Source organism: Equus asinus, chromosome 2 (assembly GCF_041296235.1).
Source record: "Equus asinus isolate D_3611 breed Donkey chromosome 2, EquAss-T2T_v2, whole genome shotgun sequence".
Taxonomy (NCBI): domain Eukaryota; kingdom Metazoa; phylum Chordata; class Mammalia; order Perissodactyla; family Equidae; genus Equus; species Equus asinus.
Window position 1 is genome coordinate 97,071,279 of NC_091791.1, and position 53,396 is coordinate 97,124,674.

Consider the following 53,396-nt stretch of genomic DNA (forward strand, 5'->3'; position numbering starts at 1 on the left):
CTCTCGAGACCCAAAGGCAGGCTGGTGGTTGTGCTTCTTTCCCTTCTAGGTCTCCTGGACATCCGGGACAGCGTCCCCTCTGGAGCTTCAGGTGAGCCAGCCCCACTGATTCCAGGCCAGGAAGCCGCCCTCAGTGGGCTGGAACACACGTTCTGTGAGCTCGCCCCGTCCTTACGCCTCCCGCGACCAGTGCCTTTTACTGCGTGCTCAGGAGGGGTGCCATGAGGTGAAACGAGCCCCCCTCAGCTGCTCTTTGTCTGGTCAGTGGTCAAAGGGCTGAAAAGCCCAGGGAACACGCCTGACAGGTTTCCAGAAGCCTGTTCTCCCTCCCAGCCCAGTTATGACAAGATTGCCTTCATCACTTTTGTTTCGTAGCCAGACTCCACGGCTCATTCGACTTGGATCCCACCTGCACTTTCCTACTCCACGGTTTGGATCTTGGGTTCTTCTGAAAGCAATCTAAGGTCTCCTATAAAACAAAGGCACACACCTCGAGAAAGGTAGCGAAGTTTGTAAGCCCCAAGAGTTTCTTCTTAAATCAAGACAAAATGTTTTCTTTTTTTTTTTTAAAGATTTTATTTTTCCTTTTTCTCCCCAAAGCCCCCCGGTACATAGTTGTATATTTTTAGTTGTGGGCCCTTCTAGTTGTGGCATGTGGGATGCTGCCTCAATGTGGCTTGATGAGCAGTGCCATGTCTGCGCCCAGGATCCAAACCAGTGAAACCCTGGGCCACCGAACGGAGCATGCGAACTTAACCACTCAGCCACGGGGCCGGCCCCACAAAACGTTTTCTTATTCACTATTTTCCTGGATGGAAAGATTAAGGAAAAGACTGCAGGAGCCCACACTTTCTGATCCATGCATCCTTTATTCCACGACCCACCACTGTGCCGCAGCTGGGCAACAGCACACAAGCTGACAATCGACCGCAGTTCAGCTGTACAACAATCTGAGGCTTACAGTACATTTAAGGCTTTGAAATTTGAAAAAAAAAAAAAATTCAAAATATAACCAAAGAATCCCCAAACCCAAACCCCCAACCGTACAAGCAGTGTAGCAATTTTAGGCATCTCACATTTTCTGATGCTTATTCGGTGCAACTCCAGTGTCAAAACCCAAATAACTCCTAAACTAAAAAGATTTAGTCAAATTCTAATTACATAAATTCTTCAAAGCATAAACTTGTTAATTTTTTTTGTCTTGGAAATGTTATAAAATTTTTTAATAGCAAAACATAGGAATAAAAACATATTAACAAAATGTATTCAATCATTTACATTACAAGCAAGGAGTCCGCAGCTCATTGTGGTAGCCTGACGAAAGAAAATTACCCATTAAGAATCTATGCACAATGTAATTGCAACTATATACAGTACTTTAAAAAAGCCTATAAGAGGACTTTAAGAAAGAAAGTCTGCTAGGCTCTTTATTAGACCAACCAGACAATCAAAATATTAAAACTCTGTGGACTAGTAATAAATTTACACTTAAAAAAAAGAAAACCCCAGATTCCTTTTGTTTAAGAATATTCCAGTTATATTTATACAGTTCCAGTTGGTGAAGCTGCTCATGAGAGTTCCACTAACCCACCCTTCCACTGATTTGTTTGGGGGGAAAGATCGGCATGTTAACGAAAATCAACAAAAGCATTTTCATCACAATAGTTTTCCAGTTACACTATCACAGCTTCACAAATGGACTGAACCCATGAATCCAGTGGCTGAAAGAGGGCTGCGGATCAAATACTGAGAACATTGGTGGACAGAGGTCTGAGTCCTGCATAAACGAGTCATGAATGATGGGGAAGGTAGAGATGTGAGCATCCTTTATACCGCACGAGGGGACCGTCCCCCCGCCAGTCAGCTCTCACCCCCATTCCTGCAAGGAAAGGAAGCTGGAAATCATGACTGCTCAGTTGAACATGTTGTGTGAATGAGGAGACCCAGCTCTAGACAGAAAAGGCTGAGATTCCCCCAGATCTGTGAGGAGAACATCGTGCAGCCGGCACTTCCTCGTGGTGAGTGCGCCAGTGCAGCGATCCAGTTAAAGCATGTGCCAGACGGAGGACTCTTGTGTTCACAGTAAATGAGGTAAGATGGAGCGGTCTTCTTCAGGAGTTGGGAAGTTCGTGAGATATGAACTGTTTTAGTCTTTCTAGGTATTGTGCGTAAAGCTCTATGTCATTATGCCCGGCGCCTTCGACCCAAAGGGGCTCCACGGCCCGGGGACAGCGCTCATACATTGCCAGGCCGTGGGAGAAATCAATGACCTCGTCCTCTGTCCCGTGAATGACCAGCACAGGAGAGGTGACTTTAGATATCTTGTCGATGCTGCAAAACAGATGGGGGAGGGGGAGAGAGGTCTCCTTCAGTTATGCTCACAGACAACACACATCACACTTAATGGAACCGAATCGGCAGCCAGGGGCGAGGGGGGGCAACACTGTGGGTTTTTTCCTCCCCTCATTTTTATACTAATTCTTTTTTTAAAAAACAAACTTTTCATTATGGAATCATTTTGGATTTGCAGGAAAGGTGCAAAGATAATATAGAGTGCCTAAAAACCCTTAACCCGTTTCCCATACGGTTAACACTGTATACACCATCACCACGGTACATATTCAGAAGCAAGAAACCAGCGTCAGTTCACTGTGACTAACTCAACTCCAGAGTTTATTTGGATTTCGTTAGTTTTTCCACTGATGTCCCTTTCCTGTTCCAGGATCCAACTGAGAATATTGCATTGCATTTCGCCATTGTGTCTTTGTAAAGCAGTTTATTAAAAACAGAACTCTTCAAAACCATCAGACCAACAATCTGGTAACTAAGCTCTCTGATATATTCATGTTTTTGAGAGAGGATTTTTAAAAAAAATAAACAGGCTAGAACTTAACGGATCTACATGAATGTCTCTTGTGAAAGCTGGACACTTAATCCAGGGCTATTCGAGTTCTCAGAAGTCTTCTTTGAGAGCTGTCTTCAGACTCGATCAACAAACTCCTCACAAGCCTCGCTCCATCAGAGCTAATGCCTCATTTTTGATAAAAACTGTAGTACTCAGCTTGAAAACGTAATGTAAGGTCGAGACTGGATTACAAATGATGTGACTGTTTACAAAAATCAAATGTACCCTCAGAGGAGGAGGAATGCGTGAGGATCTCCAGAAGAATGTGCTGCAGGCTCTGGAGGCATTTCCCAACGAGGAATTCAAACAACTCTGAGCTGGGCTGGGCTCTGCTCGGCGTGGAGGCACCTTCTCTGAGGCCAGACAAATCTAGAGAGGGGAGTCTCTGTCCAGCCCATCCCTCCTACAGCTGATTTTCTCTCCGAATCTGATCCTAGTCAAAGTTACAAGAGGATACCAACTGGTACTCCCTGTAGGGATCTCTTCGTTAAAAATAACAACTAATATTTATTGAACATTTCCCACAGCCAGGTACTTTCCATACAAAACCTCATTTAATCTTCAGAGACACAGGGAGAGAAGGAAGACCCTCTCTGTTCAACCAAGGAGGGAACTGAGGCTCAGAGAGAGGATTAAAAAACAGATATGAGGTCGAGGTGATAATAAAGAGCTCTGACACCAGTTACACGTCCCAAAGACCTACCAGCAACCGTTGTATGGCCTTCATTAACAACCCATAAGCTGCCAACCACTTCAAGACATCCCAGGAGGGTGACAAACCCTCACCAGCCAAGGCACCTGCCACGATCAGAGGCACCGTGTGTGGCAGCATTCGGTCTCACAGACTGAGAGTCTTGTTTAGAAACCTGCTTTTCTCCTACGTTTATCTTTAAAGTGGGCACTTCTTCTACGAATGCTAGCAGCGCAATCATACTCAATCAAAAAGATTTTTACGGACAGTGAGAAGGGGCTCCACCCCAGAGGGCGCTCATGAAGTGAAACGCCACGTCTGACTCTAAACGCAAAGGGACTACAAGGACATAAACTAGAAACCAAATAAGGATCAGGACTCCTTTTATTTATCTTTTTTTAACATTAAAAGGAAACGTGGACATACCTTCCTTTATAGAGAAGAACACGGACATGACTCCTCTGTTCGGTGGCGACGGACCCCGTGAGAAAACCGTCAGCCAATTCAACTACTGATGAGTCACTCGACTGGTAACGGTCTGAAATCTGTTGTATTAGCACCGTACGGCACTGAAGAGGAGGAACGGCCTTTTTTGGCTGCCTCCACTCACCACCTCAGTCAGGCAAACTGCTTAACTCTCCACAATCTGTCTCCTGATCCACAGAAGGGGGGCTGTAACCTGACCTGCTTCTTAAGGCTGCTGCGAAGAGCCAGCGAGATGGCAAGTGTGCCACGTTTAGCCCGACACCTCATGCATCAGACCAACCCAGCAAAGATCAGTTCCTAGTTTACTATGAATTAAGAAGCTGCAATTCATCACCACGGCTGTATTTTAAGGTGATGCTGATTTAAGAGTCAGGAAATCTATTCATTCTGTTGCCAGGGTAACACCCGGCACTGCTCCCCACAAACATGCTAAGTCTCTCCCTTTCAGCACACTGGCCCCTCACTGCCAATTCGGCACAAACGAGGCCACGCTGGAGATGCACAGTGGCCCTACTTAGCATTCTCAGCCACTCTGCTAGAGATGCCAGTCTTGCTCAACTTTCCCAGGAAGCTGAATTTCACCGAGCCCCGGTGCAGACTGCACAGGGCTGGGGTCCACCAAGGAGCCAACAGAGGTCTCTTCTTGGGAAACGAGACAGGCTGGGAACACACATTTATGGAACCAAACGATGTTCTTTTTTTCCCCCCAGCAATCGCAGAATGACTGCAATTAATGGGTCAATCAAAACCCTCAAATTGTACATTATTTCTGCTGAGGCTCTTTCTACAAAATGGCACTACCAGCCGGCCAGTCCTGCGGCCACCGGCTCAGACTATGGAAAAGTTGAGAGGGCAAATGGTTTTTATTAAAAACACTTTCCTCAGCTTAGATTAAAAAAAAAAAAAGTAAAATTTTCAAACAGAAGTATTCAAGAAACAATGTGCTTGCCACATTTGCATTTTCAGCACCGTTAATCATTTCTCCTCCTTCCATCAGTGGGAACTAGAAACCAGCAGGGACTCAGTTGGCAGCGGTTCTGCCCGCTCTGGGACAGCCGGTGGGGGAGGACCCCAGCGTGGGCTCTTGTTCTTGCACCTCCCATGGCAGGTGCAGGCCCCTCTGCAGGGAAGGAGGTCCTGGTGACAGGGGAAGGGCAGGAGGAAATGAGCGGCTCTCAGGGGTCCGGGACTACGGGTGGGGTTGGTCACTTACACTGTCCCCGTGGCCCGTTACTGCCTTGCAAGTCGCTCATGGCACCCTTCCCCTCACCTGTCCTGTCTGATGGAAAAGTAAGAGGAAGATCACAGCTGTGGGTACCCACAGTGTTAGGAGCATGCAGACCCGTTAGTTGCCTCACTGCATGTTTTGCATTTAGCTCTTTGTGATTCAACAATCACGTCCATCTGAGTGAATGAATGATGCTCCACTGTGTGCTCCTTCAGAACACATGGGGACTTTCCCCTTTATCGTGCACAGACAGCTGGATCAGTCAGTCCTGGGTATCAGGATGAGCGAGGTCCTTATAGGCCAGCTGGTGGATTTTCACAAATGAGCCAGCCCAGAGGACAAAGTCCCTCATGGGCATTTGTACCATCTTCACGTCCATGTCCCCTGAGGGGCCAGCACAGGGCCCGACGTGCGGACGCATTCAGTGCACGTTTATCGGTGGCCCAGTTAACAGTGGCATCAGATCTGAACTCAGCTCACGGGACCCTTGGCCCTGGTGGGGTCGTGACTTACCTGGGGAACGCGTCGAAGCAGTAGGTTTTCCTGGTGTCGGGAAAAGCCACGCGCAAACCCGACATGAGAGGCGAGTGGAGGATCACGGCGGCGCACTCGTACCGTGAGGCCAGGTCAACTGTGGGCACCGTCCCAATGCTCTGACCGTACAGGATGATGTTCTCAGGGCTCACACCATACCTGGAGAGACCAGAGGTTCGAGCCATTAGCTCATGTATGGAAGGAGAAAAGGAGAGAGACCGCGATGTCTTAGACTAGCAAAACTCACACATCGACCAGTTTAAAAATCACATGATCTGACGTGTACACTTCAGCTTAAAAAGAACACGACATCATAAAAACAAACATCAGGGGCCTCGCTCAGAATTAAGGGGCTGAGATTATGTCTTCCACCACATTTTGCAAAAATAATGCACACGACTTTTTCCTGGAAAATCAACTAAATAAATGCATTATCGATGTCATTTCAGTATCTATAGTCATCTCACTTCCTGTTCTTCCCTCTTTATAGTTTGATAATCATAAATGTATTTCTGAAAGAGAAACCAAAAGCATGTGTGGTAAATTGTAATACTGTTATTAAGAACCCTCCAAGTGAAGTTTTAATAATGAAAGAGAACAGTTTTAATATGAAAGATAATAGCATTTATCAGAAACAGGCACTAGGAGATAATTAATTTGAAGACAAATGTACTTTCTCTAGCCTCTTCTCGGGGCTAAACTATCCCCAGTCTTTCAGTCCATCAGTTGTCTCCTAGTTCGTTCTCTTGCAACGTTTAGTTGGATAAACGGCTCTGCAGAATAAAGACGTTTCCTGGCCTCCTCTGCAGCCTGGTGTACAGAGAACGAAGCTCTGGCCACTGGGACGTGAGCAACCTGGGGTCACAGCTTTAGAGAAAAGGCTGTGCCCCCCTTCCCCCGCCCCCCGCTTGTTGGTGGGAGGCAGGCGTCGAGGTGAGCCAACCTCGGCCCCACACGGAAGAATGTAGCACTGCAGACACAGTGATGGAACAACACAGAAGGGTCCTAGGAAAAGAGGTACTCATTAACCTACAATGGAGATCCAGAATATATAAAGAGCACCCAGAAATGAAAAAGAAAGAGACAGAAGCAATGGAGGCAGATGACAGGAGAGGAAACGTGAATGCCTGACACACATAAAAAGACAATGCCCAAACTCGTCAGCACAGGACACACAAATTAAATCCACGAGTTCTGGTTTCACACCCAAGAGAGGGGCAGGAACTAAAGCGAGACGACGTCGAGGGACAGCGAGGACAATGAGGAGGGGAGCTCTGTCACACTGCTGTGGGAGGATAAATTGGTGCAAACACTCGGGAAAATAACTTGATATTCTCTGTAGAGGTGAAGCCTATGGTCCAACAAGTCCGCTTCTCGATGTAAACACCTACTGTGGCTTATACGACAATGTGACGCCCTTTCTGAGCTCAGCCGCCAATGACAAGAACTGTCGACCTACGGCTGAGGGGGGGTGGTGGTGGAGGATTTCGGCTCAGCTTCCTCCCCCTCAAGCTCCCTGAAAACTCCATAGGAAAATGGGGCCCTTAAGGAGGAATTTGGGGAGGGGATGGTTATTTCTGGGGGGTAAGCCTTGGGACGTGCTTCAGAGAGCCGACACCCGGCCTGTGCCGTGAGGGGCAGATGGGTTAAACACGTGGGGATGCACAGGGTCGAGCGCACACAATGCAGCAATGGGAAGCCCAGGGCGGGCAGGGAGTCCAGCGAGCGGCTCAGGGCGGCTGGGGAGCCGAGACAGAGCTGGGTGGGCCAGCGGGGGATGTGTCTGGGAGGAGCTCGAATGGGCAGCTAAAGGGTTAGAGCTTGTCGCGGAGAAGATGAGGGGCTCCTGGAAGTGTCCAAGGGTGAGAGACAGGAACAAAGTTACGCCTTGAGGAGATTCATCTTTCAGTGGCATGCAGGACGGAGGGCGGAAGCATGAGAAGGGAGCCGGGAGAAAGTTAAGGCACTATCAAGAATCATACAGGGAAGAGGAAAGAGTCTAATAAATTTAAACAAACAAATAGAAAAAAAAGAGATGCTCTGTCTGCCCCAGACACAGGTAGAAAAACACCTGCTCAGAACCAGGATCCTCCTCCTCTTTCTACAGGTAAGTGTCTGTGTGGCCCCAGCCCCTGGAACACGCCACCATCCAACACAGCTGTGCCAGATGGAAAAGCGTCCCAGGATGCAGGTCCCGCCTGCTCGTCTTGCCTGGGGCTTCATTTCAGTCGGAAGAACAAGGTATCGAAAAACGGTCGGCAAAAGGAGTTATGATGCCAAGGTCTGAGGAAGGATCTTACGGCTGTAGCAGCCTGTGCCCAAAATCCCCAAGCCAGAGACTGTGGATTTTAAAACACAGCTCCCTCCACCAGAACTAAATGGGAAGAGACATCAGAAGGGAACACCGTTCTAGCGCATCCGCTGGCTGTCGCACGGGAAAACGCCCTCTACTGAAGGACAGTTATCCCAGGACCTCCCCCAGCGCAGCTGTCCTTCCTTACGGGACAGGGACGTCCACCTCAGCAGGAGCTTTTAAGCAAGTTCAGGGATCCTTGGGGAGAACATAAGTAAGATTAGGGGTCTCCTCCCTCCGCAATTTTCACCAGATCTTCAAAGTTGTCTATGACCCCCAAAAGCGTAAGAGCTGCTGCATACAGCATGGTGGTGGTGGTCAGGAGGAGGGGGTCAGAAGGCAGAGAAGAGCATCCCCAAACCCCACACTCGGAGTGCAGGCTCTCTCCACCGTGGCCACTCTTGTCAGTTCATTTTGTTATCAGTTATAAAAAAAAATAAATCATCAATGAAAGAAAAATCTAAGAGGAGGGGAAAACTGAAAACGGAGGGCAGTACATGAAGAACAGAAGATAAGGGATGATTAATGCTAGAAATCAAAACTAAAGTAAAAGCGTTCCAGCTCACACTGGCAGCAGACTGGCCCCGCCTCTTTGATCGAATCTGAAGGGTGGTGGGGAAGATGTGGGATAACCTACCGCGGTCACGAGTAAGTGTTAATTCCACTTATTGTGATGGTCAAAGCTGCTTTTCTGGTGTCCTGATGCTGTTTCTACGTGACACTCCTTCAACCTCGGGGGCAGCACTGAACAAATAAGGGAGAAATGGACCCCGCCAGCCAGGTGGGCGAGGTGGGTGCGCGGTTACTTGCACAGCCAGCCCTTTCTCGAGTGTCCTGAACTCGTCCTTCCTCAGAGATGCGGTCGCCTTTAAGCGCCTTAGGGAGAAGCTTGAGCTACTCCACAGAAGGACCCTCAGCTCCGAGCCCTCCACCCACAGGCGCCAGGACACACCCAGGACCAGTCTCGGCAGATTCTACCTTTGACGGACAGACCCACGTTCTTAGAGACGTCCAACACTTTGCAACTCAAAGTTTCCCCTGGAAGACTCCACCAGGAAAACCACAAAAAATACTAACCAAAGAGGGAAAAAAAAAAATCAGCAAATTGTATTACACTAAAATCAAGAACTTTGGTCATCAGAAGACACCACTAACAAAGTGAAAAGGCAAACGGCCAAGTGGGAAAAGAGTTGCCACATCATATAACCAACAAGGGACTCTATCTAGAATATGCAAAGAACTACTACTAATCAATAAGAAAAAGACACACAACCAGACAGAAAGATGGCATTTCATACAAACAAGCATTTGATAAAAGAAGAAATCTAAATGGCAGGAAGGGAGAGGAGGAGGAGGGAAACAAGAATTACTCATCTTTATTAGTCTAAAGGGAAATGCAATTTAAAGCCATAATCACACTTAACCAGACTAACAAAAATCTGAAAGTCTGACAAAGCATCAGCAAAGATGGGACAACAGGGGCTCTCACTCACTCCTGATGGGGGTGCAAGCTGATAGACCCACTCGGGGAAAAGTTCGGCAATATCAAGTAAAACCGAGGATACATTAACAGGAACCCAATGACCTGGTAATGCTGCTCCCAGATACATTCGCCACTGAAATGAGCGCTTACGCACGAGAAATACACACACAATATCTGTGGGCAGACGTCTACACGGCTGGAGACAACTCTAACGGTCATCAACAGTGGGATGGATAAGTAAACCATGGGATGGATAGTCGACCCACAGACCACCACACCACACCAACGAATCTTCAAGGCGTGCTATGAATCGAAAGGAGCAGACGCAACAGAATGCACGCTGTGCAATGCTGTTTGCAAGAAATTAAAACCCACCCCAATTAAACTTTATTTTGGGGGGACACTTAATTGGGTAGTACACCTACAAGGAAGCACAAGCAAGGGAGTGAAGCCCTACAACTCAGGAGAGTGGCTCAGGATGGGGAAGGGAAAGAGTTATGACTTGGGAAGAAGTACATTTGACGGGGGGTGGAGAATGCTGGTTAAAGTCTGTCTTGTCACAAAAGTTCCTTTTCCAATTCATTAAGCTGAACAACTACATTTTATGAACATTTCTATCTGGCTGTTACATTTCACAACAAAAAATGTCTTTTAAAAGTTCACCAGTCACTTCAGATATGGAGGCAGCCCCCCGCCCCCAAAAGCTGTTACAACTCATGGTAGATCTTGGGCTAAAACTAAATCTTGTAAGAAAACATGAGGCCACTAAAAATTATGTCTCATAAAGAGTTGATGTGGGGAAAACTCATATTAAAATGTTCATTAAAAAGCAGTCTACAAAAACCAGCACAATTATGTTCCTGAAAACAAAATCTATATATAGAAAAGGGACTTGAAAGCTAGCTATTAAAATGGTAATAATGGTTATCTTCAGGAGGTGACACTGGGTAGTTTTTCTCCTTTCAAATTTTCATTTATAATCTCCTTTAATTATTAGGTAGTGACTTGTTAAAAAAATAATAAGGAAAGCAAGATCGCCAGACCTCTTCACACGGAGTCATAAGCATTCTGCTAACTGCTGGTCTTCTTATTTTTGAAAAGGGTTTTGGAAACTGTAAAGTGCTAGTCAAGTGTTCAGATCTGTTAGCACTATTACGGTGAGGACTTTTCCACTGCTGTTCCTGTCTTTTCTACACCATCTGACAACAAATGAGGAGCTGGGGAGGTGGGGACAGGGTGGGGAGCAGGTAATTCTTTGAAGGGATCAAAGACTTTCGGGGAGAACTCTAAGAGGCCTCTATTCCAGCACCTTCCTCCTGCAAATGGGGACACTGAAGTGCGTCCTCTTCACTGTACCATTAGAGTTTGTTTGTGGTGGAAAAAATGGCAGAAGGTTGATTACCTCTACACCAATGGTTCCAAAATGAGAAGTATCTGCAGTTCTCAGGAATTTTTTAGAAACGTTAATTGCTTTACTTAAAAAATTTCCATACTTAGAGATTTTAACGGGTTTGTGGATTCCTCAAACTATCAATGTTGACTGATACTGAGTAAAAAGGGTGGACCCAGATGTTACAGCCCTTTCAGCTCCCGAATTAAACTAAAAGAGGAAAAAAAGGAATGGTAAATGGAATCTACTTACTAAGTCTGTGGTGAAACATGGGGCATTTTAAGATCACAGCTTTTTAAAAGAGAGAGCAGGAGCAAGTGAAAAGCATTTTTTCAAAAACATCAACAACCCCACAGTCCAAAACCTTTCTTCTAAAATAAAACAGAAGTTAAAACGCTACCAACCTGGGACAAGACGGATTCACAGCAGGCAGAAACAACCCCGGTGAAACAGAAGCATTCCTGCAGGATTTTCTGCACTTTTATTTACAATTTCCTATTTTCAGGTATCACGATAGCAAAGTGTTAGAAGCGATTCCTTCTCGCCAGCACCAGCCTTGTGGGCGGGACGCTGGGAACAGGAGCAACGGCGGCAATGGATGCCCTGGAAACAATGTTTTCTTCAATGCCTCCAGCCCCTGAGACAGTCTTTTACAGGTAAACTTCCCCGTTGCCCAAATAGAAAGACACAAGACGGGGTGGGCAACTTCCAGTCAGGAAGCCACTGAGGCAGTTTCTACACAGCCCTACACCCGGCCCATTTTCCCTCGTTCCCTGGCTTTTGGGGAAGAAGTGTCGCTTTTCCATACCAAGGCTGACCTTCCACTTGCGTGCTGGATTGCGCCCTCCCCTGACTTTGAGCATCTCCTCCCCCACCCACACAGAATTCGTCTTATTCCCAACACCACCTATATCCCCAAGTCCCTGAATCTAACAGACTGTCTTCATCAGTGCTTCATCCTCGACACTACGGCCCCATCTCCTACCTCGATTTCCCCACCATAAGGCCCCTGAAACCCACCTTTCGCTCCTACAACATCCTGCAAGCTGCCACCAGAAGTACCCAACCCAACCACTTTTTCTTACTCCTCATCCAATTTGACTTCTCCTTGGCAGTTTACACTATAAATGATGACTTTCTTCTTAAAATCTATTCCTGGGTCTCTGGGACCTTGCGGAGGGGCATGGTCTCCTTTACCAGCTGCGTCTTCCTACCGCATTCTTACATCTTTTCTCCAGATGATTTCACTGAACCCCATGACTTCAACTATTAACTCTGCCAGCAATTCTCAAATTTTTACTTCCAGCCTGCTCTTTCTCCTAAGATCCAGAGCAGAATGGCACCTGCCCGAAGGAAGCAAAGGTAAATGGAATGAAATGCCCCCGTGCCCACCTACGTCCTAAGTGCTGTCACTGACCTCACATCTCATTTGATCTTCAAGTGATCCTGCGAGGGGGCATCCTTGCCCCCACTTTGTACATGAGGAACTTGAGAGTAAAGTTAAGGAACTTCCTCAAGGTCCTACAGCTAGTAAGTGGTGGGGCTGTGAATTTAATACGGTTACTGGACAGGGGGAAATTTCAAACTCAACGTGTCTAAAACCAAATTCATTATCTTCTCTCCTCAAAACCTTCTCAATGGCTTGATCATCAAGGTGGAATTCTAAAAACCACATCCCCCTCTGCTGCCCATTTAGTGTCCAACGTCAGGATGAAGACAAAGACAAAGTATGAAAAGTAGTGAACTGTTAAATGACAAATTCGGCTGAGGATCTAAACTTGGTTCTGGCAGTGATCTATCAGGTGGGTGATCATGGACACCGTGGGTTAGTTTCCATGCCTCGAAGATGGCACCTGTTTTTTTTTTAATGTGTTCAAAAAATACTTGCTGAGCACATCCTTTGAATGAGGCCGGGACCTCAAGGGGATAGAAAGATGAATATAAAATGGTTGGCGGTCTCAAGGAGCATATAGTCCAGTTGGGGAGTCAAGGCACGTACAGGAAAACACCAAGGGACAGTCAGAAGTAAGGTCTAAACATGAGATGAGGGATAAGGACACAGAATGCCAGAGCAGATGAAGCAAGAGATTCAAGGTCAGGCCAGGTGAAAGCTGTGGGCAAAGGGTCTCCTTGCTTTGGTCAACTATCCATCTCCTTCCATGTCAAACTGACACACGTTTTTATCAGACTCCCCTGGACGTCCTCGTGAAATTGTGGTCCTGACTTAAATAAGGAGCTATTTTCTGCACACTGATCTCTAGAGAAAGCTCATTCTCCCCCAGGGAGATAAAATATATTCATTTTATAGCACAGCCACCATCAAGTCAGAGTGCCACCATCTCTTGCTGGGGTAAGTCTGGGGCTGCCCTGGGGTCCCATGGCGGGTTCTGACCCTCACACACACACACACACAGCTCAGACTTCTATTTAAAGAAGGACTGGAACTGGGCCAGGAGGTCTGATCTTAACGATGACAACTCGAGGGCTTTCAAAGAACCACTAAGAGGACCTAGTTTCACAGCATCTGAAACACGAGCATCACATAAAACTAAGACCTGCATCCCTGAGCATCCCCTCCCGGGGACCATCTGTTTCCCCACTTCTCCACTCACCCTTCTTGGATGGGCTCACAGCCTCTAGTCCCGCAAATTTCTCGCAGGTCAGAATTCTGATTCTGTCCACACCTAAGCACAGTCCATCCTCTGCAACCCCCAGTGGTCCAACCCCAGAATCTTTTGACCTCTGATCTTCCTACTTTTGCCAATCCCCAGTCCTGGGCCTGGGCTTAGGTAAGAGGAAGGGTCAGAGGAGGAGGCAGGGAGGCAGTCTACACACAGTTGAGGTCGCCTTCTCCCACCGCCAAGACCACGGCTCCATCCAAGTGGCCAGAGCAGCAAGCACAGCCCGGAAAATGGAATCCATGACGTTTCTGATCAGAATCTATAGTAAGGGCCCGGAACCCATCCAGTCTTGGTACAAGCACCTCTTCTCTCTAAGGAACTCAAGATATGGCCTTGGAGAAAAGATACCAACATGACCGGGTGAGGCTGCACCGTGCTGCACGTGGGAGGCCAGCAGGGGAAGTCACAGAGAGTAAGTAACGAGGTCAGATAAGCTCCAGCCTGAGCAGCTGGGAAGATGAAAGCTGCTGGCATCAAGGGGTCAGTTAGGCAGCAGAATCAGGAAGTCTGCATTGCGTGGAACAGGTAGGACAAAAAAAACAAAATAAAAGCAACCGTAGGCACAGACCAGGGGGCAAGGATTCGGAAGTCAGACAGGGGGCCAGTACAGCCCAAAGGTCAGAGCCCATGAAGCATCTGCAGATTAGGTACGCGGCCCCAGCGGTTTAAAAACAAAGAGGAAAATGCCCACAGAGGAAAAGACTTGAGTCAGGGAGAAGCAGCCAGGCAGCAGCTCACCTGTCAGTTTACGGGAATATCTGGATGACGCAGGGTGAGGGGGCAAAGAGCAGGGCGGGTTCTGATACAAACACGGTGGGAAACTCAAAGGGCAGAGCAGCAACTGAGGCTGTGGGGAGCTGGGGTCAGCGCGAGAGCTCACAGGTGGGCTGTGGGCCTTAAACACCTGCCATTAGGGGATGGTGCGAGGAATGAAGTGTCTGCATCAGCAAAGGTGCTTGATAAACTTCTGTTCCTATCACGTCCTTCTTGAAATGCCCTTCTCCTTGGCCGTCCCCAGCATCATGCCAGCCAGACTTAGTCTCACCTTGCTGGGCACTCACTTGCTCACTCCTTTGCTCCTCTCCCACACTCCCTCCGAGTCCAACCCTCACCCGCTTCTGGAATCTTTTCTCTTCATATTTGTTTCCTTGTAGAGCTCTTCCAGTGCCAGAGCCTAGCACGGTGCCTGATACATAGCAATTGGGCAACAAATATTCATTACGAAATGAACACATGGGTGCCTAGGGTTTCTAAAATGTTTATTCGCTCCCAGCATCTCAGCTCAGCTCCAGCCCCACCCCCTTCCCTTCTATCGGCATTTCTTCCATTTCTTCCCGAGCCACCCATCACCTCCCAAATCTGACCCTTCATGCACCCTCCCTAAATCTTTCCATTTCTACACATCTCCACACCCTTTACCTCACAGGCTTGAGAGTTAGGAGGAATTTTTCACTCTCTTCTCCCCTCACATACACTTAGTCACTAAGTCTTGCCATTCCTGTCTCTGAGATGTTTCCCAGATGGTCACCTTCCTGACACCACTTCTGTTGCTTGTGGCCGCATCTGGTGGTCAGTCGATGGGGATCTGCCTGTCAGTCCGGCAAACGAACGAGCGCAGTCTCCCCAGTGGTAAACATCACCACAGGTACCCAGAGCCTGTTACCGAGAGGTCTTTCTGGAACCCTCACCATCACTGCCTCCATCCATCCCCATGATGCTCACCCTGGTCCAGTGGGTCCTGACTGCTCAAACCACCCACCCGTTCTGCCCTATCCTTCAGTTTCTGTGTATCGCTCTACGGTTGGAGAGACAGCAGGTGTTCTGGTTCCCGACTGACAACCTGGTTTGCATCCACTGCCTTACTCTGACTCACGCTAACTGCACGCATCCTGGCTTCTCCCTTCTCCCCGGGTCAGAGGCTGGGAGTCTCCTGGCCTAATCAACGCCCACCTCTGACCTCTCCTCTTTGCTCCCAGACCTGCCTTCTCCCCAGCTCTATCTATAGGAGCCGCCACACTCATTTGCTCCCTACTCTAATCCAGCCTGAACTTTCCCATCAGACAGATCTTCCTTAAACAACATCAACCAAAGAAACGTCTGTCACTTTGCTAATCACACCCTTCAGCAGACCACTGTCCTCGGGATAAAAGTCCATGCCACAGACTGACCCCACAGTCTGGCCACACCTTGCGATCCAACCTTCTCTCTGTGGGGACCTTCTGCTGCTGCGGTCGGACTCCTCACGGTGTCAGAAACACTCTGCCTGGAAGGTCCTCACACCTCCCCAGAGAAACTCTGGGTCCTTCAGGTCCACTCCAGTCCGGCCTCCTCACACACTTTCCCTCACCACCCAGGTCTACATGTGGCATGTTCTTTCCTGAGCCTTTCGCTCGAGTACTTACAATGTGATGGACTGCTTTGCGGCATGTCCTACACTGCCCATGAGATTTTAAGCTCCACAAAGGTATGTAAAATTGTACTATATTGGGGGCCAGCCCCGTGGCATACTGCTTAAGTTTGTGCACTCTGCTTTGGCAGCCTGGGGTTCGCTGGTTTGGATCCTGGGCATGGACCTACACACCACTCATCAAGCCATGCTGTGGCGGTATCCTGCATACAAAATAGAGAAGGACTGGCAAGGAGGTTAGCTCAGGGACAATCTTCCTCAAGCAAAAAGAAGAAGATTGGCAACAGATGTTAGCTCAGGGCAAATCTTCCTCAGCAAAAAAAAAAAAAGCACTGTATCCCTTTGGGAAAGTTAACAATACCCACACTCAGGGATTGGTACATTGGATGTATTTCTTGCTTTGAATGAAATGTGATTCTAGCCAAAGGCTGTTTTCAAACAAATTAAAACTAAATTTCATATATTGGTATCATTCCGATGGATATATAATCCACTTGAAGTTTAATACCTTCCCGGGGATCTGAATCTGAGCAGAATTTCTCATCTGCAAACTAGCAAAGCCGGGTCAGTCCATCAAGGATGACCATATTTAGTAAGCATCCATCTTTTTTAGGTTATGTAAGATTTACTTAAAACACAACACAAGGAACCAGTCTCCCAATTTCTGCCAGGGGGAAGCCGTGGCCGTGAATAATTGCCCCTGTGACAGGTGCAGTGTGTGGAGGAACCCTTGGAAACCCATGCTCTTGGTCTCGACCTCTCCAGGAGTCTATCGTCTTCAACAGTCACAGCTGTGCTGAGCTCAGGCTGATCTGCACCAGCTCAGGTTTTGGTTCCCACTCAGCTTATAGGGAATGGCCCACGGGCCCCTGCAGCCAGCGGTGAGAGTCGAGGGCTCTCGTGGAGGCTGAGAGCGCCAGGGGGATGGCGTCCCCAGGGAACGAGCACGTCACTGATAGGGTAAAACCTGCTTGCTTTCATTTTAACGTAATGCTTTTCTTTTCTGTCTACGAACACAGTGAGCTGAGCCCCCGAGACATGCTGCATCCTGTGAGTTCAGGACCCTGATGCGGCCGCGTCAAGAGCATTTCCATCTATTTCAGAAGAAGCATGCCTGGCACAGTTTCATTGACTTTGAAGTCAACATTTTAAATATTTCGGAGCTAGAATTCCCAGTGGAAATGCCTTTAGCTATAGGACAAGATAAATACACAAGGTAAGACAGATGTTAATTGAAGGATGAGATCTGAGGACAGTGAGAAACCCTAACAAACTTTTAGAGCAAAGCCTCAGAGAAATGGGATTGCCTGGGGAGGGGACGCAAACAGGACCCACCCCTCAGGGAGCATCTAAATGGTAAAGCAAACTTTCACTTTCTGTAGCCAAAGCTTAAAAAACGGTGCCTGATGTTTTAATTATGAGAAAATAAAAAAGCCCCAATCGGCTGAAACATGCTTATTGTTCTTATTTAAAAAATACATCTTTGTGGGTTCAGACCTTTTTTTCAGCGTTATTCTGATGTTTCACAAACAGATTTCTATCAGTTGTTAATTCCAACGGTGAAAGCAAAGGAAACCCATTTTAAAGTATCTGCTACGTTAACACCGTGGAAGAAAATTAAAAACTTTAAAGGTCAGTGATATCAGCTGTGTATTTGTTTCTTTTCTTATTGACCAAGGGAATTTGGTTAAAAGGGACACTTAAAAACAAGGTAACAGTAACCTTTAGAAGTTTTAAAAGCATGAGCATGTTCAAGGTATTCTCTTGACACTGGTTATAAAAGAAAATGTGCCAAATGCAACATCAAAAGTAGCCTCATTCACAAGAACCAACATTGACTATAATGGGGATAAACTATGTGCTCCTGGGTTATTAGGAGTCTTTGGGGAAAAAAGGAAGGAAGTGAGATTCAACCAAGAAATAACATGAAAACCAAGCATAAGTTTAAGCAAAATAAATACTACAGTCAGTAAGTTTACCGAAGGACAACGAAGGGAATAATCAAAATGGGGACCAGGAGGTCAGGATGCGCAGAAGAGAGCTTGAAGCCAATCGCAAAGGAGGGGAGATGTGAAAACATCAAGAGAAGACAGACAACAGCTGCGGGGACTGGCGCCTGGCCTGGCCGGATGAGGGTTTACCTCGGAAGGTGTAGCCGGAGAATTGTAGGGTCTGGGGAATACGCACAGGATCCCAGACTGGCGAAAAGTTGCAGCAAAGGGAAGGAAGAAAATGGTTGGATAAGAGGTGTTTGAGTTGCTCAGATAAGACGTGCATGTAGCAAGTAGTGCTGGGGAGGGGAGGAACTCACAGGTCATTCTACAGCCAAGGGCTGAGGCACCTGGACAAAGAGGGGAGCTGGGAAGGAGATAATGGGGCGGGGGGTGGAATTTTGTTTTGTTAGGAGGTATGTTCAGTTTGGGCAAAACTGAGTCTCAGGTACTGCGGACACCCTAGGAAGGCATGTAAAAGTCAGACTCTCAGGGGTCATGGTAAGAAAAGTCCTCCTGAAGTAGTTTTGATGTCTATGCAGGACCGACCAGCCCCCGAGCGCTCCTCATCCTGCCTCCTGCCGGGGCACGGGGCTGGGGGGCAGCTGGCTGGGGCCGGGAGCACCTGCCCAGGTGAGCAGCGACAGCACTAACGCAGAGGCTCTGGGAGGGACCAAATGGTCCAGGTCCCACGGAGATGGACAGATCCAAACAGATCTGTAAACAGAAAGATAACGTGTCCTTTTCTCACACAGACAACTATGACAATAACAGAATGCAGAGTAACGGGCGTTCAAGGAAAACGCAGCCGGCCAGGAGGGTTGGTGCACTAATCAATGTGGGCTTTCCTAAACTTACTTATTTCAAAACACATCAAGACGTACATTATCTAATTTTTGGAAAGCAGCATCTACCCTCGTGTGGGATGTTTCATTCTATCCTAGATGTCTGAAATTTCCTTCCAAACGGGGGTCTAAACCCACCTGCAAAACAACTTAATTCTCTGTGACCTTGAAGGCCGTTCTCTCCTCCTACAATGCTCTCCATGTCAAAGCAAAAATAAACAAGACCTGCTCTGATGACTGAATTTTAACTTAAGAAAAATCATCTCTCAGAGGAAAAGTTACAGTCCTAAAGAATATAAAATCAATTCCTTAGATCCGTTACAATTAAAACAGAATAATTTGGTTGAGCTTGTTTGAGTATAAATGTGGATGAAATTGTTCTAATGATAATTGAGACTCTCTTGACATTCTGTAATTATCCGACATGTTAGTAAAGTCAGAAAATGCTGCCCCCCCACAGCTGCGCACACACCTGTGAAATGTTTAGACTACCGCCTACCCTAGTGTTTTTTTTAAGATCACCGATCTTTTTTCTGGTAAAGATTGGCAGCTGAGCTAACATCTGTTGCCAATCTTCTTTTTTTTTCCTACTTTTTCTCCCCAAATCTCCCCAGTACATAGCTGCATATTGAGCTGTGGATCCTTCTAGTTGTGGCATGTGGGATGCCACCTCAGCATGGCCTAACGGGCCATGTCTGCACCCAGGATCCGAACCGGCGAAACCCTGGGCCGCCGAAGCAGAGCGTGCGAACTTAACCACTCAGCCACGGGGCCAGCCCCTACCCTACAGTTTTCGAGAGGTTTCCATGAGCTGGCTTATGTGAAGCATCTAGCAAAGGCATCTCACAAAAAAGGTCATTTAATAAATGTCACTTCTGTCCACACGAAACACAGATAAAGACAGACACTTGACCAAACTAAAACCTTAAAGGAACCCATACTCCACATCCAAGAGAGACAGCCCAGAGTACAGATCCCATGAAATCTCTGGGATGGGGAAAAACTTTAAAAATCTAATTTAATTATCCACTTGATCACTACGGCTGAAAGTTATTAGAACTAGAAACTCAAGAATCCAATTACTAATTATTTTCTCTCATCGTAACATGAGTTCTTACAACAGCTGTTTAGCAGACAAGACACTAGATGGTGGGTGAGAATACCACGCTTCACAGTGACTTGTAAATGACTGCAGATCTGGGAATGCAAGGCCACAAATCCCCTTAGTTCTTGCACTAAAACTGCTGAGATGTCCCCACATACTGGGGACAGAGAGCATTTTTGACCTGCTGTATCTTTTCAGAGCATCTCTCCATCTCACGCACCCAGGTGTGGCCAATGAGAGCTCTGGATCCCCTTGGCCAGGGTGCCCGCTTCCGCGATGAGCACAGTGGGAACCAAGATTGGTCAACCCCAGTCCTTCCAGGATGTCCGCACCCTCTTCTGCTGAGCCTGGGTGAGGTCACCTTTGTCAGCACACAGAAAGACGCTGCTTAAGAACTACTACAAAGAGGAGAAAGCAGAGCCAAGAGAGGGAGGGAGCGCTGGAGACCCCGCATCCAGCCATGGGTCTCGGTCATGAGTTCTGAGCTGCGCAGAGCTTAGATGAGTCTCTCTAGAAGCTGGGCTAAAACTAGTCTTTTGTGCGCAGCTCAGAACATGTGGTCATGAGTCTGTGAGATCTGAGGGCTGGGATGGAGGGCGGAGGTTTGCAGAGTGGCTAAGAGGGAAAAGCAGGCTTTGAAATCAGACAACTCAAGGTCAGAGTCCCGGCTCGGCCTCACATCAATGATCTGACCTCTCCTCAGCCCTGTTTCCTCGGCCACAAAGAGGTGTAAGTCTTGCCTCCTGGGCCTGTGATGAGAATTAAATAAGGTAATGAGTGAAACCGCACAGGCAGCCCCTCCACTCCCCCTTCTAGCCGGCCTTCCTGTCCCCAGATCCAGACAGGAACATGGCCCCCGGACAGAAGATGACACCTAACCTGAAACCAGAATGCCAGCTCTGCCCAACTTGGCTCGCTCCCCTAATGTCTTCTGCGTCCGCTCAGAACGGAAGTCTGTGAAATACACACTTGCCCTGGGCAGACTCAGGGAAGATGTCCTTGGCCACTCCCTGATGGCATCTTCCGGTCCTTTCTCTTGGGTCTAATCCCCTCTTTGTGCCTGTTTTGCGTCCTTTTTCCTTGTTCCCCAACTCTTCATTCTGCTTCCAGAACCTTCCATTTTCCCTTCGTCCTTCTTAAAAGCATAAAAAGGGGGCCAGCCCGGTGGCACAGCCTGGGGTTTGCGGGTTTGGATCACAGGTGTGGACATGGCACCGCTTGACAAGCCATGCTGTGGTAGGCGTCCCACATATAAAGTAGAGGAAGACGGACACGGATGTTAGCTCAGGGCCACTCTTCCTCAGCGAAACAGAGGATTGGCGGCAGTTGTTAGCTCAGGGCTAATCTTCCTCAAAAACAAAAAAAAACTCAACACTCTGTTTAGTGGGTACGGAGTTTCCATTTGGGATCATGAAAAGTTATGGGGATGGATGGATGGTGGCAAAGGTTGAACAACAACGTGAATGTACCCAATGCCACAGACCTGTACACCTAAAAATGGTTAAAACGGCAAATTTTATGGCTTGAATATTTTATCAAAATAGAAAAAAGTGAACATTCCTCTTAAATCTGACTTACACTAATTATTTCCTTATTAAAGGGGACAGAAAAATTCCAGCTCTCGTGAATTCTAAATGAGATTTTACTATAAAAGTAAACAAGCAGTAAATAAAGCAGTAACAAACAGTAAAATTTGTGTTTTTACTGTAAAATCTCTAAAATCTAAAGGCATTAAAATTTACCAGTAACCCAGAAAAAAAAGACGATGAAGACATGCACGTCGCAAATACCATGTTCTTTCACAAATCTGGCAGAATATTCTACTCAAGACCTGTCTCTGCAGGAATGTACCAGCTTCAGGAAAGCTCAGTGGTGATCCCGAAGCTGGGGTCTGTGACACGACTCGGTCTCATTTGAACGTAGGTTTGCCCTCCCTGTCACAAAGACCTCATGATCCTTTCCATTAATGCTCCACGTTGCCTGCATTTTTAAAAAAATCAAAACAAAGGAAAACCACTCCTTAGGACAGCACAACAATTCCGCCATCCTTTTTCTCTCTGGAGATGAAAGGACGCCTTCAGAACCTCACAAAGGAAGCGGGCGCAGTAAGTGGCAGTGTCGACACACTTCCTCTAGCCGCACTTTTCACTTGAATGAAACCCTGACAGAATCCCAGTGTCTGCATTTGAACACTCAAGGGCATCGTTACAGAGCCCGGCGGCATTCTAAAGCATCACTCCGTGGGTCTGTCCTATGTGCCAGATCCAGCCTCTGTGGCCTCCAAATAGCAGCCGGCGACTGTGACTCAGAGGTCTGACCCACAAGAAGCCTTCATTTCCTTTCTCAAGTCAGTCTAAAATAAGGCCTTGAGGTAATTTCAACATTGTATTTTAATTAAAATACTATGTTGCACATAAACATAATGAAGCAAATGCTATGTCCTTATTTATCGTAAACAGGAAAGCTTTATTTGGCCACTAAGAACTTGGTGTACCGTGATATTAATAATTCAAAAGTACGCAGCTAGCCACATTCCATTCCATACACTTCACTGTATCTGTTACTATATCCTTATAACCCCGTCTTTGAGTCTCATGCAATAACCAGAGATGTGGCAACATAAATAGCAGATTCTGCTTCTTCTGCAGGCAACATAAGCCTGCAATTGCGGAAATTCGCAGGCTTCTTCCCCAAGTCCACATGTCCATCCACTCTTGACCCCCTGCGTCTTACATTTTTCCTGTTGTGGTCTTGGCTTTTCTTTGGTGGGATATAAAATACTATGTGTCTCCTACTTGAGATCATTTCAGAATTGGAGGGACTTCATACAAGCTGCACGCCAGTGATGTTCAAACGGGGACAGACGCAGACCCAGATTTTTCTTCGGAAATGAAACTTTTGTCACTGTAAAAACTTCAGGCTGTAACAACATCTAGACACATTTGTCACACACACCAGGTGGCGAGGATCTCTCCCTCCTCTTCTGTCCAACAGGAAATTCGGGGAGGGCAGAGCAGGCCAGGCCACCAGAAGAAGTGGCTTCCATGTGCTGTGTGGGACGGGGACTTCAGGACCCATCAGCAGACCCAGGGACTGAGATGCTAAAAGGGAGGAAGGGGATGAAAGAAGAGTGGTGGGGTTGGACACAGTTGGGGTTCCCCTGACTTGGGCAACGCTCCCAGAATCTCCTGCTGTATCCATCATCCTTTCCTTTGTTCCGAGCCTAAGAAACGTATTTATTCCCACTCTTCTGAGCAAAGCTTCCTATATCCGTCATACGTCTGCTCCTGGGTGCGCACCTGACTGCTGTCCCAGCTTTGGTCCCTCTGTTCCAAATCTGGTTCCCTGGCTGGGCTCGCTCCTCTTTCTAAGCCCTGTGGACCTCAACAGTCCCCGTCTCTCCAAAAACCATCTAAGACGCCAACGGGGACTAACATATTAAACTTTCAAATCCCTTTCCTCGGCCCTGGAATGTTCCCACATTATTATTTCTAATACATCTGACTCCCTATTGGCAATTTACCGCGGTTTCCGAGTTTCCATCAAGTCACGGCAATTTGGAAAAGGAGAGTTTATGTTTTTTGGTTTGCGTTTGTTTTTGGGTTTTTTTTGAGGAAGATTAGCCCTGAGCTAACATCCTCTGCCAATCCTCCTCTTTTTGCTGAAGAAGACTGGCCCTGAGCTAACGTCCATGCCCATCTTCCTCTATTTTATATGTGGGACGCCTGCCACAGCATGGCATGCCAAGTGGTGCCATGTCCACACCCGGGATCCGAACCGGAGAACCCCGGGTGCCGAAGTGAAACATGTGAACTTAACCCCTGTGCCACCGGGCTGGGCCCTGGAAAAGGAGAGTTTATACTTCAGAATTTCAAAGTTAGTCAAGAATGATTTTTCTTTCACTCAAAACTTGAAAGAAATCAAAATGATATAAAATCTAAAAAAACCCCTCTGTTTTGCATGCACTTTTATCTTGAAAGAGAAGCATATTTTCACCCTCTCTTACAACATATTAGAATCCCTCGGATTTAAGAAAAATGCAAAACAGCATGGCCAAAATGTTGATGAAAACATTAAGATTTTTATCATGACCTCAAACTCGCCACTTCTTCAGCACAAAGCAAAATTTATGAGCGAGGTTATCCCTTTTCATAAGATGAATATTGGATTAGAGTATTACATGATAAATACCTCCGTTAAGCTTTGGTTCCCCACTGGTCACATGCAGACACTCTTCCTGGGTTCCCTGTGGGGCCTCCCAGGAACCCGAGATGGAGGAAGGAGTAATTTATTCCCCAGTTACTGAGCGCCCTCATCTGCCTACGGGGCCGCGAACTGAGGGCACAAGAAGGAACACGGAGGACCTGGGTTTTGCCCTCGTGAGGTTTATAGTCTGATTCTGCAGGCTACTTTTATTCTAAAACAAGAATGCCTGATTTTAAAGATCCGGACAGGGCACATCGGGTCTAATTCATTCTGTTCACTGGACAGATAGAAATCCAGAGACAAGGGAACCACCCCAGTGCTAATGTCCCCACATGATCAACGCCCCCAGGCATTTCTAGGGGGCATTAGAGCCAGGCTCTGTGATTTGTGGGCTGAGGGCCCTTGAGCTCACTTTCCAAGGGGATTAGGCCCAGATCTGCCTCCTCCAGCCCTGCCTCTAGTCACTGTCCCTCCCCTGCCCAGACTCAGCCGGACCAGGTCATAATCATACCTGATCAGGCCAGGCCAGTGTCCCCTCCAGGGAAAGCTGAGCTCTCAACTGCTTGTGAGCAACAGCCAGGAACCACTGGGGGTCCTCCTGGCCAAGCTCGGGAAGAGCTGTGCTCGCTCTTGTGCATCGTTAGAAGGTGCTCGGCACCGAGCAGGCCACACTGTGGCTCACGAGGATGCACCCCACATGCCTCATCTCCAGTCCTAATAACAACCTGAAGGTGCTGTTTATTATCAGTTCCTTTAAACCAACTTCCAGGCAGCCAGGCCATGAAGCTGGCAGGTGGCAGAGTTTGGCTCTGAACCCACATCAGTTGTCCCCCCATCAAAGCTAAGCCCCTCTGCCCTGAGCCCCACGTCTCCACAGAGCCACCCACAGCCAGGGAGGGGCAGTGGCAGCTACGCTGTTGCTTGGTGGCCAGGTCAAGTCAGGAGAGCAGGAGGCCAGATGACCCCACCCCTTCACCAAGGTACTTAAGGAGGTCATCCCGCCCTTCCTCTAACACCACACTCCTATCTTTAAACGACAGAGCACCAGAACCTTACCAGGAAACCCCAGAAATCATGGCGCAGCAGGAATCAGCACACACAGTACCAGACAGGTCACTGGTTCCACGGGCCTCGGGAACACTCAGACCCACTGCGCACAGACCCGAGAATAACGTGCTTCGTACCACAGTTCTCACATGTGCTCTTCCATCTCCTCCCCCTTGCTCTCACCCAACACTTTCCCAATTATCTCAGGAAAGTTGTCTCTATTTTTGGAGACCGATTATATTCTAATTTTTAAAAGAACGCTGATTGTCTCAGGATCGACAGTGGCTCACAAGAATTGGGCCTATTCAAGACCTCCTAGGACAGAAAGGTCAGTGAAGGCACAGGGGACATTCTTCACCAAAGGTGCCATGAAGACAGGAAGTGCCACCTGCCAAACAGCCAGATAGCTGGAATTCTCAGCTGAGCTTTCTCCAGTAACCAGACGCCACAGCACGCCCTCCGCTGGCTGATTGCCCCAAGTCTCTACTTTAGTGCACGGAACTGCTAAGCCAAGGAGGGGCTAACAGAAACAACAGAAACAGAAGCAATTAACCAAGAGAGGAGGGACAACCCTCAAAATTAAAAACCAGGGAAAACTGCCCTATGCAACTCCCAAATTAAAAGAGAAATCAAAACCACAATGATAGACCAGGTAAAAAATGAGATTACTGAAAGAGTATTGAAAAGCAAAATAATAATAAAATCATCCTCATCACCTTGACTGAACTAGCCAAACCTATAACACTAAACCAGAATATGAAATTCGCGGCTTAAAGAACATGCAGATCCCCACCATCACTAACACACAGAGCAGAACCTCAGCCTCTCCATGTCTGCGACAGCCCACCGTACCCACAGAAGGTCTAAGGAAGAAGAGACCACAGATATTCGCTATTCCAAGGGTCTGTTCATTCTTAGAAACTGCAGAGAAAATGTTCTGTATATAGGGGTTAAGTTTTGGTTGGTTAGTTCTGTTTCTTTTTGTGTCCTTTCTTCCACTGAAACCTTGTACCCAGCAGACACAGCCTCTGATTGAAACTCTCCCACAGACCAGCTGGTGCTGGGGAGGCCCATCCCTGGGTGCCTCTGTGCCTTCTCTTTGCAGTTCACTGACTGTTTGATTATTCTCCAAGAAACTAGAGTCTAAAAACACAATAACAGTGGTTACATAACTAAACGAATACTATTAACTCAGGAAATACTACTCAGTACAGGATTTAAAAGATAATGGGACTTGTAATAAAAATTGACAAAGTAAAGGCACGTTTCTCTATTCTCCCCTTGAGACTCGCTCAAAACAAAAAGAAAAAAATTTTAAAGAAGATGAAAAGCAAAAAGGAAGCACTCCAGAGCTTGGGGGAGAGGCATCCACGACCCCACAGACCCAGAGCCAGAGGGCGACCCTCCAGCAGAGACAGCACAGAGCAAGCAGCAGGTGCACTATTAAACCTCATGCTGGCTGCATTTTGTGTTTCCATTCTTGTTTTTATTTTTCCCTTATCATAACTCATCTCCCTTTATATTTTATACATCATAATAGACAAGATACAAACCAACCAAAAATCACTATATAGCACCAGACCCAATTTCCACAATGATGTCGTTAACATGATCTATTTCCTGGTTAGGATGGAAAAGGAGTGCAAAATATATTCTTCCCAGGCCACCGTGAAGTTCTGCAGTCCAGGACCAGACAGTGGATTCCCGTCTCGCCCGTCTCTGAACACAGCCTCAAATGCCTTCTGAGTGAAGGGACCCGCTGCGAGTCCCAGATAATCAGGACTTTAACTCCATTTCAGTACGATCCCCTGGCTCAGTGGAAAGTTACACTTACTCAAACATCTGTCTGGCTTAGAAACTGCATGTGCTAACTGTTGGGCAAGAACTGACGTGGGGACTCGGCCTGGCTGGAGGTGAACAATTACCGGCCTCCCTGCCTTTTAAACCTCCATCTGGATGGAGGTCACGTGGATGCGGGTCATATAGATGTGGGTCATCTGAGTAGAGGTCATGTGGATGGGGGTCCTCTGAGTGGAGGTCATGTGGATGGGGGTCCTCTGAGTGGAGGTCATGTGGATGGGGGTCCTCTGAATGGGGGTCATGTGGATGGGGGTCCTCTGAATGGAGGTCATGTGGATGGGGGTCATCTAAGTGGAGGTCATCTAGATGGAGGTCATGTGGATGGGGGTCATCTGAGTGGAGGTCACCTGGATGGGGGTCACCTGGACGTGTCTCCAGTCAGCTACTGGCTTCTCGTCCTCAGCTCAGGACGAGATTCATCTGTTCCAGAGTCCAGCAGAGGGTGGGCAGCCCCACACGCCCCAGCAGGAGGGACACAGCTCACGTCAGCTCTGAGGGTCCCCACAAGCGCCAGCCCCTGGGTGTATGACATTCTGCCCTAGGTTCACAGTGGAACCTCCTCCAAAATCACCTATTTACAACCTCTGCACTGTAGCTGGCAGAGGTGCACGGAGAACCAGTGGAGGTGCAGACCACCGGGGGCACCTGTGCAGGAGCATTGCAGGGTTGGGTGTGGGGGGTGTGTGTGTGTGTGTGCATGTGTGTGTGTGAGGCCTCCTGTCCTGCCACAGGCGCTCACGGCCCCTACCTCAGAGAGTCGTGGTTTGAGGACGGAGGAGAGAAAATACGGCTCGCGCCCCACCAACGCCAGCCCCTCATGTTCCCCCACCCCCTTTCCCTCTGCAGGGGTGCCACAAGCCAGCAGGGTCAAACTTTCAAGCCGCTGCACTTTTTATTATTTAAACACACCTAGAGCATAATGCATAGAATACTTTCTAACACTGTATTTTAAAAACCATTTAAAACGAACTCTGATCGGTAGCCTGAGCACCACCAAGCGGACAGGCCTTGCTGGCAGGTAGATGCCCAGTTCACCCCACCTGTGGGATTACACAGACTCAGACTTCCAGCTCCTCAGTAGAAGCGATACCTTTGGTGGTGACTTCATGTGTCCCAAGATACCTTTGGTAACGTGGCTTTCTTTGAATTTCGCTTATATAGAGACAACGTGTTCATAACAATGCAAACAGCTGCTTTACCTAAAATTTCTCATCGAAAATTAATACAGTGTCTCTCAACAGCCATTTGGTGTGTACAGGCTGAGTGAGATCAACTCCGGACTGTCATTTTGGAATCCCCAGCGTGACTCATGGTGAATCCTCCTTGGATGTGGCAATTCAACAAGATACAACCAGCAGAGGCCCTGACAGCATGATCCAGCCGGCTCCTTCACCATCAGACACCGAGTCAGCCTGGAAGGGCTGTCGGTGACGACAGAATCACGGGAAGGCTCGCCCGTGGAGCTCCCTCTCCCAGCGCATGGCGCCCCTGGGGCCATGGGACGGGGCAGCTCACAATGAAAAATGCCCGTTTATGACACTGTTAATTAAAAAGACACCTCTGGCTTCTAGTTCAAAATGAGCACCCAAGCCCGTACATTCACTTCCCAACCAACCCAAATCTCATAGAAAAAGTATAAATGTTCAGAAAGGAATAAACCCACAACAGCAGGGAAAGTGGGAAGATGGGGCAAAATCAGAAGACAAAGATTTCCACCCATTTCTAGGTGAGAGAAGCTGAACGGGAAGGTGTTGATGGATGAAATGGAGAGGAGACAGCCGTCCAGAACACACTACGAGAGGACTGTGGGGCAGGCAGGAGCCACTGAGTCACAGGATGGTTTCTGGCTCAAAATTCGCTTGCAACTAAAAATAGGTGAGTTATAGAAAGTCTGAACAGGGAACCCACAAATGGACTCCCCTCCCCAACAGGGAGTTGAAAGCCCTCTGGGGTTTCCAGTTGATGCTATCAAGTGAAACGGTCCTCAGTCAGCCCTCGGAGGCCTCCTTTCTCCCAAAGGCTGCCAGGCAACACACCCAGGCTGCCCTCCCTCTCGGGGGAGACCAAGGCAGGAGCAGACCTGTGTACACCACACGGAGGAAACCCAACCTTCCTTCTCCAGTGTAGACAGACAACCCAAAAGGAGGATGAGGACAGGTGACATTTACAGAGCATCCACTATGTCCCGGGCACAATTCTGCAAACTTTAAAGGTCCTGATTCATTGAACCCTCAACCCCCCTAGCAGGTAGCTACCATTATTACACAATGAAAATAGCAAAAGGGGGTCAGAAGACTGGATAACTAAGAAAAACCCCCATGTTTCTTAGCAGAAAGTCAGTAACACTCTCTAAAGTTGCTCCTGAGAATTGGGTGCTGGGAGTAAGGAGGAAAGAGGGGTGACTGTGGCTTTTCATCATAATCTCTTCCTTTTGATTTATTATTGTATGCAAATATTATTTGAGGAAAAACGTTAAATGCTGTCATTAAATTGTTATTCACTTGTCATGTCATTTTTGTTGTTGTCAGTGCCCTGGAGTGGATGCTGACTCCTAGTGACCCTGTGCTCAGGAGAGCGGAGCCCTGCCCAGTCTTTCTGTGCCATCCTCTCACCTTCCAGCGCTGTATCGGACAATGCTCTGCTGCTGTTGACAGGGTTTTCATGGCCCATTGTATCAGCAGTGGGTGGTCAAGTCTTTCTTCCTAGTCTGTCTTCGTCTGGAGGCTCCACTGAAACCTGTCCACCATGGGTGACCCTGTTGGTATTTGAAATCCTGGCAGCACAGCTTTCAGCATCACAGCAACACCCCACAATATGACAACCGACCGAAGAGGGGTGTGGTCCCCAACCAGGACACAAACCCAGGCCTTGGCGCTGAGGGCCTGAATCCCAACCACCAGACATCAGGGCTGCTCTCGCCTCATTTACTACTGAGGTTTCTCACCAGCACATCGGCACAACTTGATTCAGCCTAACGACATGCCTTACTGTTTTCATGGAGGCGCACTCTCCATGAGCACCCCAGTGTCACTCCATCTTTAAAAACACGAGGGGAGTGGCTCCTCCCTACATTTCACAGTCATACCTGTCCGAGGACACAGAACGCAGGCATTATTCAGACTGATTGGCAAAGTTATTCTATTCTTGCGTCTACCTCACTCTGTCCTTGACAAATCAATGATGTCGCCAGCTGAACAAGATGACGCCACCGTCCTGGACGGAGGCCGCGGCCCTCCGAGTCACCAGGTGCTCATTTGCAGTAATTACATGTAAGAATCTGATCTAAACATCGAGACTGAATATTAGTAAGGTCAGTGGCAAGGAGATATCGATGGGCAAAGCATGGGGCTTAACATTACAAGAAGAAATTTAATACAGATAAATAGTGAAAAAGACAAATTGAGGGAGGGTATTGAAAACAATCAAAAGCTTTACATGCGGCAAAATTCCAGTGGGGCTGTTGAGAACGCTCCCACAGGCAATGTTCAACTCCAGAACAAGCCGACTTTCCTAACCTAAGCTGCCTCCTGACAACCCGGGTGGACTTCCCCATCCTAGGATGGTGATGCGACCAGCTAGCTGTTCAGGCTGGGCCAGCAGCATCCTTACTCAGCAGTCCTTGTGAAATCATCTGAATATATTTTTTTGCAACCACTTGGGAACTCTGCTCTACAGCATCTGAAGCTCCTCAGGAACCAAGACAAGGGGAGAAGGTGGGGCCTCCTACTTGGATTCAAACCTAATTGCTCTGCGAAAAAGGGGTCAGCTGCCAAATAATGATTTTAAAACCAGTGTTTAAATGCACTTTGCTCTCATTTTATCCAATGAGTGGAAAATGGAACAGGTGAAAGTGCTAAAATTCATAAGAAGCACAAGTCTCATATTACGGTTGAGGCAAAGATGAAAAGTATCTGATGTACCAAAATGTTGATTTTTTTTTTTTTTGCCTCCATCAAATGCCCACCTGCCTCTGGGTGATAAGAGTGTCTGTTCAATTGTAAAGGGAAAAAAGGACACTTAATGAACATACATAAAAAGTAAGGAGTGAGTGTCATTTTAAAGACTATCTGAAAATTGAGGTACAATTAGGACATTTTTAAAAATTAGCTCTCAATGAATGAACATCTTCCTTATATAAGTCTATCATTCTGCTTGACCCGAAATTTTCAGAAATGCACATGCATGACAGCAGCAGGCTGCCTGTCCAGTCAGGTCACATTAAGTAGCAAGCCTGGGCCATGGGAGCGACAGTCCCATTGCACCTTCCTCTGGTCAAACCACACCTAAAGTGCTGAGGTCAACTCTAGGCCCATCTCAGAAATGGCACCAAACAAGAATGTGACCAGAGAGGAAGACCAGATGGTGAAGGATCCAGAAACACCTGGTACAGAGAGAACTGGGGATATTCAGCTTGCGAAAGAGATGAGGAAGCCAGAGAAGACCTGACTTTAATTCAGCCCGCGTTTAGGGAGGCTCTCCCTGGTGTTCAAGTCTGTAGGGAATTCAGCTACAAACAAGATGCCACCTTTGCCCTCGTGGAGCTTACCTGATAGTGGTTTCCAGGATCTGACAGATGCTAAGAGGAAAGACAACCAGGAATTAGGACCAAGGAGACAAAAGTAAGAGACAGCTGAGCTTAACAGAAGAAAAACTGTTCTCCTTAGAAAGATGTGAATGTTGATAGCCAGATATTAATTCAGTTCTTCATTCAACAACATTTATTGAGACTGAATGGCTATCAATAATAATGGAATTATTGGCAAAGATAAATTCAGGATTTAGGCGTTTGGCTACCTGGGGATTGGAGAGAGCTGGCGGGGGTGGTGGGGAGTGAGAAGGGGACCAGGTGATTAGTGGTAAATTATTATCATTTCCCTAGCTTTTAACCTAGGGTAAAGGGTTGGGACACTTACCCCACTATTAAAATAAACACAAAAGCTAAACAAATTAATTAACAGCGAGTCATGAAAGTGTACCAAGAATGTAGGATTTTGATCAAATTTTGCACTTGATGCTAGAGGGTTTTTTTTAAAAAAGAATAAAGAAATTTTTGAATCAAGTACGACAGATTCAGTGAATAGATATCCTACACTTTCTAGATTACATACACTAGCCAAACTGTTCCTTCCTTTTCTCCTGCAATAAAATGGGGAAATGACTTAGGTGGCCAAATAAAACATTTTTAGAGATGATTTTAACAACCAAAAGCAGAAGTGGCCAAAAACCTCAGAATACTGGACCTACTGAAAACATGTGGCTTTAGGAAACCTCCATTGTGTTTAGGGACCCACTGGGCTACTTCAATCTTCATGTTCCTCTCAAGGACCATCTGACTGTATGTACTAATGGTTTGGTTTCCTTGGCAATGGAAGGACTAAAATCTTAAAATTCATTGATTTTAATGGACTTTACAGAACATAGCACAGTTACCTAGAGAAACGACCATGTCCCCTTAATATCTCTGGCTGTAATTCAAGAAGATCGAAGTTTAGTGGGGGTGGGAGGAGAGGGGAAGTTTTCAAGATGATTTTCCTTATTCAGGCTGTTTTACACCATCTATTCATTCTGCCAAGAAAGAAAGATGGTCTGGACGGCACTCTTCTCCTGCCAGAGCTTCTCATTTTAGGGCTAAGGAGACCTCTCCCTTCCAAGAAATTGTAAGGGCCCTAGAGACTTGTAAGAACTCACAAAGCAGAAGTTCCCAACAAGGTCACAGGACTTATCGTATTTGCTGTCCCGTGGTCTCTGAGACAGAAGCATGTCAAGAGCCTAATCTGGGATTAGGTCAATGAACCCTTATTGCAAACCGCCAAGCGCCAGACTCTTGAGCAGCGGGTTATGATAAACATCCTATATTCATGGAGTGGGCGTGACTCCAAGAAGCCACCTGCAATGACAATTCAAGCTCCTGGAGGCTCAGAACCCCTTTCTTTAGTTATCCCTAAAGCTAGACACATTGCAGAGGCTCCGCAAACACATCAGATGGATTTTCAAGGATTTTCACTTCCCATCTAAAAAAAGAACTCCTGGGATTTGGTAGGAAAAATGAGCCCAACTTTAAATGTTCAGGAAGAAAACACTGTTCCAGATTACTGAAAATAGGTTATTGTGGCTCTGTAAATCAATTTCAGAAATGACAATAAACAGAGGAATGAGAAAATTCAATTGCACTAAAAGAAAGGTCAAATACAGAAAGACTATATTGCTGGACCATTTGTACGCAACTGCTTTATTGATAGACTGACAAAATCACTAGAAAGCAAACCACAAAATAACTACTAATGGCAACAAATTGAGAGAGGCCCCCAAAAATTTAAGTCAAAAGAAATACCCTGAAGCCTTGCACTCACTACTTAACAGCGACATGGGCTGATGTAAATCATACTCTCCAGACACTTCTTTCTACAAATGTATCAAGTGGGAATAACTCTGTATCACCTTTCTCACAGAACTATTCTCAGGAACAAAGAGAGGGAGTGTGTGAAAGTGCCCTGGAATTACGAAACCCTTTAGAAATGCAGTGGGTTGCTATCTTTCCAGTCTTTTAAGGGTATCTACTGTAAACTTTTTCACTTTTTTCCCTTTCTTTTCAGTGTTTTAAAATTCACTTTATCAAACCAACATATAAGCACTTTGCAAACACTGACTTATTTATTATTCATGACAAACACTACAATATACATACACCACCATTTCTCCATTTTAGACAAGAGGAAACTGAGGCACAGCGGAAACAGCACAGGCAGTCTGGCTGTGTCGTCCTTGCTCTTAACCTCTGCACCATGCAGCCGCCTAAAGTTATCACGGGTTCTGTTTACTTATCCTTAGCCATCCCCATCTTATCAGAATCCACAAGACAAGCGGCCAGGCGGTCAGAACACTCATTCCAAGTGTTGAAAGGAATCTGAGTGGCCACCTCACGAGAGAAGAAATGTTTCTTTTCTTCCTTTCAAATGATTTCCAAACGTTCAGGAGACATTTTGTCTTCAGAACAGTGTTAGACAAAAGCACGCAATTCCATGGGAGGAAGTTTCCCCAAGGGTACTCAAAGTCATCTTTTAAATGCAAATTGAAGATTTTTTTTTTTGGACTGTAGAAGATCTGGCAACAATGAAAGATTGTACCAAACATCTAGCCCAGGACCTGACAAACTGTCAGGCGATTCGCTGAAGGGCAAACATTTCTAAAAATTTAATTTCTCCTCATGCTCAGATCCTGTAATTCTGAGAAAAGAACTTTAAGAATATTAAGTGACAATGTTAATCCAGAGCACTGGTGCCTGAACTTCTCAGCATGCATCCTTTTTCATAAAAACGAGAACATATACTCCTGATGTGTGTGAAGATATAGATTTATACATATTAGTTTTTAAACACTATATAAATCCTAAGGACGTTTAAACCAAAAAAATAAACACTGAAAAATAACTAAGGAGAGAAATCTAAGTTCTGGTATGTTTCCTGCACCACAGTGTACAATCTCAGCATCTTCCAATACGCTCACCCCATCTCCTTGAGAGACAACAGTGTCGGATTTCAGAAGATGAGCTCCAGGGTCAGGCTGCCTGTGTCCAAACCCTGGCTCACCTTTTAACTCTGTGACCCTGGGCAAGTCATTCACCCTTCCTGGTCCTCAGTTTTCGAACCTCTAAAATGGGGATAACAACGGTGACTGCCTCAAAGATGTGGTGATGATTAAAAATATGTCACGTGTGAAACCACAGAGACATTACATGACTATCCAGGCCACACAGCTGTGTAGCTCAATGGTTGGCTAGAAGCCATGCCTCCCAGCACCACACCAGTGATCTTTCTACTGCCCCCACTAATTCCAGATAAATGAAACACAACCCTGAAGTTCTCAACTTACTTATCTATTTTTGAATAAAATGGCCAAGACTCCAGTGCATCTCCTCTGATAACTATTTGATGTTGAATCTATTTAATATCTCCCTTCAATCTATTCTCATTGCGATCCATACTCCAATAATGATACGACACCACAGTGCACCAAGGAAAGGTCGGGTCTGCAACAGGCTCACCACCATGCCTGAGTGCTGATACAGACAGGAAGAAGATACTGCTGGGAAATTAAACAGCTAAGATTTGTGCATTTCAACGAGGCAATTTTTTTCCTTAAAAAAAAAAAAGACCTATACAAAAGCAATAATAATAGAGTGGGGGCAGGTTTGGGTTGAGGTGTAGATGCTACAAAAATGGCAGAATGTTGATAACTGTTGAAGGTGGGTGATAGAAACATGGGTTTATTTTAATACTCTATTTACACTGTATCTAATAATAAAGTTTAAAAAAAATAAACAACATGGCAAGGGAAAAAAATATGGCTGGTCTATAAGTCTCAAGGACCTGAGGCAATGGAGGCAACAGTCAGTAGAATTCCAGATACAACGTTTGATTTGAATTCTGCATTCTTTTAATTGCCAACTGACACAAAGTATATGAATATTCCTCAATAACAATAACCACAACCACTTTTTGCTAGTCTTATAAAAACATCCGAGAATGAGACGGACTCTGGGTTCTACACCGATAGCAGATAGACGCGTATACACTTCTCCCCCATAAGCAACAAGAAGGACAAATGTTCCCCCATCTTCTCCAAGCTACGCTTCTTAGAATGGCCACACAGTCAGGCGACTCTTAAGAAAACAGCTTTGCCTTCCAGAAGGAAGGCCAGGCATTTATTCGCAGGATCAGATGGCGGGCCGTGGGGAGGATCTCAGTTCCCCGGGTCCTTCTCACCTTCTCCCTCCCCTGGGCTGGGTTACACATTTGCACCCAGCCCTGGAGAGAGACCTCAGCAGGAAGCCAGGGCTACCAGAGGCCTCCATGCCCAGAGTCAGAGGGGATCAAGACCCAGAATCTTGAACCTGAAACAAAGAGCCCTCGATGTAGACACCCACTCTTAGTGACTCCACCCATTCCTTCAGCCCCAGCTCCAGGGCCTTCTGTGCAAGGGGTGTCGTACTGGGCTCAGGGCAAGTCCAGACGAATCAGAGACGGCCGTCCTCAAGGAGATGGCAATCACGTGGGGAGTCAGATACAGTCAGAACCAACTGAAGACCACGTGGCAGATGGAGAAGAGACACACAGTCAGTTATGGGAGCGGAGGACGGCCACCTTGTTGGCAAGGCTCTGCAAGGAGATGGGGGCGGAGATTCTGAACAGCCAGTGACCGCCGGAGAAGGGCATTCCAGGTAAAGAGCACAGAAAAGCCAAGGCTTTTCTCTTTTTCTTTGGTGTGGAAGATTGCCCCTGAGCTAACATCTGTGCCCATCTTCCTCTATGCCGCCAAAGCATAGCCTGATGAGTGCTGTGTAGGTCTGCGCCCAGGATGTGAACCCGTGAACCCCGGGCCACGGAAGCAGAGCACGTGAAGTTAACCATTATCCCACCAGGCCGGCCTCCATGTTTTTTCTTTCATAAATATCCAGAGTGTGGTCTTTTATTCTAAGTAGCACTTTCCAGAAAAGAGTTGCTGATGGAAAACTCCTAGTCGACGTAGATTCCAATTGTTTTGGGTGTGACTTAATTACCTTTGCAGTTCTTTAGTAAATGAGAAGATGAAAGGACAACTCAAAGATCATACAAGAATGGATTTTAGAAGGTTACAGATGCCTACAAAAAAGTTCCCAAGAAACTCCTGTCCCATTTTCAGTTCAGAGAGGAAATAGAGAAACAGTCAGGTGGGAGGAATTAGGGAAATTAAAACTGTAATCTTCACCACACTTAATCCTGCAAAAGCAATCACAGTAGAGAAATGCTGGACCCCCCAGAGTCAGTACCAGAGTTTGAGCAAACAGCCCAGTGGAAGCAAGGAGGTGTGAGGAACGGGGGAACCCCTGGAGAACAGCCGCGCTCGGCCCCTCTTGGGAATCGCACCGGCTGCTGGGGGGCTACAGCAAGCACGGGGCAAGGCACTGCTCTCCCGGGGCCTCAAAAGAGAGCTCAGGGAAAATCAGTGGTCACTCTCCAGGCACAGAAAGTGACCATACGGCCACGACCCAAGCAGGCGGCACACACATGCCGAGGCCAGGAGGCTCTCCCCCAGGGAGAGACGTCATTCCCGGAGCATCTGATCCTCCCACACCAGGTTCCTGCAGAGGCCTGGGGGAAACGTGGATCAAATGCCCAGGAACCAGGGGAATGGACTGAACAGAGCTATTAAGGGCAACTCTGGCAAGGGTGCGGGCAGAGGCAGAGCAACCCCAGGGTCAAATGCCAATTCCCCCACGTTCATTTTTGGTTTAACCACTTTCCTCCTTTGACGGGAAAATTCCCAAATCTGCCTCTGGCCCAGACCCCGATCCTGAGGTCCACACTCACATCCTATCGCTTGCTCAACATCTCCACTTAGATGTCTGACGGGCATCTCAAACTCACCATCCCAATCCAGCACTGGACCCCCGCTCCCCGCCCCAGCCGAGAGCCGCCCACAGCCCTCCCCCAGCTCAGTTACCAGCAACGCTAGGTTTCCTGTCGCTCCAGTGGAAGCATCCTTGACACTCGCCTTCCTCTGGGCATCAACAAACTCTGTTGCTTCGACCTTTAAAAAACATCCAAAATCTGAGCTGCTCACCACCTCTGCTGCCAGCTCTCTGATCCGAGACACATCATCTGCCTCCTAAAACACCGGACGTGAATCCCAACTGGCTTCTTCCTTCTTCCCCTGCACACTGGCCCCTCCAACTTATCATTAACACGACAGCCAGGGGGATCCTTTTGAAACCTACGTCAAATCAAGTCACTTCTCTACCCAAAGCCCTCGGAAGGCTCTGATTTCACAGAAAAGCCAGCAGCCCTCCAATGAATGCTCTGTGGTCCTGTGTGAACACCCACCCACCCCAACCCGTTCCTCTCCGTCCTCATCTCCTATCATTCTCCCCTCCACTGCACCTCATTCGCCCTGTTCCAGTCACTCTGGCATCCTTGACGTTCCATCTGCTGGGGCCAGATTCATTCTCCAGATGAAGCAGATTCTAAGCATGTTTTTAAAACTGCCATCCACACCTCCACTCATCACGTTGCCCTGTTCTGCTTTTCTCCTTTTTCTATAGCATTTATCATAATCGAATCAACTCTTGTTTACAAAATTATTAGGATTAGTTTTTCATTGCTATCTGCCCACTCCTGAATGGCAGCTCATAGGAGCAGAGATTTTTGTCTGTTTTATTCTGGAACAATGCCTGGCCCACAGCAGGCCCTGAATACACCTGTTAAATAAGCAGATCCAACAGGATGGGAGGGTGAGCAAGAAGCGGTATTTCATAATCCAAAATTCTGGAGTGGAGCATTCCAGGAGATCACAAGGTGTGAGGTGTGGCCACAGATAAGGGCTGTGGAGCAGGAGAGAGAATCATGACAAGGGGGAGTCCAGGAACTGTGAAACAGGCTTGCTGAGCAGGGGATCAACATTCTCGAATATTCAAGCTGCACGGGATGAGAACAGAAGGCGGGATGGTAAAGAACACTGATCCAGATGCAGAAATCTCTGAGGAGTATGCAGCTGAATCCTGGAGGCCAAGAGCTACCAACAGCTTACCGAAAAAAAATATCTGCTTATAATATATTTATATTTACAATAATTTTGTAAAATTAGATTTATATTTACTTCCTATATATAACATATATAATATAAGAATCTAAATGGATGAAAGGACCACGAGTCGCACGACGGGCATCAATGCTCCAGGAAAAGCAGAATCCCACCAATTATAAGAAGGAAGCACCATCACACAACCATGAGTCACTATGGGGTACCCCAATGGCCTCCTAAAGCACTCTCAAGTCCCAATGTTCCTCAGACGTCCCACCCCCACACCAGGCCTGCTGGTTTACGGTTTAATCTGGGTCTGCTCCAGATCCACTCTGTCAGTCTCTGAGGATCGGGTCCAGAATCTATTTTTAACAACACGCTCCCCCCCGACCCCAGTAATTCTTACAGTTAAGTCTGTGAACTCTGTCATCACCATCTCATTCACTTATTCACCCAACACACATTCAACGAGTGCCCGTCACATGCCATCATCTGCTGTTCCAGGCGCTGGGGACGAAGCAGGGAACAAAGCCAACTGGGGGGATTTAAGCAGCACCGGGTCCTGGACAGATGGCATGAGAAGAACGTGAGGCAGGGAGATCAGGCTGCCACAGAGACGCAGGTATGAGTTATCAAAGGCCTAGCTTAAGGAAAGGAGATGGACAAGCAAAATGCAAAAAAAGAATAATAGAAACTAGTGGCTGACCAGATGAAGAGGAAGGCACCAAAAGGGGTTGTAGCCTGAACATGTGTAAATGGAGGGTGACATGTGGTCAGAGTGATTCGGAGGAGTGGCAGGACTGCCCGCTGCGCCCCCAGGCAGCCAGAACCCCAGGACTGCAAACTCCCTCTGACCTCAGGGATGGAGACAGACTCTGGGAAACCCTCTGCAGTTATGACACGGGCTCAACACCAGGTTGACACAGGGGAAGCCATATTGTAGAAAAGAAACCATATTGTAACATTGAATGACTTCTGATTAACTAACCCAGACATCCTCTGTAGATTTTGTGGCCCCTCCCAGCTGCTTTAAATGATAACTTTGTTCCTTTGAGTTCCTTAGGAATGTGATGACCCCGGGCAGAGTCTATGCTGATAGCCATCAACAATTACAACTGAAAGATCAGGGTATAGGGCGTTGCTCCATTCTCTGACACATGTCCAATAAAATAAAGGACTATCAGCAAGAGGGACCTGATGTCTGCCCCACCCAGAAACCAGCTCCCTATATAACCATCCTGTGGCCTTTGTTCTAGAAGGTGGTTCTTTCAGACATGAGTTGGCCATCTTCCCCCTTGCTAGCAAGCTGTGATAAAACCCTTTCTCTCCTACCACCTTGCCTCCTGACTACTGGCATGTCTTGGGGTGGGCAGATGACTCTTCTTGGGAGGTAACAGTTAAATGACAGCCCAAACTATGTTAATCCTTCTACTGTAATTATATTTTACATTATATAATTACATTCTACTGTAATTCTATTTTAGCTTAGTATGTTCTTTATCTTTCTAGTGTTTTCTTGAAGTTTTTAGTAGGAAAAACTAATTTATCCCAATTAAATATGACTCCCAAGTTCATTTAAGAAAATTATTTTATCCAGCCTAGTTACAGAATATAAAACGTGTTTAGAAGTGATTAACACGTCAACGGTCCTTTCCTAATACGTATATTCAAATCAAAATGGTATGAATGTTACAAGTCACAAGGACAACAGCGATCGTTAAACCACACAGCAACCAAACAGAGAATCTGAAATAACCTTGGGTTTTTATGACATTAAGGATGAATCAAACTATTTCAGTTAAACCAGAGAAGAGGAGCAGATTTTGCCACCCCAAAATATGCCTCTTTGGCATACTGGTTATTTTAGGCTGTTTTTTTTTTTTTTTTTTAAATAACAGACACAAGAGAAGCTCTAAAAACTGAGTAGAAGTTATCCTTTTGTAAGGAACATTTCCATTTATAAGGAAATCTCCACTGGTAAGGGTGTCTCCCTCTCTGTACCTGGAAGAGGAGGATGCTGATAAATGAAACTCTTATCCACAGAGAAGGCAATGACTCTATCTGCATAACAACCCTACCGTTGTTTACCGTGCTTTTCCTGGTCACCTCCCATAACTGACTCCCCACCCAAACGTCTTAAGATGGTACTTAAGGCGATGGCTTCAGCCATTCTGGTGAGTTACTCAGTTTCACAGGAGGTTATACATGTTATTAAACTTTTATTTCTCTCCTGTTTGTCATGTATCATCTTAATTATTAGACCAGCCAACGAACCTAAAAGGGAAGAAGGAAAAATGCTTCCGCCCCTATACCAGCATACAAAAAGTCCTGTTCTGGTATCACGGACCTTTGCAGGCAATATAATCACGACACACAGCTTGGGACACTAAAGACAGTGTGGGATAAGCTGGAACTCTTATTTGATTACCAACCATAATAACAAAAGTGTTAGCCAGCAGAGTAATAATTAACATCCAGAAACTCACTCTTTCTGGAGATATTCTGAATACAGGCTTGCTTCACATTTTTTCCCCCAACGTAACTGCCCAGATTTCATTTTTATCCATTTAAAAATAGGAACCTGAAGGAACAAACTAATAATCAGTCCTGGAGGTTGCCAGGCCTCCTTTTGCAAGTGCAAATTTAAGCAGTGCCCAGTTAACAAGTAATCCGGAGGGAGGCCAGACTCTGTTCAGTGATTCAGCAAGTCATTGAGATGCAACAGTGAACCATTAGTCTGGGCGCTGCATCTGAATGACCTGGACTTCCTGGAAACAGGTTTCCAGTTTCACCACAGTGCCACGGCCCTTGAACACTCAAGTAAATCAATAACATGGAAGTTATCAATGAGCTCCACGACGCAGAGCCCTGAAAACTCAAAGGGAATTGGAGGTACAAGGCATCATGGGAGCATTCCTATTCTAAAAGGAAGTGTGCGACTCAGGTTCGGCGACCTTTAGGAAAAGAGGAGGAGAATTATCCGCTGAAGGTCATCCCATCAGAAAAGAGCAACCGGATGTCCTGAGCGGTAGAAAGAGACGGGGTCGCCTCCTCATCCTCTCCATTCCCCACTCGGTGCCCCAGTCTCCGGTTGCTGCCTGAACGCAGGTCCGGCTGAGCCTGGAAACAGCGCCGTGGAGGTTTACAAAGTAATTGCCAGGTATTGGATTACAGGTAAAGTTTCCTCTCCTTTCAGGATCTCCTTTGGGGATATAAACACCTTGGGAGATGAAGTGCTATCGGATTTAAAATACTAAAAGCCACCGCTCCCCAAACTAAAACAGGATACACAGAGCCCTCAGGGCCAGGGAAGCACTTTCAAAGAGCCTTTTCCCCCTTCGCTGCAAATAAAACCAAAACATCCTCACTGTGCCTCTCCGTCCACACCCACCGAGCCAGGCTCCCCTGGGTACTACTATTTACTCTGCAGAGTGGGGAAGGAAGCAATTTCTTTAACACGCCTTCTGATCTAAAGCATCTGTTTTCTGGCATGATCTAAGCATTTGGTTATTATAGCTCTAATAATTTTATTAGTAATCCAAAACAGCAATAACATCCTATTTGTCGCGCTCTTACTCTGTGGAAGGCATTGTACCAGAGCACCTGAGAGGCAGTGGTTGCTATGATTATCATTGGTCCCATTATTATTGTAACTGAGGTTCAGAAAGGCCAGGAAACTTGCCTGAGGTGAAGCAGTTAATAAGTGGCACAGGCAGGACCTAAACTCCGTCTGTCTGACTCCAGAATCTCTGCCCTTGGCCATGAAGAACATCAGAGAAAGCTAAGACTGACAGGAACATTCCTCTCCAGCTTACCCTTGAGAAAAGCTTACCTGGGTGACTCTGATATCAGAGCCAGGAATCAGTTACGGCTGCAAATCATCTAAATGAAGAGCTCAATCATTAAATCATTTCAAGCTGGCGATCTCTAACCCGAGTCACACAGAAGGCCGCTGGCAGCCTGGAGCGCTGGCCCTCTTCTCCTGCCTCCGTCACCCAACGTTCGCCCTTTCTCCTCCCCGCCAGGGGCTGTTCAGAAGTGCGTCCACCCCACAAACCACTTTCTACAGCTGGCCCCACTGTCCTGGGCTGGAAGGTGCATCCGCTGTGGGGAGGAGAAAGGGGACGCCACAGGAAGAGGGGAGCATTTTTCTAGAGCCTCTCATTTCCAGGCTGAAATGGGAGCCCAGACGCTGGTCACAAAAAGGCAGTGACATCATTGCTCCACTGACCTGGTTTATGGAATTAATTATGGTCTATTCTTCAAGGCCTCTGCTCTCTCGTCAGAGAGAACTGTCACACACAAGGGGCCAGGTGGAGTGGAGACCGTCCCACGCAACCCCTACACCTAGAAGGAGGCCCAGAAGTGCCCCGGAGCGGATGTGGCAGGGCGAGCTCGTCCTGGCCGAGCCCCCTTCTCGGGACTGCCATGGCCCCCAGCCCCAAGGAGGTCGCCGTGTTTATTATACTGCCTTAGCCTAACCCGGGTACATACCAGGTATCTGTGGGCCCGAGGGAGGCCAGCTCCTGGCAGCCTGGCCAGGGGTGGGCACAGGTTCTGCTGCGGGGAGAGGTGATGCGCAAAGACCAGGAACAACAGGAGAGGCTCGTTGTAGAGAGAGTGAGCGATGGAACAGGCAAGCAGAGGGAACGGGGCGGGAGACCAGGCCAGCCCAGGCAGAGGAAGTGGGGGGTAGGGCCACGGGCCTCCACGGCTCCTGAGTCCCCACTTCCAGCTCCCGTGGGACTCAGGAATCCCGCACGCGTGAACGTGGCTGTCCTTTGAACAAAGGACCCAGCATTTGGTCCATGCTAGTGGTTCCTGGCACCAAGGTCTTTGGCTAAAAACATCTATGTAAGTGTAGAAAAGAACCATCTCTAACATTCTCTTTTCTTCAACTCTTAACCAATTAAAGTGTGGCCAATCTTTCACCGTACACTGACTTCTGGATGTTTCTAGGCCAGTGCTTCTCAACCCTGGCTGCCCACACACACACACACACACACACACACACTTGTACATATATGCATACAGACGCACATATATTTGAATATATGCACACGTACAAGTGTAAACACACTTGTACCCATGCACCTAGACACATATGCATGCACACATATGTGTCTAGATACACACCCACACCATTTTATAAAACCCATCTGGAAATGCTGACGTGCAGCCATGGTTGAGATCCACTCTAGAGACTGAAACCACCGAGTTTCCCAGTGTGGTCGAGAAAAGCAAATTCAAGCACATTCGATGCTCCCCTGAAAATCATGAACCAGCCTCCCAGAAGGCACATCGGAAGCCCCGCCTTTTGATGCAGGGGAGAGCGAAGCCCCACAGGGTGGGGGGGGGGGGGTGCTGGGGGGCCTGGTTCAAGGAGACCTGATGGACCAGAGGAAGTGCTGCAATTAGAACCCGTCTCCCTAGTTCAAAAGACTCTGTGTTTGTCCAACTTTCGTAAATTAAATCTTCTAGACGAAGCAGGAAGCCTATCATTTAAAGCAATCCTGAAAAAAAAAAAGGCATTCTGATATCTGAGTACTGCAGCCCTCAGTGTCATCGGTGTTGAGACTCTGGATTCCTAAAGTGGAGCAGGTTTACAGCCTCTACACCAGAGAGAGCAAAGTCCAACAGAGAAGGTAACTCTGCTACAAGGCGAACACAGCAACTCCTACAGCCAGATCCTGGGGGCTTCTGCGGGTCATCACCCCTGACTGGAGTGGAGGCGGGACTGAATGTGGGCAGCAGTGAGGAGCAAGAGCAGTGACGGAAGGCGGGGAGTGCGTGACCTTAGGGGTCACTTCGAGTGACTGCAGGACAGTACAATGTAAGCGACTTCTCCGGGAAGCGACAAAGGCTTCTTCCACCAACATGCCATTATGCAGGAGAGTTTTAAGACTGAGCCTCCAGGGGCCAGCCCAGTGGGGCAGTGGTTAAGTGCACACGTTCTGCTTTGGTGGCCGGGGGTTCGCCAGTTCAGATCCCACGTGTGGACACAGCACCGCCTGGCAAGCCATGCTGTGGTAGGCGTCCCACATATAAAGTAGAGGAGGATGGGCATGGATGTTAGCTCAGGGCCGGTCTTCCTCAGCAAAAAGAGGACAATTGGGAGCAGATGTTAGCTCAGGACTAATCTTCCTCCAAAAAAAAAAAAAAACTGAGCCTCCAAGATGGCCCTAAATACAAACAAATACACTCAGAAGAGAAGCACATCATGGAGTTATCGCTGCTAACACAGAGACGTGAATGAGCTTGTCAGGTCTTCTGCAACTGGACCGCCAGAGCAAAGCGAGGCCCCTCCAAGCAGACCCACGGGTAAGTCCGCGTGTGGGATGGGGCGCGAGCTCAGAGCCCCAGCTAGAGAGCAAATCTACACGAGGGCACCGTGAGGCGACCTGAAGATGCGAGCTCGGCACAGGAGCATTTGAGGGAGAGGGGACCTGTAAAACACACTTCACCCCCTTCAGTTTCAACAAGTCCGTTCTTAAGAGTTAATTCTTCCTGATGGGATATTCTCATAGTGGCTGCCTTGAACCCCAAGCAGATATTCTATCTCCTTTCTAGAAATATCCCTGTGCTCTCACCTTATGTCAAACCTTATTCACAACACCTTCTGTTTCTCTCCTCCCTGGTCAGCCCAACTCAGGCAGAAATCCTGAGCACTCTTCCTTAACGGCATCGTAGTAGTCTCTCTGAGAAAAGTGAGAACAACGAGGTCGGGGCATTAACTTCAACACGCCCGGGGAAGCAACTGCTTTGCTGCTCCCGGGAGAAATCCATCCTGCGCCTCACAACGGTAAACACCTCTCTCAACCAGCAGAAGGTGCTTTTCGAGGGCCCCCCTCCCTGCGGGTGTCCACCACAGCCTCCCCGCCTGGTGGCTTTCCTGATTGTGCATCCTGTGATTCACAGGTGCACAAGTTACAACACAGCAACATGTGGCTCCACACTCACAGTGTCTCTAAGATCCATTCCATCCTTTCACAACAAAAAGAAACGGTTTGGGAATCACGACACTCAGAGGGAACCTATTGTAGCGTCTGGTACAAGCACAGCATGGATACATGTGTGTTTAACGGTTAACGGTTTGTTGGTCAAATGAATAAACGAGTGAATGAAATACTGTCTTTGTAGTTGCCTTTGCATCCAGGCACCAAAAGTCTCTATTTATCTTCCTCTCTCTGCATTTGCTTCTCTGATTGGGTCAGTGTTTCCTTGTCCATGTTACTGAACGCCTCTCTCCTCCACCATCCCTGCAGCAAATACAAGGATCAGACAACTGCCGCGGCTGGCATTGGTGAACACTCACAAATTGAATCACAAATGCCCTACTCGCCCATTTTTCTAGATTAAAACGTTTCAGCAAAAATACTCTCCACCCATCTCATGCCTCATTCGCTGGGTTATTTGGCTTGTTTGGGTTTACACTTTCACATCAGCTTGATTCACCGCCTCCTGAATCACAGGTCTCGTTTCTGCACAGTCCGTAGCTGCTCGTGTCGAGAAGCCCCTCCGAGGGATGTGTGTGGAGGAGACTTCATCCACCTGCTCCCACCGAGCCACAGGCAGCCCTTCCTGCACAGATTAATCACTTCCCCGGCTCAGGTTGCAACGCCACCCTCCAGTAGGGCCACCTGATTCTCAGTGTCCTTTCCACAAACACTTCTAAGAGATTCCAGCGTGTGCCCTCAACTGCTGGTATTCACAACACACTCACGATGTACGTCAGTGACACAAAATGTAAGGCCAGTCCCAACCTTTGAGCTCTCCATTATGCTCAGGATCTCTGCTGTCTCTTCTCTCTGTTCCCACACCAGCTACTGGGGGACTGAGTATTTGTGTCCCTCTCCCCAAAAAATTCATATAAAGAAACCTAACCCCCAAGGTGATGTTATTAGGAAGTTGATTAGGTCTTGAGGGTGGAGCCCCTATGAATGGGATTAGTCTCCTGATAAATCAGCCCAAGAAAGCTCCCTCGCGCCTTCTGCCACGTGAGGACAGGACAAGAAGTTGACAGTCCGCAACCAGGAAGAGGGTTCTCCCCAGACCCGGACCATGCCGGCATCTGATCTCAGACTTCCAGCCTCCAGAATTGTCAGCAGTAAGTTCCTGTTTCTAGGCACCCAGTGTGTGGTACTTTGTTAGAGCAGCTGAAACCGACTAAGACCCTAACTTACTTCTTCCACCATGAGTCCACACTCTTTCCGGCTCCTTCAAATCCTAGCTCTCTTCTCACCTTTTCCAGTAATTTTTCAAATGCTTAAAATAGTCATTTCTTGGCCAAATAGCAATGACCACCTTCGTTGCCTTCAAATTTACTTCCTCTTGAAACACTTATTCTGGATAATATGCCCGCCTTACTGCCCATCATTTATGCAAATACTTGGGAGCATTTATGAAGTCCTCATGAAGGACTGGGCAGCTCACCACAGCACGGCCAGGAGCTGGCACAGACAGGTCATGGATAAAAAATGAAGAGAAACACAAAGGAAAGGTAAGTGTTACTGTTTTGTTCAATACAGACACTTCAGTGCTGCAGACACATGCATATAGTGGACACAAGGTGAATCAGACCTCAAGCGGATACATCGTAACCCCTTTTCTGTCTATAGTTGTACCCATGGATGTACACTCTGGAGATAAAGTAAGATGGAAGGTTTGTAAGAATCTAACTTAGGAAAAGTTGAGTTTATCCCATTTATTTATGGGGCACCCATATATGCAATCCATTAATCAAGCATATAATGAGTGTCTATTATTTTAAGGCACTTTGCCGGTTGTTGGGAATACAGAAGGTGTGGAGTCCTTGCCCTTGAGGAACTTTCACTTTAATGGGAATACAGTTAACTAACAGGAGGCATCGACACAGAGTGACAAGCGCAGGTAAAGGGGCTGAGTGCCAGGTGCACAGGCATGTGAGGGTCTCCGAATCCAGGCAGGATCAAGTGTTCCTGGCAGCAGAAAAAGGCGTATACGCAAGGCCAGACGTGAGCACAAGGAGGGGGGACGAGCCTTGGGCCCAGTCTGGGCCAGGTACCGTGGGGACGCACACACTGACACACCCTACAGTCCTCCTGGGGGCACCCTGAGCTGAGACAGAGCTGCCCCAGGACAGGGCAGGCTCCCCAGTCACTGTCCTGAACAGCGTGGTTAACCAGGAGGTCAGAAACAGACCGCTCCCCAAAGAGGACATGGGGCTGGGAGGTGGAGGGGGGATCTGACCCAGCCACAGAAGGGATGGGCACGCGCCGTGGAAAGACTGCTGCCGGGACCGCGACCTGCACGGGGCTGGAAATGGGCAGAGAACAGGGCCCATTCCAGGCAAGAGGAGACCAAAAGACCAGAGAACAGCGAGGAGACTGATGCGCTTCAGAATCAGGGAACTCCCGTGTAATTAGAATAAGTCACACACACACACACACACACACCCCTCTTGAGAAACCTGACAAATAGGGCTAGACGGCATAGGGGAGCGAATCCTGAGCCAGCAGTAGAGAGACCGAGATCCTCCACTGTGAGGTTATCTTCCCCAGGCCTCTGGCAGGTGAGGTGGGCGCCAAGAGCACCGTCCAGATAGGAGTTGGGAAATATACGTGGTGGTTCACAACTGGCATTCTTTTTCTTTTTTTTATATTATATGAAGTAAAACAGAACATGTTCTGCTGTGTGCATTGCCCAGAGAAAAAAACAATGTTTTATGAAATGTTTGCTTCAGATATATAGACACAGACGCATATGTGAGCTTAATCAGGATGTAAGATGCTTCTTACTATGGGGTCACAATCAAAAAAGTTTGAGAAAGCACAGGACAAGAGGATTTGTAAGGTTTCTTCCAATTCTAAGATTCTCATTTAACCTTTAAATTCTAACCCATTTTACAGGCGTGTAAACCCATCTAGGTATGAGTTCTGGCATAAAATTAAATAAACCATGGGCAAAATTTAGACATACCATCAGATCATTCAAAATGGAATTGAATTGTTTATCCAAACCAGTGACCTTAAACTGTGACAAAAGTCTCCAGGAAACCACTATGCTCACACATGTTGTAACAGACACACCTGCACATTCAGGGCAGAAGGTTTCCCCCGTTCTGAAAGGTTTTAACAGACACCCACACCGAGGACCAGGCTTCCACAGAAATCTCAGGACAAAACCTGATACTCAAGTAAGATTTTCAAAGTTTCATTACAAAAAGATCTAATGCCAACCCTTATTTTTCACACCTTTACCCACAGTAAATGCTAGCCATCTATTGCTTGTGTGACACACACTTCTGAAACCCTTTAGTGGGACAGGTAGCTTCTAACTACTTGTGTACTCTGACTCAACGTATTCACATGACACATTCTCACCCACCTAAACCCCTTTCGAAAAGCTATATAATGCAAATGAAGTCCTTCAGGAGAACAGGAATAAGCAACATATCTTAAGTCCTAAGTCCTTCCTTGTTGGACAACTCGTTTTCCCAGAAAGGCGAGGAGCTAATTTATGAGCCTGTGTATTAACAGGAAAGGAGACGAAAATCATGAACGTCGGGGATCCGCATGAGCCGAGCAAACACATTTCAGAAAAAAATTATGTAAGTGTCCACAGCCATAATAGTGTCAATTACACTTATTCTGGGGGCCGTTTCACCTGAAGCGATGCAAGGTCATTACAGGCATGATCTCAGGTGTTTTCACCACCACTGCTATGAGGTGAGTCAGAAATACCAAAACTGGAGCACAAACAGGTGACGTGACTTGCCCAGACTTTTGTCTGAGTTGAGAAGAAAACTCAAGTTTCCTGTTTGCTTGTCTTCCCAGGTTTAGCCCGGAAACCATGCCCTCACAATTTGTGCCTTGCACGTTAAAGTCTGCCCCAATCCTTCTGTAAATGCTAATTCAAGGTCAAGAGAGTCCTCAAACCCCATAACCTAAGATTCGAACACATCCTGGGGTGTTGCTGAGGCCTCGCGGAAGGTGCCAGGCCAGCAGGCACCACTTAACCTCCCGGCCACACAGTGCCAGCTACTCTGCCCACCAGGAGGCCAACTTCGCACCGTGCGCCCGGCCAGCCGCCTCCACGGTGGCCAGGACACTGCCCCGCCGAGCACTTTACAACCAGAAAGTCCTTTAGAGGTCACCCCGTGTCGCCCCTGATTTTACAAGGAAAGAAACCGCTCTGGAGCCTCCTGCCGCCTTCCCCAAGGTCACTTCGGCCCGAAGACCTTCAGTCTCTGGCTGTCAGCTCGCACAGAGTAAACGCGAGCCGAGTTGTTTCTGCCCGTGCTGAAGCACCCCCACGCTGCCACGTGCGGAGACCAGAGCCACAAAAGACCCAGCCGGTGGACCGGGGACCCCAGGCATGCCGAGGCAGGCAAACCCCCCGAGTCTGAGCTCTCCAGGAACCTGAGGGCCGGCAGGGGTTTTGGAGGGGGTGGGAGAAGGCCAGGGGAAAGCGAATCCTCAGCGGCTGGCCCATAGCCCCCGAGGAGGGACGCCTCTCCCCGCAGGCCCCGAGGGAACCCCCGCCCCGCCCCCGCAGCTGGAGGCCGGGCCTGGCGACCCCCGGCCGGCTCACCGGGTGCGCAGCGCCTGCCACGCGGCGTCGATGTCGGCGTAGAGGTTCTTCTCGGAGGGCCTGCCCGAGCTGACGCCGTAGCCCGAGTAGTCGTAGGAAAAGATGTTGCAGTTGATGCGCGAGCCGAGCCCGATGTAGAAGCTGCACATCTGGCCCAGGTCCACGGCGTTGCCGTGCGAGAAGAGCAGCGTGTAGCGGCTGGAGGGCGCGCAGCGCACGAACATGCAGCCCAGCCGGTTGTCCCGGGCGGTGCGCGAGAAGAAGACCTCGACGGCGTCCAGCTCGCGCTGCGAGTACTGCCAGTCGGCGCGCTCGCTCAGGTGCAGGCTGCACGCGCCGGGCCCCGCGCCCGGGCCCTCCTCGGGCTGCGGCGCCGCCGGCTGGGCCGCGGCGGCCGGGGCGGGGGCGGGCGCGCCGGGGCCGCGCTGCTCGGGAGCCAGCACCGTGTAGGTGGGCTCGGGCGGCAGGAAGGCCAGCTTGGCGGCGATGCGGCTCGGGCAGGGCGGGCAGCAGAAGAGCCAGCACAGCTCGCCCAGCGAGAAGCCGTTCATCCTGGGGCCTGGCTCCGGCATCGGGGCGGCCTGGGCCCGCCGCCGCCGGCCCGGCAGGCTGGCTGGCTCGGGAGCGAGGGCGCGCGGCGGGCGCGGGCGGGCGGGGCGCGCGGCGGGCGCCAGGGGCGGCGCGGAGGAGGCGGGGCCGGCGGCCGGGCGGGGCGGTCAGCGGCGGTCCCGAGGCCCGGGTGCGGCGCTGGGGGCCCGCGCGCGGCACACAAAGCCGGCGGCGGCGGCCATGCCCGGCTCCAGCGCCGCCCCCGCCCGCGCCGCTCCCGCACGCCCGCCGCCACTTCCGGGGACCGCGCGGCGCCCCCGGGACTCGGCGCGGGGCCGGCATCGGGGCGGGGCTCCCCGGGACACGGGGTGGGCGCCCCCGGCTGCCGCCCTTCCATCCGCGCGCGGGGGCGCCGGCACCCTGGCTCGTCTCCAAAGCGCATCCGCGTTCCCGGGACGCACGGGGGCCCGGAGGAGCCGGCTTAGGGGTCCGCATAGGGGGCAGGTGCGCAGATATCCAGAGGGCCGCGAGCCCCCTCACCCGCCTGCGAAGCATGGCCTGGGTCCGGCAGGGGCCTGGAGGAGCGGGGCGCCCCGGCGGAGGGGGTGTGCATGGGGACGACGGTGGAGGTGGCGTGGGAGTCCTCCCGGATCGGACTATTCCGCCCTCGGAATTCCCTTCTCCAGATCCGAGTGTGGTCAGGCATGGAGGTTCTTGGGAATCTACTGAAAAGAAAATTAATGGGTGGAAGAGAGTTTGAATGAGCCTTTAACATTGGCTCTTGGTGTCTGTGCAGCTTTCTGAACTGCCCTTCCTGAAGTCTCAGTACCACAGGGGGTACTTGTCTTGTGGGGTAGACGGTCCGGTCCTCGCTGTATTTCCCTGTCACCTGAGGCTGCTTCTGCATGTGTAGCAACAGTGTTACCTTCCCAGGGGCGTCCTTGGGCCTTTGGTACATCCATGTATCTGTACCCACCGGCTGTTGTCACAGGGCTGCGCTGTCTTCAGCGATGTACCACGACTCAGTTATCATCTCCAGTCCCACGTGCAGACTTTCTACTAGTAACTAGGTGACCTTTACATTGCTGTTTTCTCTAGACTTGCTTTGGGTCCGGGTTTCTTAAGTGGTCTGTACCATGAGAGATGCCTTAGAATGGTTTAAATCTGCTGTAATCGTGTCATTCACCTTTAAGTGACTTTTTTTTTCAAATGTTACTCTCAGTGCCTTGAGACAGTGGGCTGGTGCCAACTTCACAGAGTCTTCTGCCCTACTTCCTGTTTCCCTCCTGATTTGGCAGCCGGATTCCCTTTCAGGAATTGAGGGAGATACCCTTCCTGGATGGCCCACAGGGCAGGCTGGATGGAGACAAGAGGTTGGCAACATCAGCATCCGGACCTGCTATTTTAACCCGCAGATGTCCTGAGAAGAACTTTACCTTTTGTTGTGGTTTGTGTTCCAGATGGCCTGGAGGCAGCGTTAACTGTTGTTAGGAAAAGTTAAAAGTCAGATATTTGTTTATTTATACCCTGCCTCATCCGACAAAGAATTTGTGGAGTGTCACGTGGTATAATACTAATAAATTAATAAAAACCTGGTTTTTATTTTCATCCTCTTAGAAGGCTACACAGAGTTGGGCCGAGAGGGCAGGTGCTCCCCCAGAAGATGTGTTGGTTCAGGTTGATGAGAATGTTAAGTTGAGGCTACAGTTGTGTGCACAGAGCAAAGCCACCAAACCTGCCCGCCTCGTGCCACATGCCATCACCGTCAAGTTGGTATGGCCCCCCTGAGATGAGAAGATGTGCTGCCCAGGGCTCAGCCCCGAGACCTAAGGGGTTCAAGATCTCAGGACACCTCTAACATATCCACGACGAGGCCGTCAGTGTGCCTTGGCGTGTCGTTTGGGAAACTTCAACATGCGGCACAGAAGGAATAAATTTGCCCTGTAAAATGCAAAGGTCAGGGATTGCTGGCGGTTCATTTTGACCTTAAGGAATTTCTAGGAGGCTCCTCACATTCTAGTAGAGAAAGGCCTGATTGGAGTTTGGGTCAGCACACGTGTTTACTAGGTACTTACGGGACTCAGTCTCTGAGCTGATCTGGGGAGTGCAGACGGTAGCTGAGACACGGCCCCTCCTGCCTTCGACAAGCTCCTGCAAGGTCTGCAACTCGGAATAGCTCTGCGTCCTGCTAGGCCAGCAAGGACTGCTAAACTGAACAATATTCCGAGGAGCTTAATGCGCTGGTGTCTGTTATTCAATGTTGGCCCTTTTACACATGGAACTTTTCTTCCGGGTGAGTTTGCCTGATGTTGAGTTGCTCAAGATCACCTCACCTGGGAAGAGTAAAGCGGTCTCAGCCGTGTAGAGAAGGATTTCTTTTTTCCTGACCATAAAAGAAGAATGTGTCTGGTTAGAAACGGAATCTGGTTGTTTAGATGGAAGGTGAAAGAGAAATCTAAGTTAGATTGTCCTGTTTTTCTTTTCTTTCTTTTTTTGCAGTTTAGGACT

General features: G+C 48.2%; 1 protein-coding gene across 1 annotated transcript; it reads right to left on the reverse strand.

The window, feature by feature from the left end:
• Positions 1 to 849: 849 nt before the first annotated feature.
• On the reverse strand, positions 850 to 50,991 carry ABHD17C (abhydrolase domain containing 17C, depalmitoylase). Its single transcript, XM_014842499.3, has 3 exons — positions 50,340 to 50,991; positions 5,824 to 6,003; positions 850 to 2,331 (listed from the first exon to the last, which is right to left on the reverse strand). Exons 1-3 carry the CDS (start codon positions 50,909 to 50,911, stop codon positions 2,112 to 2,114), a joined length of 972 nt encoding a protein of 323 aa, XP_014697985.2. The 5' UTR covers positions 50,912 to 50,991; the 3' UTR covers positions 850 to 2,111.
• Positions 50,992 to 53,396: the final 2,405 nt, after the last annotated feature.

What these genes read in the sequence shown, in the direction of transcription:
- ABHD17C (XM_014842499.3), bottom strand. Translation starts at nt 50,911, where the DNA reads ATGCCGGAGCCAGGCCCCAGGATGAACGGCTTCTCGCTGGGCGAGCTG. An exon ending in TGGCAGGCGCTGCGCACCCG is followed by an intron (nt 6,004 to 50,339) that starts GTGAGCCGGCCG and finishes TGGTCTCTCCAG; the next exon opens with GTATGGTGTGAGCCCTGAGA. An exon ending in TGCTTCGACGCGTTCCCCAG is followed by an intron (nt 2,332 to 5,823) that starts GTAAGTCACGAC and finishes TCTGTTTTGCAG; the next exon opens with CATCGACAAGATATCTAAAG.